Consider the following 55,327-nt stretch of genomic DNA (forward strand, 5'->3'; position numbering starts at 1 on the left):
CTCTGTAGGAGCATGACCGTTAATATTCCAGGCAAGAAGACTATACCTAGTAGGAGCAACTTTAGTGGCAAAGGAGCACGGAATCTAATTGTTCACCTTTCTGGTAGGGACGAGGTAGGTAAGTGGTATTGGTGCTATGTGATACCATGGTGAAATGGAGTAGGATGTGGCAGTAGAATAGTTAATGTTACATATTTACAGTGGGCGGCGTTTCATAGGATTGACGCTCAATCGTGTGCCAGATCATATCATCGCGTCACCCTTACCCTTACTATCAATTGACCATCTTCTTCAGTAATCGACGGAAAAGAATTATTATTCTCAACAGAGAAGAAGGAGAAATCACAAATCAGCAACTGGGAAGGGCAGCCTCCATATTGTAAAATCATTAACCCCCTAAAAAGGAAAGGAACCTGAGCAAAATGCCAGTAATAAGCATATTTTATTTAGATTAATTTCATTAAATGCTTTACATTTGTTTTATTCAACCATTTTCAGAGCATTTTAAAGGCACTTCTGCAAAATTCTCAGTATTTATTATATTGGAAAATTCCTTCAGCAAACATCCTTTCCCATTCTTTTCCATGAGGATAGCGGTAATTTTCGATAGCACTTTGCTTTAGTTCAGTGCTGTAACCTGGTGCTCTCGGAGCCACGTAACATGCATTTTTAACTGTGGCTGGGTTGATGAACTGATCGTGCTGTTGGTCGATGAATTCAATAACGCGATCCTCCTTTGTTCCAGAAAGTGAAACATAATCCCACATTTGAAGATGCTGAACCATTTCGCAAAGCCCAACTCCGCCAGCATGAGGGCAAACGCGAACTAGAGGAAATTGTTCAAATCAGTTAGTATACAATATATTTGGATTAAAAATTAGTAGTCTAGACCAAAAATGCGTAGTTAGTTAGATGGTTTAGAACTATTGGAACAGATAAGTTTTCAAAGTTCCCTAAAAGGGTTCCATGAGGCATAGACAAATGAATTTTCATATAATCCTTTTAACTACCATTCAATTTCATGGCCATCAGATAAACAGCTAAAATCTCGTTAATTCCTCCAATTCGGGCGGAGTCGATTTGACAGAATTGCATGGCATCAGCCTGAAGGAACTGCTTAAACATAACCCGATTTGCGCACATTTCTCCCGTTGCAACACCAATTTTCAGTGGCCTTAAAATAAAAATAAGATTCGTTAAAAAATATAATAGATCCTATCAAAAGATAATAGGCTACCTAAGGGCTTCCGAAATTTTAGCATGGCCCAGAATATCATCGGGCGAAGTGGGCTCTTCGATCCAAAGTGGCTTGAATTCCGCAAGTTGTTTGACCCATTCAATGGCTTGGTCAACATCCCAGATTTGATTTGCATCAATCATCTGCAAAAGATAATATTTTTAAAAAAATTAACAATCAAATTTGCGTTAAAAGATACGGGGTAAAGTAAGAGGTACAATTTTATAATTTTTTGGTATTATTCGGTATTGAAAGCATTACAATACTACCTCATACAAGAACCGTGGGTTGTTGGTGGGGTAGTCAGGGGTCTAAACTTCCGACATGCTGACCTATTGTATGCCAATGGAAGCATGGTAGTCTCAAAAGACTTCCAGGCTAATTTGGTTAACGACCTATCTGATGGCGACACCACATCGGCTAAGCTAATCATAAAAAGTCAACAGGGAGATAAAGAGATACTATGGTGCTCTGCATATTTTTCCTATGACGCAGAAGACATTCCCAGTCGAACATTCATCAGAGCTATCCAATATGCCAAAAGCAGAGGCATGGGGTAATAGCAGGATGTGATGTCAACGCTCACTACATATGCTGGGGAAGTTCCAACATCAATGCAAGAGGATCGAGACTACTGGAGTATCTAGTAGGAACCGATTTGCAGATCCTAAATTTGGGTAATGAACCCACTTTCTTCAACGTTGTCAGGCGAGAGGTCATCGACATCACGGTGGCATCTTCTGACATTGCGGCTCTGATCGGCGAGTGGAGGGTATCAAACGATATCACACTCTCGGATCACAGAAGCATTGATTTCGTAATGGGCATGGATCCACCGCCACCCACTCCATTTCGGAATCCGCGGAGGACAGATTGGGTGATGTATAAAATAGAATTGAGCGCCCGAGTCACGAGCCCTTGGAAGTGCTCAAATCCATTGCTGGAATTGAGAAGGCAACCCAGATGATCACAACTAGCATGAGAGAAGCTTTCGAAGAAAGCTGTCCACTCAAGATTCCAAAGAAGGGTAAAACACCATGGTGGAACTCGGATTTAGCAAAACAGAGGAGAACGACAAGAATGCTCCTCAATCGTGCTCTCAAGCGTCAATCAGTCCCTAGCTGGAATCGCTATAAAGAGGCACAGAAGGCTCTAAAGAAGAGCATAAGATCGGCTAAACGATCATCATGGAGACGCTTTTGCGAAGAGACTAACTCTCTTGAGGCAACCTCAAAGCTGAAGCGGATTCTAGTCAAAGAACGTGGCCAGAAACTGACTTATTTACATTTACAGAACGGGAAGTACACAGAAAGCGATGAAGAAACGGCAAACCATTTGCTTGAAGTGCACTTCCCTACCAGCATCCAAAATCTAATCTCGGGGCCAACAGGTGCATACAGCCCTCAACCAAGAGACTGGAATCTGGTATGCAAAGTAGTATCACTGGAGCGAGTAAAATGGGCATTTAGCTCGTTCCATAGATACAAGTCGGCAGATCCCGATGGCATCATCCCTGCGCTAGTAATAGAGGGAATGGATGCCCTGGGTTTACACATTCGGAACATATATCGCACATGCCTAGCACACGCTTATATTCCAATTAAATGGCGTGATGTGAAGGTGTTATTGATTCCCAAACCAGGAAAACCCACCTACACAGACGCAAAAAGCTTTCGACCGATCAGTCTAACGTCCTTTCTGCTAAAAGGACTAGAAAGACTACTAGGTTCATAAGGGATACACACATTCCTAAGTGGCCACTTCACCATAGACAACACGCCTACCAGAAAGGCAAAATCCACGGAGACAGCACTCCATGAACTTACGGCAAAAATTGAAAAGGCGATGTCCGAAAAAGAATACGCCTTAGGCCCATTCATGGACATCGAAGGTGTCTTCAATTATGCCTCATTCGCGGTAATTTGTGATGCGGCAAGACAGTATGGAATCGAACCGCTGCTAATCAGTTGGATCCTTCACATGCTAGAGTGGAGAAAAATCCACATATCGGCCGGCTAGAAGTCTATTGAAGCAGGATGTCTCAGGGGCTGCCCACATGGAGGGGTTCTCTCTCCACTGTTATGGCTCTTGGTAATGGATACCCTGCTGTGGCTCCTGGAGGACAAAAAGTCTTCTCGCAAGCATTTGCGGACGACCTAGCCGTAATAATTACCGGCAAGTTTGCGGACACAGTATATGACCGCTTGAATGCAACTCTGCATGAAATTCACAGCTGGTGCCTCCGTAATGGACCCACGGTGAACGCTAGGAAGACTGAACTAGTTATGTTCACTAGGAACGTCAGGTGGGGCAGCTATACGCTACCCACCTTAGCAAGGGCGGAAATCCAGCTGGCACAAACAGTGAAGTACTTAGGAGTACATTTCGACTCCAAGTTAACGTGGAAGCATCATATCCAGGAACAGTGTCAGAAATCCTGCAGATTGCTCTGGTGCTGTAGGGATGCGATAGGTAAGACCTGGAGACTTTCACCCAAACCAATATACTGGATGTACGATGATGATGATGATCATCATCATCATCAACGGCGCAACAACCGGTGCCCGGTCTAGGCCTGCCTTAATAAGGAACTCCAGATATCCCGGTTTTAGGCCGAGGTCCACCAATTCGATATCCCCAAAATCACCAATTCGATATCCCCAAAATCTGTCTGGCGTCGGATCGCTCCATCTTAGGGAGGGTCTGCCTCGTCTTCTTTTTCTACCATAGATATTACCCTTATAGACTTTCCGGGCTGGATCATCCTCATCCATACGGATTAAGTGACCCGCCCACCGTAACCTATTGAGCACGGTTTTATCCACAACCTGACAGTTATAATATCGCTCATAGATTTCGTTATTGTGTAGGCTACGGAATCGTCCATCCTCATGTAGGAGGCCAAAAATTCTTCGGAAGATTCGATCTGGATGAAGGCAGTTTGTACGTCTCGGGCGGTGAATGGTCGACAAGTGGCCATGAGTCTTTTCAGATTACAGACCTAATAATCTTCACCGACGAGTCAGCCATGGAGGATGGATCGAGCGCAGGGGTGTTCTCGAAGAATCTGATTATAGAACTGGCCCGACCCATCGGAAAAATGACGACCATATTCCAGGCGGAGATATATGCTATTTCATTGGCAGCAGAAGAATGTCTGCAACACAAATGGAGGGGTCGCACCCATCCGAGTCTGTTCCGACAGTCGGGCGGCATTATCAGCACTAAATGGCAACGGCATATCAAGCCAGTTGGTGTGGAGTTGTCATCAGGTGCTGCTGAAACTTGGCCGACTGAACGAAACATACCTGATGTGGGTGCCGGGGCACTCTAACATCGCTGGTAATAGGGAGGCTGACAGACTGGCTCGCCGAGGGTCTGAATCCACAATGGTGGGGCCAGAACCAGCTCTTGGAATCCGACCATCTACTGTCAAGTCTACTCTGAAGGGTGAAATTGCAAGGATTCACGCAACCGAGTGGAGAAATTTGGACTCTTGCCGGCAAGCGAAAATCCTTGTGAAAGAGCCTAGGGCCACTAGAGCGGCATTTTTGTTGTTTCTTAAGAAGTGGGACATGAAAACCCTAGTTGGGCTTTTGACGGGACACTGCTCCTTAAACTACCATATGGAAAAGATTGGGGTAGTGGTTTCGGCAATGTGCAGCCAATGTGAGGAGGAGGAGCTGCCCGGCATCCTCAGATCTCAGACGAAGACACCTTGGCAAGGTTTTCTTCAATGAAGAATCTGCACACTCTCTGCCTCTGGAGAATGTTCTCAGATTCGCTAAAGTCTGCGAACACTGTAGGCGGGAAGCCATTGTATAGGCAATTTACGGGGATAGTACGATGAGCCTAGCAATGGCCTGAGTGCTCGGAGCTGCGGCTCCCCCCGGTAAACTAAACTAACTAATTGCAATACTAGTGTCTGATTGAGTACGAAAGGTAACTCAGCCAGATATGCGTTGGGAAACATGATCTTGAGGATCCAAAGTCATTTCCCTATATATTTTTTTTATGACGACTGCGATGGCGTATCGTGGGTTCTTCATCTCATGAGTATATGAAATAGGTTGTTCTGGATGTTTAGCCCTGTCAACAGAATATCGTTGAGAGACTTCCCTATTGGCGCTTCTTATAGACAATGTAGCCTAGCACTAGTTAGGCTTTTTTCTGGCTGGGAGAACCTAAAGTGTGCCATGTCTTGTGGTAGGCAGATAGGTATCAATGGTCGCTTCGAGGAACCCAATTAGCACTCTGACGTGCCGTTTTGGTGCCGCAAATTCCTAAGACCTCTGTGGCCGCTGTGGTAAGAGCACGAAGGCCTAATCCAGAATGCTCAGATCTTCAGAGCCAGCTTGCACCATCCACACAGGAGAGTAACTCTCTGACTTAACAGCTAGAGATCTCTCTGAGATCATCAAGGAATGGTTTACCTAGTGTCCGTAGTCTGGCTATAGCTAAATCTGGGCAATCGCAAAGGAAGTGCCTGAGGATTTCCCCTCTTCCCTGCAGCTTCAGAAATGCGAATTCTAGGGTATGCTGAGTCTAATGGCATGGTCCCCTATAAGCCAGTTTTCCGTGCAGGCCGCCGTAATCTAGAAGATTACGCGCTGCACGCGTCTGGCACAAGAACTCTCGCAATTAGGTTTTGTTATAGGCGGGCCAAATCCTCCTTGACTTGGCACAGGTTGTGAGCCTTCGCCATCTGAGGTCGGCGGCTATTAGGTAGTGCAAGTAAATTTTACCCATAACGGTCGCCAGCGAAGTATAGACTCTACCCACCGAAGGACTGCCAAGACGAGAGCCCGCCTGGCTAGTCCGTCAGCCTCATTCGCCAACTATATCTCTATGACCGGGAAACCAAAGGAGGTTGATCTTGAGCATGCCGCCCAGACTGTTCAACGTGTTTCTGCATTATCCCACAGGTTTGGAGGATTTCGCCGTTGATAATTGCCTGCCTATGACTAACAATACAGATTGGTAATGCAAGTCCTCTCGGCTAGTCGAATCTCTGTTGTTAGTTCTACTGGATTAGTTTCGATGGCACCTTGAGTATGAGTTGCATCGCATGGGTGTTGTTGTGGAGTAATGTATGATGTCGTTTATGACATGTGCAGCATCTGTAATTGGATGGCCACTTATTGACGCTATGGCCTTTGTCTAAGCAGTTGTTTCTTCAGATTTTCTCCATGCTCTACTATAAGCTCACCTGACCTTCTCTCATTGTGGCATATAGTGGGGTTCGATGTATATGTCGCTATTCGTTATTCCTTGGACCGTTAACGTATTTAGCCTTTGTGGTTGCTTGTGCGTATCATGATCTCTAATCCTCCGAGAGGAGTTATTAGAAAGCTTATAAACATTTCCAGGCTGGGTATGTTTATCGACATCCCGTTAGCACTTTCTCGATGTCCGACTTCTGAGTAATTATATAAATTAAAAGAATATTATAATAAATGGCAAATACATGGCATAACCAGCCTGCAAGTCGTTGTGTTTTCCTAAAGTGTGACTTATCCACTGCTATTTCCGCCCTCTAATCAACACGTTGTAATGATCTGTACTATTGTTGATGGTCGTAAAGATTGGCGATATAACTACACGCGAGCTAAAAGTGGAAGTGAAATTAAAAAAAAGGCGGCTTGACCGCACGTGTTGGACCGTAGATCTCCGGACCCGAGTGCCGCGATCGAAAGGGAGGATACACCACGAATCACATCCTCGATCATTGCTTCTTCTACCTCAAATGTTCAGTTAGGCGCGGCCTCTGTGGTTCCCACCCTTTTTTGACATCTCCAGGCCATTATTTTGGAGTATGTCCCTAAATTGTCAGTCTCAAAATTTGTTGCAACATGTGTGCAAAATAAATTCCGCCTACGGTCCTTATGTACGGAAAAACAACAATCGAGTTGCTCCTCGTCGCTGACTCGTAGATCCAGAGACTTTGGGAAGGCAATCACCACCAGAGGCAATCACCACGAGAGGTTAAATCTTAAAGACAAACACGACAAACAACTAGCTCTTGTGATATACTACCAAGTCCTTGAGGGTTTTACGTGAGCACCGATCTTGCGACTTAATCCCTTCTTCTTAAGACACGAATTGATTTTGTGACCACAATCAGGGCCCCGCTGAGACAAGTAACAACGGTACCAGTCTATACCAAGTGCATGGCTTAGCATTCATGCTGGTGGATGCAAGACATACCTAAATCTCTACCGAACTAAGGAGTACGGCATCCGTGTGGAAACGCAACACCACGCCGAGGCCCGAAGATCTCTTCTCGCTTGAGCATAACCACAGCCCCCATGAAACTCCCACTGGGGGGCCGATCGCAAATAACCGAGCTGTACTCACATACAACGTGAGTTCACCCGAAGTATGAGAGTCCAGGAGCTATCCCGGTTCCCATGGTACCAGTATACCCCTGGTAAGGTTTCGTGACCAATTACCACTTCAGATGAATCCCCGTGCAGACTCGGGTCTGATCGCCCTGATTAGGCCTTTGGAGCATTCGCCTACTGCATCACGGCCGGCAAACCAAAGTGAGTACAGCGTCTCCCGGTGCCACCACTATGGAGGTTCTCCTCGGGAACTTGGTTTTGATTTGGCCGACAGGGTTGCCTCACCGCCACCTCTGAGCACCCCAAGGATGGGGCAGGAAACATTGGGAGTAGGAGTACTTGCTTCTGGTGGAAAAGGCGTGAAACCTAAACCTGGAAGGGTGAAGTTAAGTGTGCGTGGAGCCTACCCGGGAATAATGTTGAGACAACACAACGAAGTTGTCAGCCGGAACAAGCTACCTTCCACAGATTCAAAGAACCTGAGACTTAGAAAATTTTAGGCCTGAACCAAGAAAACATTTGTAATTATCTGTACTGTTGTCGATGTGATCCTTGCCTTTGCTGTGATTATTTTTCAGGATCCGGTGAGAATCCACGCACCGATAAGGAGACGTGAATTTTAATTTAATGATACGTGAGGGTTCGAAGCGCTCAAAGAACGGAAGTACGTGTCGACGGAGCGTTTCGATGGAGCTTCAGTATTAGTATAAATTAGCCGATTTATTTTAGGTTCTGGGATAGCTCTTCCCTCTAGGTCGTCTCCGGCCACTCATGATGGTCGTCTGACTATCGACAACAGTACAGATCATTACAATATCCAGCAGTAACTAGCCCGTACGCCAACTTGAATCATCTTTTGAGATTTTGTCAGGCCAGATCACGGCGATGATATGATGGAGACGGGTGTTGAAAAAGGTTAGAGCTTTTGAGTAACCGTAGTGGTTACTTTTCATGTGTTACAGTACGGAGAGAGCATTGGCGCGAAGCAACGTCAATTTGATATTGGTGCTGAGGTATCTGCGTTTAAATCATCAAAATGGTAATATCATGAAAAAATCAAACTCACCAACTTATTTTCCCATCCGATAGCATCACGAATAAGACGGCATCGTAATCTATCATTCTCCAAATCACGACCGACTTTCAATTTAAAAGCAGTAAATCCTTTGTCCAAGTATTCCTTGCAAAGATCACGAATCCTGTCGTCAGAATAGCCAAGCCAACCTTGGGTTCAGATAAAGTTAGTGTATATTTATTAATAACATAATTTAAAAGTCAAAATTACATTCTATTTGTATACTTACCAACTTGAGTTGTATAAGCTGGGTAACCGTTGTCAAGTAGATCCTTTATGCGTGCCTCCTTTCCAGCCTTTTGTTTTTTCAATAATTCGATTGCTTCCTCTTTCGTTATAACATCAGTTATGTAGCGAAAATCAATAGTTGATACTAAGACCTGGAAGGAAAAATATTTTTTGGAAATAATTACAACAGAAATATATAGGAGGCAAATCATTTATATAATTATCAGTTCATCTTCATCATCAATGGCGCAAAAACCGGTATCCGGTCTAGGCCTGCTTTAATAAGGAACTCCAGGCACCCCGGTTTTGCGCCGAGGTCCACCAATTCGATATCCCTAAAAGCTGTCTGGCGTCCTGACCTACGCCATCCCTCCATCTCAGTCAGGGTCTGTCTCGTCTTCTTTTTCTACCATAGATATTGCCCTTATATACTTTCCGAGCTGGACCATCCTCATCCATACGGATTAAGTGACCCGCCCACTGCAACCTGTTGAGCCGGATTTTATCCACAACCAGACGGTCGTGGTATCGCACATAGATTTCGTCGTTATGAAGGCTACGGAATTGTCAGTTGGATTGATTTATCCGTTATGAATGCTCAAATTATAGCGTCAATAGTCATATTAAAAGGTTCTTCCGATATAAAACAGCTCGCTCCAATTAAAGCGATGAAATTTATTTAGTGGTGCGCATCTTAGAACACACCCAGCCTTTCCGTCTTCCCTACTCTTTCCCTGATTTTGATGCTTTTCGTTTCATGAAATGTGTACTAGCGCATTGTGCGCAACGGAGCGGGCTGCAATAGTTAGTAATGAGTGCACGCTCGAGAGCACGGTCCCTGCCCTGATTTCCTGAGGCATGACTTACCTTTTAGCTGATCCCGGAACTAAAAGACGTTCAGCGCTCAATTGGGCGATGCGGCCTACTAATATCGGTTCAATGCACGCTACTCGACTAGAATCTTGGAAGGGCTGGTCCTTGATACACGTCACAACTACCGCCTTGGTAGGGACAAGCTCATATGACCCCATCGCAGTCAGCAGAGAACTGGCGACAGCTCCAGAGGTTCCCACTGGTTCTAAACGTGTAACGCTCTTCACCAAAAAAATAATTCAAGACTACTATCCAAGACGGAGCTATAATCCCGATTAGGGGTCAGAACTGCGATCAAGGTTGAATTTTCGACCCCATCCCCCGAGGAGATGGATAAACTTTCCACAGGGGAAAGGAGGATGTGTCCCCTCTTCAAAGCCGACGGAAACTCATGGCGGTCAACCCACTTAAAAAGTTATAACCTCCATGTTAGGGTTTAATTTTGAATCCTATCCTCGTAAGGGTATATGTAGGTATGAAGGAAAAGTGTGTCTCCTCTCTCGAATCCCCCCCCACACCATCCAGCAGTGACTCCCCCTTGAAAAGTAATGGCGCTTCAAATGGGGGTATTTTGATATTATCATGGTAAGTTCGAAGAACGAGAAGATATGTAGGAAGAAGCCTATAGCGGTCAATACTGTCCAAAAAGTTACGGCGCCCTGATAAGTGGCTACTTTCGTATCACTATATATATACCCGGGGGGTTGCAGTGAGGGCCGCCCCCTCGCACATTGCTACGATGATTATGCCACCAATGAGCTTGATAATGATACGAAAACAGCACCATTTCGGAGTGCCATAACCTTCCATTGGAAGATGACCGCCACAACTCTTCAATGGTGTTAGAAAGGTGGTCTTACTTCTTCACTCTATATGCTCTCTTTTTCCCATTGGCAAGTCACACTTTACCATGATGTTGTGGAAATTCCCGACATTTGCAGCTTTATAAGAGGGGTTGACCGCGCACGATTTTTCAAAGGGATTCGAGATAGGGAACCCGGTGCTTTTCCCTTCATGTCCTCTATTCAAAATTAAACTGCAACGCTATGGTGGTGAGAGTGACCACCACAATTTTGAATGAAATTAGAAATTTCTTCTAAATATCCTCCCAATCCTCTATCTCTCATTTCTAGAGTTGAGAATTCAGACTTGACCATGATGAAATAAATAAAAAACCTACTTTGGGAGCCATAACTTTGAGGCGAGGGGGACCATCACGAGTTTTCATCGGCATTGAAGATGGGGGGCCTCCTCCTTTCCCTCTATAAACTCCAGACTCCTTCCGGTGATCTGGTTGAAAGTTTAACTTTCAACCGTTCAGGTATTTTTTTGATATAGTCATCTAGAAACCTTCACGTTACTCTGTAACACTATTTCTATGCGCACCACCCGGAAAGGGTTCCAAACGGGATGACTTCCGGTGCACGCCACTACTAACACCTTGGAAGAGCCAGACTCACATCACTCCATCGATATCGGCAAAGAACTTTTACTGAACAGTTCCAAGGTGGTTCGCTGAAATATTTACGACGTGTCTCAAAGAAGGGGGTTTCCCAGAAAAGTGAAGGAAACAGAAGCTTGTCCTAATTCTAAAGTCAAATATACCTTTGTGTAATCCTTCGTCTTATAGACCTATTGCTTATTAAATGGCGTTGGCAAACTTACTAACTACAATATGCTTGTGCCGATCACAGAAAGGGAGGGTGGCTTCTCATATAGGCAGTTCGGATTCCGAAAGACAAGATCTACTGTCAATACGATCTGTACATTGACAAAAATTGCCGAGGAAGCAGTAGAGGTCAATAAATCTTGCGCGATCGTTACTCTCGACGTGAAGAATGCCGTCAATACTGCAAAATGTAGCAAAATAATTGCGGGTTTAGCCAAATTGGGCGCTCTTAAATACCTGGTGCATAAAGTCATGGAATTTCTCCGGGAGAGGATATTGTGTTACGATTCGGACGATGGACCTAAGACATATAGAATAACTTGCAGGATTTCTCAAGAATCAGTTCTCGATCCTCTCCTGCCCAAAGGAGTGACAATCAGTGGCTTCGCAGACGACATCGGAGTGACTATCCTCGCACAAGATATTGAGGAGATCGAGGTCCGCACGAACGAGGCAATATTTGACATAAGGTCTTGGGTAGCTGCACGATGGTCTGACGCTCGCAGAGTATAAAACCGAAGTAATTTTGATCACTACGCGAAGGAAGCAAACATCGATAAAGGTCAGATTTGGCAAACACATCATACATCCGCAACCAACGCTTAAATAGCTAGCAGTCATGGTTGATCAAAGACTAAAAGGCTTCCGGAGTTGCTGCATTGTTGGCAAGAATGTTACCAAGTTTAGGTGACCTAGGCAAAGCTACAGAAGCAGCAGGAAAGAGTTGTGCCGTGGCTTGTTGAAATTTATCGGAGCTGTATCTCTTTAGGATACGTACCACAGTCTTGGAGACGCGCACGAGTGGTTTTCATACCGAAAGCGGGCAGGCGCGGTCATGAGTCCCCGAAGGACTTCCGACCAATCAGCCTGACCTCTTTCGTGCTGAAGACCCTAGAACGCGTCCTGGACATTCACTTAAGGACGATTATGGAGAGAACGCCTTTCTCTAAGTCCCAGCATGCCTACCTCAAAGGAAAATCCACAGAAACCGCCCTCCACGAGGTAATTGGCACGGTTGAGCGGTCGCTGCAGTACAAGCAGTATACCCTTGCTGCCTTCTTGGATATAGAAGGAGCTTTCAACAACGTCAGTACCAACGCCATCAAGGAAGCCTTGACCGGTATTGGATTGGAGGGGCATCTCACGCATTGGATTATATCCATGCTAAGTACCAGGATAATCCAGTCCGATCTGGGAGGCAACCACTTGACCAAAGCTGTGAACAGAGGCACGCCCCAGGGGGGCGTCATCTCACTGGTGCTCTGGTTAATAGTAATGGATAAAATTTTACGTACATTGGACAGCAGCGGGGTGAAGGTGGTGGCGTATACCGACGACTTGGTGATATTAGTGTCAGCGATGTTTCCGTCCATTATGAGCGAAAACATGGAAGGAGCGTTGCGAAAGGTGAGCTTGTGGGCCGCAAGATGCGCCCATGGCATAAACCCAACCAAAACGGAACTGATGCTATTCACTACCAAGGCAAGGGTACCTCAATTCCATCTACCGCGGCTGAATGAACAAAAGTTGGTTCTTTCCTCTAATATAAAGTATCTGGGTGTAATCCTGGATCCAAAGCTAGATCGGAAATTGAATATAGAACTGAGGGTTAAGAAGGCCTGTATAGTCTCCTATGCCTGCAAGAGAATCTTTGCAAAGAAATGAGGTTTCCGGCCGAGGATTGTTCTCTGAATGTACACCGCTATAGTGTGTCCGATCCTAACTTGTGGCTCAATTGTATGGTGGTTTTTGAGCAAAAAATACAATAAGATGAAGCTTAATAGGATTCAAAGAACCGCGTGTGCAGGTGTTACTGGAGCTCTGCAGTCCTGCCCGGCAGATGCTCTCAATGTACTCTTGCATCTTCTTTCCCTAGACTTCCACGTTGTACCGTACAATGCCGTCAGACTACGTGAGTCCGGATGCTGGGCAGCGAAGTCCTACGGCCACAGTAACATCCTAGACAAAGTACCTGGCCTAAATCTGGGCATTGCCCACGGACTATACCAGGCGCAAGCTGAACTTCACGAGAAACTTTGTTGTGGATTTTTCAACCAGGGCAAAGTGCAAAACTGGCGGCATGTTGCAAGGTTATCACACACTATTCTTCACCGACGAATTTTAGATGGGCTGTGGAGTCGGCGCGGGGGTTTTCTCGAATACACACAGTATATCCAAGTCGTATGGTCTCCCAGGTTTGGCCAGTGTATTCCAAGCGGGAATACTGGCGATACTGGAAGTCTGTCGATGGCTGGAACATGATCCGAACCCCAAGCGTAACATAGCCATTCTGACCGACAGCTAAGCGGCCATCAAGACCCTGTACTCAGCGACAGTCTGGGCTGCACACTCAAGGTCACCCTCCTCTGGATTCCCGGGAATAGGAACATAGAGGGGAATGACCGGGCTGATGGATTGGCCAGGCGAAGCTATGCTCTTGGCAGCCCTTCGGCGGGTACAGTCAGTGCCTTGTTGGCGACTGCCAAGGATGGAGTCTACTCGCATTACTTAGCAGCTGCGGGCCTTAGATGGCGAAGGCTTACCAGCTGTGCCAAGTCAAGGAGGAATTGGCTCGCTTACAACCAATCCCGTTCACGGGGCTCCTGTGCCATACGCATGCCAATTTTCATTCAAGATTACGGTGGTCTGCACGGAGCACTGGCCCGTATGGGACCGTTCACGGGGCTTCTGTGCTAGATGCATGCCAATTTTCATTCAAGATTACGGTGGTCTGCACGGGGCACTGACCCGTATGGGATCAGCCGCCAGGCATACCCTACAATTCACATCACCGAAGCTGCAGAAAAGGAAGGGAAACCTTCATGCACTTTCTCTGCAATTGCCCAGCTCTAGCTAGAGTCAAGTTACGGACATTGGGTGAACCTCAGAGAGATTTCTAGATGCAACGTGGAAGAGTTTCTTTCCTTCGCTGCGGCCTGGCTCTGAAGATCCGAGCCGGCTGGACTCTGCCTCCCTGCTCCCATAACAACAGTCATGATCTTAGGAGTTTGTGTTATCAAAATAGCGCACCACAGCACTAATTGCACTCCTCGGAGTGACCACTGATACCTACTTTCCCTATCAGGAGAGTTATCAGCTCCGTTTTGCTTTATGCAGCTCCAGTCTGGGCATCGATATTAAAGCTAAAAGCAAATGGAACAAAAATCGCAGCCACATATCGATTGAATGCATTGCGAACGTCGTGCGCTTACCGTACAACATCAGACGAGGCAGCAGGTTTGATCCCCATTAACTTCTTCCCGAACGCCTCTATGATCCATCATATGCAATCGGCGAGTCCTGTACGTATCGTCGGAGGACGCTGGACTAATAGGATTATTCCAGATATCTCAAAATGGATCAAACGAAGGCGTGGTGAAGTTAGCTACGACCTGATTGAATTCATAAGCAGACACGGAGGGTACCGTGCATATCTTTATCGCTCCGGACCTGAGGACTCTCTATATTGCCCATAATGTGAGATGATTCCAGAGAATGCGGAGCATGTTGTTTTTAACGGCCCGAGGTTCGTTGTACACAGAGCGGAGGCGGAAATTGACGCCGGGGCACGGTTATCACCCGAGAATATCATAGATGAAATGTTAGTATGTATGTGTCCGGATAGCTGAGTGGTTAGAGCGCAAGGCTGTCGTACGGAAGGTCGCGGTTCAAATCTCACTGGTGGCAGTGGAATTTGTATCGTGATTTGACGTCGGTCTCAGTCGACTCAGTAGTGAATGAGTACCTGAGTCAAATCAGAGTAATAGTCTCGGGCGAGCGCAATGCTGACCACATTGCCTCCTAGTGTGTTAACGATAAAGATAAAAATGTTAGTCTCTAAAAAAACTTGGAGGACCGTGAAAAAATTGATTGATTGCTGAAGGAGGAGCTTCGGAGGAAAGTAGTAAATAACGACACCAGCTACAGTTCGTAACTGATCCTGCCCCGCGACATAATACCGAAAAGTCAGTCCCGCGGGGTAGGCGAAGGAGAAGGAGGGGGTTTTAGCGAGTAAAAGTCTCACATAACCGTGTAGCAGGAGCCAGCGGTAGGTTTTGAACCTTTCCACCTTCCTTCCGGACAGACATTTATTTTAATAAGGTTTTGTTTTATACAAAACTTTAAAACCAAATAAAAGTGAAAGAGAATGACCACCAGTTTTTAAGTCTAGTGTCATCCATTGAAAATCCGTCGAATTGGTGGCAATAGCTTAAAATTTTATTTATTTTTCTTAGAAAATAGTTTTCCATACCTTCCCATATTCTACTCTTCCATAACTCAATCTCCTAACCGTAGGCTCATTGGAATCCACTTGGGAAGCAACATTAATTTGTCCGCAATCCAAGCGCCCGCAACGCCAGAATCCCAATAAGCGCAAATTTCCGGCACTAGAGCAATTTTCTCAAGATATTTTGACGAGTCGTGTGGTGAAATGTCGACCGTAATTCGCGCGATTTTTTCTCCCTCTTCGCGTCAGAAATAAACAAAAGCGCGGTGTGTAAATAAATCAAGTGGTATAGCGCCGCTACAAGATAACAACTTCTCCCACTCGACTTGGGCGCTTTGGAGTGCTTTAATCTCGTCCAGGCGACTGCGATCGCGAAGAGAAGTTTTCATTTTAAGTTTGAACTGGTCGCCGCGAGCTCGTGGGTTTGTTCCCCGCCCGTGAATTTGTGTTGAGCCCAACTGAAATCTGGCTGAACATTCCGCGGCAATAACTCTTGGCCCCGATAAGCGATAAGTGCAAGGAGAAAGTCATCTTAGCGGCGACATTGCCACCCGGACGGCGACTCATTGGCGCCAAGTGTCGTTGGTGTAATGGCGCGTAACAGGGCCGTGTAATTGTGCTTTTCGCGCCGAACGGAGTGTGTTCAAAACACTAGCGGCGAAGGTAAACGGTGCGTCCAAGTGACGCAGAATTAAAAATAGCGCAACAGACCAGTCAGAGACGGCCGTCATAGCCAGGGGCACACGCACGCACCCCGGCACAGTGTAGCGGCCGAAAGCGACGCACACATTCAAATCAGCGCGCCTTCACTTCAGTCACCATCACTTTGAGTACTGACGCGCCAACTAACGGGGAAAAAGAGCAGCTTGGTGACTGGTCGAAGTATCGCGTGTCCGTGACAGCACTTTGACAACCGATAGAATTGAGCAAGGTTGGAAATAATTTGTGTGTTTATGGTCGCGATTGCCGGTCGCTGGGTGAATGTAAACCGTGAATCACTGGCCAAAAAGTGTGCTTAAATATTGACAATTGACTTGTGCGTAAACTGATGCCGTTCGGAAACGCGCGGCTGTGATATAATCGATTTGTATGGCGCGCGACCGGTCAATGTACTCATTTAATTTTTCTATTTCGTAGTGAATGTTTATTTTGTGCGTAAAGTGTTACACTTTCAGACGCTTAATGTATGGAAAACTATTCAAATATTCAAATCAAGTTCAGCGAGACTAATGAGCATTCGAATTGGAGTTGCATGAATAGGAAAAGCGCCAGGTAACTGCTACTCACGCCCGCGGGCTATTTGAATGCAGATTTTCCGTCTGCAATTGGCTTATTTACTTTCTAACAAGACTTTTCGCTCCCTAGCACAATAGTACGCTTGCCGGCTCGCTTGGCTTATCATCTATCGATTGCATTTATTCGCGGAGTAATCAAAAATCAGCTGATTGATAGCGAGGCCCCAATTGCGGTGTCTCGATCGCGACCTCATTCTTGATAGCGTCGCGAGTAGTTTGGTCAACGTTTATTTTTGATGCGGTGACGACGACACATGAAATAGTTTTTCTCGTGTGTCGTGAACTTCAAGGCCATCCGTGAACGGGCTTTTGGGTGATTCAATTTGGGCGCTTCGCTTTGAGTAAGTTGGAGACCAGTTTCTATAGTTTTTGAGTTGTTTCCCCTAATTTTGACGGCGTGATTTTGTCGGATTGTACTAGCGAAAGGTGAGCGAATGGATACCCTGTCATACGCATAGTTGGGTTAAATCGCTTTTTTTGAAGTCTGCGTTTCACTCTAAAACATTTGTTGAATTCTGAAATGAAAACCTTTCCAAAAATGTGGATGCCGATAAGATATTCGCAGGAGGTTACAGTGAGAGGGACAAACAACTGGAATTTGGGGCTTTCCCGAAGTTGGGGTTTGGTTTAAATAATCAGAAATGAATGACTTTTCTGCTAATGAACCCGAACAGTCAACAAATACAGTGTCAACGTCCATCAAACTTTATACCTTTGGAAAGTTTGTGATATTAATTAAATACAATTTGCCTCTCAGCATAAAGATTGCAATAAATACATTAAAGCCCACTGTCGGGATTTTAACGATTTGTATACCGAGAAAGTATTTTGGTAAACGGCATCCACAAAAACCTGTTTTGAATGTGTACCCTCCTAGCACCTTGCAAATGCTATCCGTGGGCGACTTCTAGGACTATTTTGGTGCTGTCAGGGAGCAGTTATTACAAAGAAGATTGAAATACTCAAATCTCGTTCAACTGTTCGGAAATTTCCACGTTTGATTTTAGCTTTTGCGCAGGTCATTTGTCTTCGTCTTCTTTAGCCTTTATCTCGGTTGGCAGCCAGGTTGGCTTGTCTGGAGTGGGTTCGACATTTACGTCGGTCGTAAGCTTGGTCTGGGTGAAGTCGGGAATTTCCCAAGCCAATTTTCGCTAGAGAGTAGTCATTTCCCGGGTAACATGACCATACCAACGCAATTTCCCCACGGTAGAGACTAGCAAAAATCTCGCTCGCAATGCGAGGTAATCAAAACCATCAATTCTGGGCATGTCGTTGTCGTTGAGAGTGATCGTACAGATTTCAATTACAATCGATCGTCATATGTGTGGTGGGCATAACTTTTTGGTGAGATATAGTACGGTAACCACATCTACCCGCTATCGCTCGAGGTTATCCGAAATTCGCTTCAGTGAGATTCCTGTACTCCTTCTCTGCTGTTCTGCCCCAAGTACCATAGGAGCGACCCATCTGTCGTCCGTCTTGGAGATTGGGTTCCACTCGATGGTATAGCCAGCAATACCTCCTCACTGCCACTTCCGGCTTCCGATCACTGTGCGTACGAGTGCCAGGTCTGTGCGCCAACCAATTTCATCGTTTGAAATGTCCTCCGGACAAGGCAGAATAACATCACCGAAGACAAGAACAAATAATATCGGTGCAAATGCAACCCTGAAGGACTGCGCTTTGGATCTCAAATTCCTCCGAAATTTTACCTCGGTGCAGGACATTACCTTTTACTATATCATATGCCCTTCTTTATGATAAACTGGTCCCTCGGAATGACGAGAGAGATCTGTATCGACTTGCCAAAAGCCGTAACGAACGCACAGGATATCGAACACTTCTGTTGCGTTAATATCAAGAACGGTACTTTGCTTACCAAGCGTCGAGCCGCGACGGATGCTAGCGAGAATACTTCGAGCAGATTTCAACTGAAGAATTTGTTCATTTTCCACTTTCACAATCATTGCCGACATTTGGAGCAATTCCACCTGTCAGCGCAACTCAACTCGAGGAAGCAATAAAACGAAGGAAATTGGGGAAAGCCACAGGACCTGACGACATCGCATTTGAGCTTAGGAAAGCGAAGAGCTGGGACCCAACACTGTGGCTCAGTAAATTCTTTAATGGGGTTATCCAGGAAGATAGAGCACCATCTGAATTACAGGAAAGTACCACTGTTCCAATATGGAAAAAGAAAGGTAGTCCAGCAGAATGTTCAAATTACCGTCCGATCCGGTTACTGTCCCATACCATGAAGTTTTTTGAACGCATTCTTGACAACCGTATTCGCGAAATCGTTGAAATAACCGTGGATCAAGCCGGATTTGTCAAAAACTGCGGAACTATTCACGCAATATACACTGCGCGGTTAATCATGGAGAAACACCGTGAGAAGCATCGCCTTCTTTACATTGCACTTCTGGATCTAGAGAAAGCGTTTGATCGTGGGCCACATGAACTCATCTGGTATGCTTTACGACAGCACTTAGTGGCAGAAGAGCTCATGCGCTGGGTTCAACTGCTCTACCACGATCCGAAAATTAAAGTTCGAAGCATGGCGGGTGTGTCAAAACCGCTTCGTGTCTCTGTTGGTGTTCATCAAGGAAGCGCCCTCTCACGACTCCTCTTTGATCTTGTTAAAGTGACCGTCACACGGGACATCCAACGTCCAGCGCCCTACACACTGATTTATGCAGATGATGTTCTCCTAGCATTTGATAGCAAAAATGATCTCGCGCAACTTGCCTAAAAATTGAATGATTGCCTCATGCAACACGGTCTCAGATTGAATTTAAACAAAACTGAATTTTTGACGACTGATCCCCATGGAACAGGCACAATCACTGTCAGCGGCAGTGATCTGCCCAGCACTGAGCGATTTAAATCCCTTGGGTCAGCGCTATCAGCCAATGGAGAACTGCGTTATGAAATTGCTTCACGTATTAACGCAACCTGGATGAAGTGGCGCTCCACAACTGGTTTTCTTTGTGATCGATGTATCAACGAACGTCTCAAATCTAAAATTTATCGCAATGTCGTCCGTCCAGTCGCTCTCTATGGTTTTGAGTGTTGGCCGACCATAAAAGACAATGAACGGCGTCTTGCGGTAATGGAGACGAAGATGCTACGTTGGACTAGTGGCGTCACACGTCTAGATCACATCCGAAATGAGGATATCCGCGATCGTTATGGGGTTGCACCGATCGTGGAAAAGTTGCGAGAGAGGGGTCTTCGATGGTATGGTCACGCAATTCGTGCAAACAAGAATTCACTTGCCAAGATTGGTCTGAACATCGAAGTCGATGGTAAACGACCAAAAGGCAGGTCGAAACAATGGTGGCTTGATACGTTGGATGGGGATTTAAAAGCCTCGAGATTACATTCAGATCAGGCATTCGATAGAGCCGTTTTTTTTCGATCATTTTCATTAGTAGAATCACCTTTTCATGCCTCTGCTGGTATTATGGTTGTTTTTCGGGCAGTGCACGGCTCAGCCACATCAATTAAAGTTAATACCATCATAAATAACACCGGCCTGGTCCCACCAAATACACGTCGCATCGTGTATAGTTAGAAGGTTTGACGAGCTAGAGGCATGATGGGCACTCTCGATGAGTTTATTTGCTTTAAGTTGCTGTCATGAATCGATTTTTCGTCACCCGTTACGATGCAGTGAAGAAAATTCTTCCTTTTTTGCCGCTAGAATAGCTGTTAATAAGCGAAACATGACGCTAAAAATCCTTTGGCTTCAATTCATAAGGAATCTAAATTCCTTGTTCCTTCCTGTCATTGCCAGCGCTTGCAATTGGAAATCACTTGGTGGGGAAACCCTAATACTGAATCAAATTGCATTTCCCATGGATCTTCATCGAGCAATTCGTCCAATTTTGCGTCTTCGGAGGTTTTTGGCCTTCCTTCACGTGGACAGTCATCAACATTGCAATCACCGTCTTTAAAGGGACGGAATCATTCACGACACGTTGCTTCACTTAGAGAAGCATTTCTGAAAACTTTTTTTTTTTTTCAAAAATCTCAATGAGCTTCAGCATCCGTTTTCTTTGGATGAAATAAAGAAACATTTCCGGCAATGACGATTATTTGGCACAAAATCGGACATTTTCACACAACTGAAAGTATATGCCGTCACAATAGACTCACTAACGTGTCAAAGCGGTTTGTTTAACATATGTCTCGACGTGGTTCATCACGTTTTAGATTTATCAAAATCGACCAGCACTTGCGGCTGGAGCTATCTCTTGACAAACAGCGAGAATTAATTGCGCACCTAATACAAGCTTTCAATCATTGAGAAGATTGGGGGCATCTGTTTTTTAAAATGCGCAGGAAATTATCAATGACTGATTACCTCGAGGGCCGAAAATTCTGGAAAAAATCATGGTGCTCGTCCATTATGATATCTAGGTCTCCGAATGCGCCCCATATCAGTATATGCTAAAATTAAGTTAACAATAATATATTATTACATTTTGTAAATTTATCGTAAATCCCCCTTAGTTTCATGTTAAAGATATTGGGTATGTGTATGGATTTTTCAATTTTTTTTCTCTAAAAGCCAAACTTATTAAGATAGGGCCATTTTTCCAAAATTCAGATGACTAGGATGTGACGAAATCAGTAAGTCCGGTTTGTAGAGCGTTTTCTTTAAGAAATAATCCTTTCTTTCCAAATTATTGTCAAAGGAGCGGAACAAGTGAAAATCTGATAGGGCAAGGTCGGGGAAGTACGGGAAGGAAGACCAGTTGCTGCCAATCTAACTTTGCTTGGGTTCGAATCCAACCACTGAACAGGGCGATAAATAATCGCCGAAATATGCATATCTGCGAAAAATAAGAAAAATAGCAAAGTAAAACGTAAATGGATCTGTTTTAAAGTTTTGTTTGGCTTGTGGTCTAGCTCCCCATACATGCGAAAGAAGGGAGTACATTTTTTTACAGACTAGTGGCGTCACACGTTTTGATCACATTCGAAATGAGGATATCCGCGATCGTTATGGGGTTCCACCGATCGTGGAAAAGTTGCGAGAGAGGCGTCTTCGATGGTATGGTCACGCAATTCGTGCTAACGAGAATTCACTTGCCAAGATTGGTTTGAACATCGAAGTCGATGGTAAACGACCAAAAGGCAGGCCGAAACAACGGTGGCTTGATACACCGGATGGGGATTTAAAAGCCTCGCGATTGCCCCCAGATCAGGCATACGATAGAGCCAAATAGCGAAACCGATCACGACGAGCCGAGCCCGCTTGTGAATGGGACAAAGGCTGAAGAAATAGAGAGAGTCATGTGGGGTAACAAATGAAAGGGCTCGATTAGTACTTATCGAAGGTGATCGGACTTTTGGTGAAACATAGGGGTTGAGGGCTCAAAATGTATGCCCCGTGGTAAGCATTAATATACTAATATATAATAATAATATACTACTAAAGTAATAGAAACTTTGAAAAAAATGCAACTATTCTTAACGAAGTTATCATCATCAACGGCGCAACAAACGGTATCCGGTCTAGACCTGCCTCAATAAGGAATTCCAGACATCCCGGTTTAGCGCCGAGGTCCACCAATTCGATATTCCTAAAAGCTGCCTGGCGTTTTTGTAAGTTGAAATAGGCTCTGTTGGCTGCCAACAACCGTGCGCGGATTTCATCGTCATAGCTGTTTTCGGTTGTGATTTTCAATCCTAGATAGCAGAAATTCTCAACGATCTCAAAGTTGTAGTCTCCTATCTTTATTCTTCCCGTTTGACCAGTGCGTTTTGATGTTCGATCTGGATGAAGAAAGTTTGTACGTCTTGGGGCGTTCTTCCCATGATGTCGATATCGTCAGCATAGGCCAGTACTTGAGTGGACTTAAAAAGGATAGTAGTTTAAATAGGTTTTGTTCATAATCATTTGATCTCTCAAAACACGGCCCGGACACTCGGCAGACACTCGCGTTACAATGCCTTGAATGAATTTTATAAACTTCCATGTCGCAGCTCATTTAAAACTGAGACTAAGGATCAACAACTCCTACCTTAGTTGTCTCTTTTAATAGAGCATTTACCTAGCAGATAGGATCGTATTAGAAGAGCTGAATCTCGTGACTTGGGGGAATTGCCAGGTGTACAAACTTAAATCCGCTGTTTGCTCACAGATGGCGTCAGTGAGTGCATCAAGCTGCTATGAGCACACCATATGTTTTTTTAATAGGACATTTGTCAATAATTATCAGTCCATATCATTAGCGATTTCATACAAAAACATATTTTTTCTCTTAAAAAATCATGTCCAATTTTTTTCCCCGGAAAAAAAAATCATTTGCGAGAAGCTTTACTTTTTTGCTTCAATTTGAAGAAATCAGTCGCTGAATCGCATTGAAGGCTTGTGGAGGCCTACGGTGACAATGGTTCCGTAGGTTTAAAGATGCCAATTTCGATCTGAGCGAGAAGGAGCGTGAAAATTCGCCCAGGAAAGTGAAAAACCACGAATTGGAGGTTCTTTTGCACGAGGACGATACTCAAACGCAAAAAATGCTCGCCAAGGAATTAGGTGTTTCTCAACAAGCCGTTTTTATGCGTCTAGGTGAGTGGGTAAGGTTCCAAAGATAGGCAGATGGAGCGGTGCCAAAACACATGGGAAATGTTGCTTGCGAGACACAAAAGGAAGACGTTTTGCATCGGATTGTGACTGGCGATGAAAAGTGGATTTATTTCGAGAATCCTAAATGAAAAAAATCGTGGGTTGATGCCGGCCAACCAGCGACATCTTGTGCAAGACCAAATCGTTTTGGACGGAAGACGATGTTTTGCATGTGGTGGGATCAGCGGGGTATTGTCTACGATGAACTGTTGAAAACTGGTGAAACTGTCAATGCCACCGTTATCACCAACAGCTCATCAAATCGCATCGTAATCTGACTGAAAAACGGCCGGAATATCAGCAAAGACATGAAAAGCTGATTTTCCTTCATGATAATGTTCCATCGCATACGTCGAAAAAAGTTCGAAACTACTTAGAAACGCTCAACTGGGAGATACCACCGCACTCCGCTTATTCACCAGACCTGGCCCCATTCGACTATCATTTGTTTTCATCGATGGGCCACTCGCTTCGATTCTTACGCAGACATCCGAAAATTGCTTTATGAGTGGTTTGCCTCGAAAGATCGACAATTTTATGTGGAAAAAGTGTGTAGATAGCAAGGGCTGTCTAACTTACTTACCACATATACGCATCGACCTTGGTAAAAAACAATCGTCGAGCACCCAAATATTTTTACATAAAAAGTCCATAAAACGTTTCATACCTGAAGCGCTGAGCTTCTGACTTGCTTACTTTTTAGTTTTTATTATAAATTCCGTTTCATCATTCATTCTCCTTTTTTTTTACAGATAAAAATGAATCGGACAATGGATAATCTCGAGCAACTCCCAGACGAGGAGCTTCAGCAGCGACTGCTTCAGTTTGGCTTCCCTCGACTGCCTGTGACGGGAACAACACGAAAGATCATCATCAAAAAATTGCGTAATATCATGAATAATGAAAAAGCTAAATTGCGCCGGGAAACCAAATATGCCACTCGCTATTCATCCGATGAAGACTCATCTGACGTCGACTCACGAAAGAAGCAACAACGTGCCACAACAGTAGGTGCCTCAACGGTTCGGACCTCTTCATATAACAGTCAAATGCCACCGCCTGCGACGACCACCATTCGTCGAGCGACAACGATAACTAGCAATGTTGGAAATATCGGAGGGATGACATCTTCATCTCCTATTCAAGATTCTAAACGTTCTCCTGAGAGCAGCCGAAATCTTCGGAATTCTATATATGTTCCGCCACCGATTTTGGCCACTGACAGCGACGATGATATCGACTACAGTTACAGACCGAACAATTCGATAAACTCCAGATTGTCGGCTAGTCCGAGTGTAAGAAGTTCGATAAGGTCGTCTTATTCGACGAATGCAAATTATCTTTTTACACCGGATAAGTCACTCGACGAATCGTCGTCATCGTCAACAGCGTCGTATTTGAGGAATCGGTATAAACCATTGGGGCAAAAAATTAATGTGGACTCTTCACCACCCGTCACTAATGGTAATCATCGAAGCGGGGAAAATTCTCTTTATTCAAGTGATTTTACTCAAAGACTTCTGAAGTTGAGAGGTGATACGATCAGAGACAGTGTCTACAAGGGCAGCTACCCCACTCCACCACCTAGAGAGCCATCTGATGTTGTCTATCAGGTGCCAGAGCCTCAACAAAACATATCACCGCGCGCGGCATTCTCAAATCTCATCAATCGACTGGACGAACAGTACGGAGTCAAACAGACTCTGATCCCATGTGTTCTACTTAGCGCCTTGATTGTATTTTTCGCGTTGGTCAGCGTCATGTACTTGACGATAAGTCCCGATTTGGCTAATACAATCAGCGAGAGAAATACCTTTTACAAAATTTGTGATTCAGATGTGCATTCGGCCGTTGGGTTTTCACAGTTGACTTGCATCGAACAGGGAAATCTGAATGGAGCTCTGGAGTTGCTTCGAGTAATAACTCCTGAATTACAGAAAAGAACTGAGTACCACAAGTGCAAAGATAGTACAGTACCTTTTACTCTGGGCGCGAAAGAAATTGTAAGATTAGTACAAGCCTCCCATCCGCATATCAATGTGCGGCAAACCATTCGAGATTTGCACAACGTAGAATATCTTATTCATCAAAATCCACAGTGGAAAATCAGTCCCGTAGATGCGGACGGTAATCCCTTGACATTTGATCAAGTATTGGCTTTGCGAGACGCACAAGCCTATAGCTTCGCCATTCTCAACCCCCGCCTTCCATTCACCTGCTCATTGTACAACAAGCTCCAGAAGTTCTTTCTGTACGTCGGTATCATCGGGATATCGCTCGTTGCGGTCGGTGGCTTGTATATGGTGTACAAACTAATCGTTAGATATCGGCAGTCGAAAAGAGACACAGTTGCATATCTAAACGATGAAATTATTAATAATTTGATGAGGAAGGCGGCAAGCAACCCGGATGAACCATTGGTTGTGGTGAATCATCTAAGGGACAAATTAATACCGCTTCATAAGCGACGGAAAATGGAGTGGGCATGGAACGAAACTATTCGATTTCTTCAGCAGAATGATAGTCGGGTTCAGTTCGAAGTAGGCATCAGGAACGGCGAGGAGTGTCTGATGATGAAGTGGGTCGACACAATATCTCCCGAACAAATCGGACAACGGTCCCCCATCAAAAAGTGGCACAGTCCTGCCTTTGATAACACGAATAAAATCGTAAATCCTCCAACGCCTTGTTTGAAAATCCGCTACATGTTCGACAAGCATGAGGCGAACAATCCCAATTTGAAGACAATAATTCAGGATGCAATCCTGGAAAAGGTCGGGTCCGATTGTAAAATTTACGACATTCAACTGGACAAGGTCAATTGCTGGGTGTATGTTCGATGTGCGAGCGATAAAGATGCTGGAATCGTCCACGATAAAATTAATGGATGGTGGTTCGATAAGAGATTGGTTTCAATTAAATTCCTCCGGCTGGAGAGGTATCTTAGTCGATTTTCGAATTCATCATCGGGACCAACGTGCCTTCGACCATCGAATACGAAGAATTTGTCCATGTCGCAGTGTGAGATGCGCGACGCGAATGCAATGCATGCCATGGAGGACGATGATGATGACTTAGAGGATGATGAGATGGACGACGATTAGGTTATTAACGATTGCGTGTAAGCTAAAGCTGTATTTGTTGAAAATGTTGTTTATTTTGTATATTCTATATTTAAAAGATGCTCGAAGGGAGAATGTTCATTTTTATAGCATCCTATTTTCTACGATAAAATTTGAACCAAAGTTTTACGATGCGGCATATGATGGACATCAGTGGAATAATTAGAGAAATGCATTGTTCGAAGTATTTCAACCGCTGACTACGATCCTTTGATCAGCAGCCGAGAATTCCGGATATTTGCATTTGATGAAAGCTTTCCGCGCAGGCTTCACGACAACTTCACATAAGTGAGAAATCGTTATTCATTTATACTCAGGCGGGAAGGCTCGATAGCGGAGAATTGACGAATTGGTTCTCTCTCCGTCATTTGACCTTGCTGCAGATAACTGAACCTCAAATTAGAATCCCCGTCCGAAGTTATATTTCACTAGCAAAAGGATGGTTTTAGCAATGAAGCATTCTGCGAACTTAATGTGAGTCTAGCGTTTCCACTTTTATACACAAAATAGCTAAATGCGCATTGACCGGATGCAAGTCAAATATAGCCTAAATAAGAAGTCTAGGAGTTAGCCAAGGAAAGTTCTGTCGACGGGAAGACGCAGAGGAGCGAACTGTTTATAGTTTTCCAATAACAATTATTAAGGTTTCACACTATAGGACACAATTTTACACATACATTACTACAGTACATTAAATTTAATGTTAATAATTCGAAATAGTTGTACACAGACTACGTTGATTACCTTGCAAACATATGTTTTTCCGCTCCCAGCAGCTAAACTAGCTGGGGAGCGAGCACAAACTGCTAAGCCTTTACTAAGAACTATAAATTTTTAACAACCCTACTTTTAAGCTAAATCATTTTCGTTTTTTGTAAGAGTTGCGATTTGTTATCCTTTACCTTACGCTGTTCATTAACCTTCCGCAAAATTCATTACCAGAACAAGATCCACCACAAGCTTAGAAAGGTATCACACAGAAAAAGGGAGGTGAAATTTTATAAATTCTCATCAACTAATAACGCGCTGACTAGAGTAATAACGTTTGACATTATACTTTTAACATTGAGTTTAAGAAGGATCCACTAAGACTATTAGAATTTTATTTTATATGTAAAAAGGAGTAAGCAAAAAAATTCAAATCCCCCGATGGCGTGGTTGTTTGTTGAAGGGACTGACGAATCGAAATGGTTTTTAGATTATCCTGTGGAAGCGTAAGGCTTATCCGGAGCAAAATTATTCAATAAGAACATTATAAATGTAAACATGAAGCAAATTGAGTTGTATTTGATTTTCCCATTATGAATGTTGTTCAGAAGGTGATCCAAAATTATTATGTAAAGGATATGTGGGTGGTTAGAACTTGCCTTGTTACTGTATTTACGTTTTGCTTTAGCTCATAATTTCTGTATTCATAGTAAAATAGTAATGCGCTAATTATCCCCACTAAAAAAAATGTAAAATTCAAAGAAAGATGAACGCCTTGTTCTGAATTTAGTTCAGTAAGGTGTGCGGAGACATGAGTTGTTTTTTTTTTTCATTGTTTAATATTTAATAAGATACAAAATAAAAAATTATATCAAACAAGATTTTTGCTTTATTTTATTGTTGGTATAGAATGCTTCCAGAGGGGAGCAACGAAACACGTTTTTCTTGACGCAAAATGACAATAATCTATGGTATGCTGTTTACTCTCAGAGCTGAATACCGTGGAGCGGATATAGTAAGCATGTTTTGCTATTTCGTTGCCATTGGTCTCCATATTTTCTTCTCTACGTACACGGAAGAGTAACAATTTTAGATCCAATTTAGCCGCGTGAGCGTCGAAGCTAGAGCGGGCGCATCTGGGACTCGTTCTCTTCAGCCCCAGTCCACAGTGCCACCATTTAGGTATTACTTCGCTGGTGGATTTGCCCTTAGGCAGTCACGCTTCTGTTCCTTTCAGCTTTGCTCCTTATTTCCTTCAACAGCACGTTCGGAAGTTGCCCTTCGGCCTCAGCATCCTCGCAATTATATATTCTTTGAGTTCATGCTCCTTCCCAGCGTTTGGTTCAGTTTCCTTCTCTCCATTGCGGACCTTGGACAGTAAAGCATATCATGCTCGTAATCTTCCGCGAATTATCCAGCTGTAAGCGACGCAGAAATTGTTTTTAGCAACCACCGTGTTCCGTGAGAAACTGGTTAATTTTGGGGTCGTGTTTCCGGCCAAGCCATACCCTAATGTTAGGAATAAGCTTGTGCCTTCATCAGCCTTTTATAAACTCGTCCCATCTGTATTGCGAACGATTATACTCATCATTTTATTCACTGAATGTCGACTGGGATCGTGCTCCCCGCTATCACTACAAACTTCAGAACTCTTTTTCTTTTTCTTCAGCCTTTGTCCCGTTTACAAGCGGGATCGGCTCGTCGTGATCAGTTTCCCCATTGCGCTCTATCGAAAGCCTGATTTGGGTGCAATCTCGATGCTTTTAAATTCCCATCCAGAGTACCAAGAGACCGTTGTTTCGGCCTGTCTTTTGGTCGTTTTCTATAGACCTCGATGTTCAGACCAATCTTGGAAAGTGAATTTTCGTTAGCGCGAATTGCGTGACCATACCATCGAAGACGCCTCTCGCAATTTTTCCACAATCGGTGCAACGCCATAATGATCGCGGATATCCTCATTTCGGATGTGATCGAAACGTGTCACGCCACTAGTCCAACGCAACATCTTTCTCTATTACCATAAGACGCCGTTCATTGTCTTTTATAGTTGGCCAACACTCAGAACCATAGAAGGCGACAGGACAGACGATATTGCGGTAAATTTTAGATTTGAGACGTTCGTTGATACGTCGATCACAAAGAACACCAGTTGTGGAACGTCACTTTATCCAGGTTGCGTTAATGCGTGATTTCATAACGTAGTTCTCCATTGGCTGATAGCATTACCCCGAGGTATTTAAATCGCTCAGTTCTGGGCAGATTACTGCCGCTGACAGTGATTGTGCCTGTTTCATGGGGATCAGTCAAAAACTCAGTTTTATTCAGATTCAATATGAGACCGTGTTGCATGAGGCGATCATTTCATTTTTGGACAGTTGCTCGAGATAATTTTTTCTATTAGACGCCAGGAAAACATCATCTACATAAAGCAGTGTATAGGACACTGGACATTGGATGACCCATGTGATGGTGTCCATAACAAGAACAATGAGGAGTGATGAGAGGGCGCTTCCTTGATGAACACCAACAGAGACACGAAGCCATTTTGATACACCCGCCATACTTCGAACTTTACTTTTCGGACTGAACCCAGCGCACGAGTTTTTCTGGTACTAAGTGTTGTCATAAAGCATACCAGATGAGTTCGTGTCGCACACGGTCAAACGCTTTCTCTAGATCCAGAAATGCAATGTAAAGAGGGCGATGTTTCTTACGGTATTTGTCCATGAGTAACCGCGCGGCGTGTATTGCGTCAGTATTTCCGCAGTTTTTGATAAATTCGGCTTGATTCACGGTTATTTCAACGATTTCGCGAATAAAGTTGTCAAGAATGCGTGCAAAAATGTTCATGGTATGGGAAAGTAGCCGGATCGGACGGTAATTTGAACATTCTGCTGGACTACCTTTCTCTTTCCATATTGGAACAGTGGTACTTTCTTGCCAGTCAGATGGTGTTTTTTTTCCTTAATAACCCGATTAAAGAATTCACTGAGTCACAGTGTTGGCTCCCAGCTCTTCTCTTTCCAGAGCTCAGATGCGATATCGTCAGGTCCTGTGGCTTCCCCCGATTTCCTTCGTTTTATTGCCTCCTCGACTTCAGTTGCGCTGACAGGTGGAACTGCTACAAATTTCGGCATTGATTGTGAAAGTGGAGGATGAGCAAATTCTTCAGTTGAAACATCGCCATCTATCCGTTGTGGCTCGACGGTTGGTAAGCAAAGTACCATTGTTGTCATTAACGCAACCGGTGTGCGTTCGTTTTGACTTTTGGTAATCGATACAGATCTTTCTCGTCATCCCGAGTGTCCAGTTTATCGTAAAGATTTTGTAATGGTCCGCTCGGGTGACAGCGACCGCTTTCTTTGCTTCCCAGCATGCATTTTTATAAATTTCTCTCAAAATTTCTAAACTTTCCCAAAGGTCCAAGGTTGTTGTTCGGTTTGCATGACGCAAGAGCTCAAGATTTTCCCCTTGAATAGTATGCCCTTCTTCGACTATGTATGCTGCAACTGATGATCTTATGCACGACTATCCAGAGGACCTGAATCCACACATGCCAGGATGGTTTGTATGCTCTCAGGAAGCCTCTGCAGCCACAAAGACTGTAGCAGTTCGGTGCCGACTTTGTAACTACTCAACTGCTTCATTTCACGCAGCAACTCTGTCAGTAAGTGGTCTCACTGACTGTGTTTCCGGCTAAGCCGTACCCTAATGTTAGGAATAAGTTTGTACATTCAGCAGCCCTTTGTAGATTCGTCCCATCTGCGTGGCAAACGATCATACGATTTTGGCTCTGCCACTTTCCTTCATACATCATTTGATTCACGGAATGTCGACTGGGATCTTGCCCGTTACTATCAGTACAACCTTCTCAGAGCCATCAGCTGGTAAACTAAATTCACCTCTCTCTATTAGAGAGTAACCGCTTCTGTTCGCACAGGTGCAACACGTGTTTCACTCTGCTAACATTCGGCAACATTTTTGATAGCGCCACGGTGGCACTCGTTGTTTTCTGACACGCATATGCATATTCTATATGCTCCTTAAAGCTCAGTTCGGCGCCAATCACTAGCTGTGAATGGGTACCTGAGTCAAATCAGGGTAATATTCACGGGCAAGCTCAACGCCGACCGCATTGCTTCCTACAGGGTGCCATTGTTCTGTAGTATACTACTACGGTCTTAAATGAAGTGCTCGAACACCCTTCAAGGTCCGGATCGAATTGAATTGTCGCACCAACGATTATTATTTTAAGATTAAGTTGAAATTGTTCTGTTCCAATCTTCTTTCTGTGTTTCTATATGGGAGTAGCACATGGAAAGTGTCCCTTCCCTCTTTTTATTCAACAGTTCTAGGCCTTCGTCAACACACGTGCCATCAAGATACGTTGGTCTGGTACTATTTCGAACAAAGAACTTGGACGGCATACAGGCTACTTACCCGTGGATGAGTGGATTAGAAGGTGGAAGTGGCATTGTATGGGTCACACACAGGAGAGACGACAATTCCATTGCTGAGAATATCATTCCAAGAGCACTTTGCGCAGAGTAGTAGAGGAGTAGTGTAGGGTTCTCAGGAAGCCCTGGTAGGGGTGGTTGATACGCTATGCCCCACCAACGGGTGAATGGCAGCTATATATACATATAAATAAATCTTGTACGACTTGCCATACTTGAATAAAACGCTTTGCAGCGTATATTAAATACTGAGGTGTAATAATTTGATAGAACAACAGGAAAAAAGGAAACTGATTTATTTTGAAATCGGGAAAAAAACTATGAGCTTCTTCCATGTTTTATATGGGAAATTAGGGCCAGCAGGGTTTGGAAATTGTAAGAGGAATGATGATGAGCATGCCCTGATCCACAATAATCAAAGGTATCGTAATAATTGTGATGTTTGGAATGGCCGAAATGAACTTTGGGGTGCGCTATGGTCCAGTTATCCCCAAAACTAGAAACAGTGGCGAAAATTGATTGGGCAGGTCCGCTGGAACCTGAGTAAGTACGATGAATCTTTGTCAACCTGGCCCATGATTATGGGATACATTTCTTGAGCATGAACCCTTTGTGAAGTATAAGGCAGCAGCCTACAGTGTATGCAGTGTGCAGATTTTCCGTGCTTTTCCATATTAGTTAATACAAAAGAAATGATAAGAAAAGAAAATTTTGATAACCATTAACATCAAGTTCAGAGTTTAGCCTGTCGAATGCTACCAAAGGTCGTTCAACCTTAGCTAGCGCGATTCCAATCTCCATTTTTTTCGATTAGTTTTTCTCACTCATTTATGCTTACTTCTGATCCGTCATGGATGTTTGTGATCCCTTTGTGTCCTATTGTTGTAGACTTATCATATGCATAGCATTTTAAGAATCACCTCTTGCTATAAGTTTATCAGTTGTACACTGAAACAGTCATTGAATATCAAATAGAAATAAAAAATCATCATCATAATGAACGGCGCAACAACCGGTATCCGGTCTAGGCCTGTCTTAATAAGGAACTCCAGACATCGCGTTTTTACGCCGAGGTCCACCAATTCTGGCGTCCTGACCTACGCCATCGTTCCATCTCAGGCAGAGTCTGCCTCGTCTTCTTTTTTTTTTGTTTTTCCACCATAGATATTGCCCTAATAAACTTTTCGGGCTGGACCATCCTCATCCATACGGATCTAACCTCTTGAGCCGGATTTTATCCACAACCTGACAGTCATGGTATCGCTCATAGATTTCGTCATTATGTAGGCGACGGAATCGTCTATCCTCATGTAGGGAACCAAAAATTGTTCGGAGGATTCTTGTCTCGAACGCGCTAAGAATCCAAGTCTGCGAGAAATACATGAGGACTGGCAAGGTCATAGTTTTGTACAGTAAGAGCTTTGACCCTATGGTGAGACGTTGCGAGCGGAACAGTTTTTGTAAGCTGAAAAAGGCTCTGTTAGCTGCCAACAATCGTGCGCGGATTTAATCGTCGGAGCTGTTATCGGTTGTGATTTTCGACCCTAGATAGGAGAAATTATCAACGGTCTCAAAGTTGTAATCTTTTATCTTTATTCTTCCCGTTTGGCCAGTGCGGTTTGATGTTGTTGGTTGGTTGGTTTTTTGGAAATAAAAAATAACAACATGAGATCGGTTGTGCTCTGTACTTTACAAATAATGAGTAAACTATATAAAGTCCGGCCGTTCCTTTGGATAGTTAATTTTCTCTCAGTTTTATTCCCTGAATTTTTCGTTTACATATTTCTTACCAACAAGACCAAATTCATAATATCCTGATCCTGATCACTTGTATGTAAAGCCCCTTCTCTTCTTTGGCATTGTCATTTTTTCAATATTTCGTTTTCAAAAAGGCTATCTTTCATTTTCGTTATAATGACATTGAATCCTGTGCAAATTATAGTAGCGCACAAGAGCAAATACAAACATCCATGACGAACTGGGATTCAAACCTTGGGCAACGAAATTAAGAGGTAATTTGGCCCTTACACCAAAAATCTGTTTGGTCTGCCAGACTTTATCTAAAATAAGTGCTGTAATTGTAGATGTCTTGCCAACTGCATCTGCAACAGTTTGAGAAAGAAGTTGATCCGCACATCCCCCCCATATTTTAACCTTCATGCTTTTTAAACATAATATCTCTGCCTGACATCACTATATTAAGTTCTTTTGAATATTTTTTTCTATAAGATAAAGCCAAACAGTTTCAATTCCTTGTTGTGTCAATAATTTAAATTCCTAAAAGATATAAATTATACTTACCATTGATAGATTTATTCAGTGGAAGCTTGAATTACAAATATCACTATGTAAGTGGGGATTCATAGATGCCTCCACGAAATATTGGTTATCCAGATTTAACTGAACATCGAAGCAATTTAAATCCTAATATCTATTTTTCAACCTAAACTGTTACTTAGATATTACATACCTCAGGTTCAAGATCGGCCAACAATCTCCAGACTGGCTTGTTTTCTAACTTTGCCCAAAGATCCCATAGTGCGTTGATTATCGCAGCTACTGCTAGGTGGGTTACTCCCTTTTCGGGCCCAATCTATAGTTACAAGTTACAAGTTAAAGAACAAAGTAAAAATATCAAACATAAGCAATCATGTTACCCATCTCAGTTGTGACTCACTGGTCAACTGACGCCAAAACGTTCCAAAATTAGAGAAAATGTCATCTGCATTTTTCCCTTCCACCAAGAACTTCATGCTCCGTACTGCTAAAAGGACAACATCTGTTCCCCTTCCTGGAAAATACACAATGTGTATCAAACGAATCTGAAGGCTTTATATGATTTTGGAAAAAATAGGGTTCAAAATACACTGAAAAAGGGACTTCTGGGACATGAAATATCGATCTAAGAATCTTTTATTTCCGTCAATGTAATTCTGGGTGTCGTTCGATTTTCGATTACCCCCGCATTATTTTTAAGGAAAATTAGAAATGGAGAAGATGCGAAAACTCATTTCTTTATTCATTTATGGATAATGTCACTTTTTCAACCCTTGAATTCCTGTAGAATGACCTTGCCAAAATTACTCTCTTTTTCTCATCTCCAGAAGATAAAGGATGAAGCAGAATTATTTCTTTTTTTTAGAACTGAGAAAAACCTGAGTAACCGGTATCCGGCTGAAGTCTACCTTATTAAAAAATTCCTAGCATCCCGGCTTTCCGTCAAGGTCTATCAATTCGATATCCAGTCTGCCGTCTTAGCCTACGTCGTAGATCGATCTCAGGCAAGGTTTTCTAAGCCTCCTTCTTTTACCATAGATATTACTCTCATAGACTTTCCGAGCTAGATCACCTATACGGATTAGATGACCCGCCCATCGCAACCTATTTAGCTGGATTGTATGGATTGTCGCTCATTTCTTCATTATATAGACTATGGAATCGAAATCCTCCTGTAGAGGGACCCAACAAGTAGAATTCGCCTCTCGAGCGCAGGTAAGAATTCCCATTTTTTGCTAAGAACTCAAGTCTCTGAGGAGTACATGGAGACTGGCATCATCGTCTTGTACAGTAGGAGTCGCCTATTTACATTGTTCTCAGTTGACCAGTGTCGCTTGATGCGTTTTAGGTACTGACATTACTACCATGTATTTCGCTTGGCTTCATTAATGTGCAGCCCAACATTTCGCACCAATCGCCGTCTGCTTGTTCTGGATGAAGGCAGTTTGTATATTTCGTTTTGTTACTTCCATTATGTCAATATCGTCAGAATAGGTCAGTAGTTGGTTGGACTTGGCATTTCCATCAGCATCTAGGAACATCTTCTCTAAGTCAGGTTAAAAAAGATGGATGATAGGGCACCTCTTTGTCTAAGACCGTTGTTGATGGTGAAAGAGTGATCCTGCTGCTTTTATCTGGCTTTGCACATTGGTAATGGTCAGCTTGATCAGTCTTATCAATTTAGTCGGTATGTCGATTTTTCTCATTGGGGTGCACATTTTTACACTAGTTAGATTATCATAGGCGACGTTGAAAAGATTATGCACATGATGGTCACTTTCCAATAATGGAGTCGCTACTTAAATATTTCTTACTCTGCCTGACACTAACTGTCTAATAGTTTGTCCGATATATTATATTCACTATTGTGATGCCTCTCAAATCTCCAAGGCTTCAACCTTAAATGTTTCCAAGTCCTTCCGTATTTTTTGGAAGGAAAAGGCTTATTTACTTTTTTCGCCTATGTGAGCAGAGTTTCACTCCCTCCTGGTTTCTCTTTGCAGGAGCTATTTCAACGCTCTCCAGCTATATCTTCTTAGTACAAATTTCTTTACATATGTGCAATTAAATTCTGTGTAATTGTGGAAACTAAGAAATTTATTAACTCCCGTTCGTTAGATCCCGTTAGATCATCGATCTTTATTTTCCCCAAATGCTTATTGACAGGGTTCAACTCATCCGATTTCAAGGAGCGGAGTACTTTGGTCTGTAACCTGGATGATTTTCAACAAGAGTATAAGGCACGGACTCTACGGTTGTTTCATTACGACTTTATAACCGCTCTTGCACCGGTTTACACTCGCCTCCGCGCAAAACTCCTAAAAGCTTTCCCTCTTACTTTGTTGGATGCCCAGCTTATGGTTTTGCGGGCTTACTAATAAGCGTGCTCTTTTTTTTTCCTTGATTGATTTGAACTACCGCCTTCTCTAACGTTCGTCTGGTTCGTTCGCAGGCCGATCGAAGGCTAGTCAGTTTATTATTACATCAGTAGTTGGGCCATCTACTGTAGCCCCTGCTATTACACCAGGACATACCACGACCCAATTCAGGGCTAGTAAACATCAGATCTACGATTGGAGCGGACTCTCCCTTCGGGAAAAAGTTAACCTCAACCTCGTTGGTCAGGATTATATCAAACTGCACAAAAGTCTCTAATGGACTGCGCTCCCTTGTTGAAGTCACAATTGCCTTTGGACTTCGTTCTCTTACGTCGAGAACAAGATTGTCAAGCATTTCCTCAAATTCAGACAGTGTCAGCTTTGGTGGGACGTAGCAGCTGTAAACATATATACCACTTATTTTCGCACACACAAAGCTACTGGTTCCTTGACTCATAGTACATTGCCGACTGCAGCTCCACCAGCCGAATTTGTGACCTATACGCCCCCCCGCCCTATATAGTTTCTTTATGATGGTAACTTCTATTTCAGATTCCTAGGTGATGTGAGCGAGTTTCACTTTCTTTTTGTAGTCAATGTTTCCCTAAATTCCGGGCAGTTACTATTTCCAGATGACTTTAGATGACGAATGCTCACCACCTCTAGCTACAGCTGTAGCTGAAGCAAGACTGCGGACATTACGTAAAACATTCTTTAAGGACCTCAGTGGGATCTCTAGTTGCAGGGTGGGAGAGCTGCTTTCCTTCGTGAATGCTTGGTGAATGCTCAGAAGATCTCTTCTCTTAAGCGGCAGAGAGACCACCAACAATTGCTGCGCTGCCTCCACTGTTAATTGTATTGTGATCGTTTGAGTACCACCATAAGTTTTTGTTTTGTTCCTTCAAGGCAGTGCAAATTTGTCCTTTCGTAGTCACTTCATTGAGATCTCATGTTTTGGGTACCCAATGTAGCATTTTACCCAAGCTAATTTTTAACTTGAGTGCAAAAGCCAATTTTGCCCACGCTAGATCGTTTGAGTTGGGTTCTTAGGATTCTATTGATATTTCCATTTAGACCTTTTAGGTTGGGATCACCTTTAACCTTTTGCAGTATCTTCGCGTAGGACAGACTGGTCTTGTTGGACATACCCGCACTTTTGCTTTCCTTTGCACCTTTTTGTTAGTAATCTTCGTCCATCTAGCCGACGTTCGCACTTGATTCCGCTTTTCGGAGCTGCCTGTAAGCCTCCTTTCTCTAATGCACCTGTTCATCCCCAAGAGGATACACTTCTTTTTCCTGTATTCTTTTATTTGACCGAAATTTGAAAGAAATACAGTTATGTGTCACATGGGTCGTCTGTGACACTGCTGGGACAGCAGGTTTCGGCTTCTCCTTGGAATTTCATTCTTTCTCCTGTGATCCGTCATAAAGGACTCTAATAACCATTATTACATTTTCTATGGCTTGGTGCACGTTGTGCTTGTCGTTGATAAGTTCGGACAGTTTAATTATTTTTGCTCCAATCTGTGTGAAGGGTGGTCCCTCTGGACCATGGCCCTGCCCTCTCTGAGTCGCGACAGGATTACTCCTTTTGTACACTCCTCCATCTTTAGTATGCACTAGCCTTCCTTGTATCTTATTCTTTACAATCTTCGGCAGTGACGAAGATTTCGGAGATGACGAGCTTGGCTTGGATGGGTCTGCTTCTTGGTCCTGTAGAATCCTTGTACAAATGCGGAGTATGTAGTTACCACTTTATTGGTCAAGCGAGTTGCTTTCAGCCCATCTTTCTTCGGTTTTGTAACTAGTATTCTCAGTAAGGTGGTGCTACGTTTGAACATTTCTTTCTTTCCCCCCTAGCCTTGTAGCATTGAATGTTCCGCTGGCCAAGTTGTCAACGACCAAGCCGTGGAACCCATGTTCATGCAAAAAAAGGGTGTCAAATTTGTTTTCTTCTTTCTTGGGTTTATATACAAGAAACCCACTAGAATTATTCTAACTTCAGATATAGAATTTCAATATCACACTAAAGTGATTAGTGTAACGTACTACGCGAATATATATTACGAGCTACCTACAAACGAAGGTGTTGTGTGTTTAAATATTCTTACATAAAAAATATACACAACCTTTTATAGTAGAAGCATTGAGCTTTTGATTTTCAAACTATTTTTCGGTTAATTAAGCCTCAGTCTATTTTTTTTGCTTTTAAACTTTACACATCCTCTTTTTCTGTTTAAAACATTTAGCTTTTAAATTCCCACACTTTAATTCTGTCATGTTGTTCCACATCTATCTAGTCGTCCAAGATAAAGAAGCGAGAAATTGTACTCTTCCTTATCTCGAACAATAGACGAGGGCTTTCATCACCCGCGTGCAACACAAAAAATACCAAGCTGCACTTGCTGAAAGGCTAACAGCGCCACTCGTTTCTCTATTGCATGTATCAATTCGCAACGTGAAAATGCATTTAATTGCATGCTAGCGTACAAAGGTACATAGCATTATAATGAATCATCATTATAAATTAATAAATTATATAGTCATAATAGTATAGTAGAATACGTAAATGAGATACAAGAAGTTGAAAAACGATGATGACAATAATAACAAGTCGGGAAACCGGAAGCTTGACGCTTCAGGTATAAAAGGTTTTGTGTTTCCCTATGTGAGGAACATAACGTAGTTCTCCATTGGCTTATAGCATTGACCCGAGATATTGAAATCGCTCAGTCCTGGGCAGGTTACTACCATTGCCAGAACTCAGCGATTTAAATATCTGGAGGGGCAGATTACTGCCCTTGAAAGAACTGAGCGATTTAAATATCTCGAGTCAATGCTACCACCCAATGGAGAACTGCGTAATGAAATTGTTTCAAGCATTAACGCCACGTGGATGAAGTGGCATTCCCCAACTGGTGTTCTTTGTGATCTACGTATCAGCGCACGTCCCAAATCTAAAATTTACTGTTTGAGTTTGAGTGTTGACTATAAAGGACAATGAACGGCGTCTTGCGGTAATGGGGACGAAGGTGTTGCATTGCACTGGTGGCATGACACGTTTTGATCACGTCTGAAATGAGAATATCCGCGATCAATATGGGTTTGCACCGATCGTGGAAAAACTGCAAGAGAGGCGTTTTCGATGATGTGGTCACGTAATTCACGCTAACGAGAATTCAACAACCAGTATTGGTGAGAACATCGAAGTCAATGGTAAGCAACCAAAAAGCCGGCCAAAACAATGGTCGCATGATACACTGGATGGGGATTTGAAGGTCTCGCGATTACATCCTGATCAGGCATTTGATAAAATAAAATGACGAAACCGATCACGACGAGCCGACCCCGCTTGTGAACTCAAGGCTGAAGAAAAAGAAGAAGATGTGAGGAGCGGTGAGCCTGACAGGTCCGTGTCACATAGTCAAAAATTCTATTGGCATCTATTTTGAGAAAGTAATTTAAATAATCATTTGATGGAAAGCCCTGTATTGAAATAGTCAACCTCATACGCTTCACACTCTGAGTTTAATATTGTTAGCAAATGCCAACAATTTAACCAACATCAAATATAAAAAAGGGCTAGGGAGAATTAGATTCTTCTTGAATGGAATTTTAATATTTCACTCGAATTTCAATTATTCTCGTTAATTATGACGTCAGCATCTTATTTGTATGGCTTAGGATGCTGTTAATTAGCACGAAACTGATAAGTTTGAACTGCTATAACTTTCCCAATAATAGTTGGATTTTCATGAAATTTGGCATGTGTATGCACGAGGCTGTCCTCTATGTCGGTGCAAAATTTAGTACACTTAGGATGAACTTAAGGGGAGTTTTTTAGTCAATTTCTAAAAGTTGATAATATACTATTAGTAAATTTATCTGAGCAGATACCGGAATGGGACATCTCTCGAAGATTAGATTTCACATAAGTGTTTTACACAAAATCTGAAAAAGTGCTGCAGATAAGTAGATTCTTCATAAATGCGACTTTAATATTTCACGCGAATGTCAATTATTCCGGGTAATTATGACGTCAGCATCTGATTTGCATGGCTTTGGAAGCGGTAAATTCGCGCGAAATTGCTAAGTTTGAACTGCTATAACTTTCGCGTTAATTGCCAGATTTCTACGAAATTTTGCATGCATATACAAAATATTGTCCTCTATGCTGGTACAATTCGGAAGTCCTAGGATGAATTTAAGGGGGGTTTTTCAGTAAATTTCTAAAAAGTAGTAATATACTATTAGTAAGTTTATTTGAGCAGATATCGGAATGGGACATATTTTGAGGCCTAGATTTCATCTAGGTGCACCACTCCGATTTTTTCCGGATTTTTAGGTTGGGTAGTTTCCAAAAATGAGTCCTGTCTCACTTCAAGTGCGTACATTTTGACTCATTACTCACGCACTTTGCAATTTATGCCAAAACTAATATCAGTTTCGGAAAGTACAAATCGAGACCTTTCATTTGATATCCTACACAACTATATCCGGTGAAAAAAAATTTTTGAATCTCCCCTTTGCATGTATGGGGAGCCCCCCTTTAAACTCCACCTAAATTTATGCCACTCACTGTTTGCGTGGGATTTCATAGTTCCCATCTGTCCACCAAATTTCGTTCGGATCGGTTTAGCCGTTTTAGAGAAAAATGCGTGTGACAGACAGACTAACAGACAGACAGACATTGAATCGATTTTAATAAGGTTTTGTTTTACACAAAACCTTAAAAAGTGTATATAGTTGAGAAAGAAAGAGTGCTACCAAACGAATTTTCCCTGCAGCGTGGCACAAGAAAATAAAGACAAAAAGCGGATTCGCATGTCGTTAAACTAGCAAATGCTACACATCTTGGCTAGCCGCGTCCATTTGTCAGTCCCCCCCTCCGCTATGCTTGATCAGATTTTACCAACCATTTAGTCATCAGTTGTACAAATGGAGATACACCATTGTCATCATCATTTTCATACCAAAACCGGTAAATCATTTGGAAGCTACAAACAAATTACACAAATTTTCTCCAAGGGTAACCATACGATCTTTCACGTGATGGAATTCTCTATGTTCAAAATTTCCAAAACGACATAATGATAACCCAGAGCTAAGGTTCTGAGGTTTATATTTAAAAGTGCAATGGACAAAATTAGTAAAAGCTCTAGACTTACCGCATGTAAAGGTGAGACCGTTACCGTAAGCCCCACCGCTAGTCCGGATGGTCACATAGACGCAAGAGTAATCTGGGTCAGTATGCTAATTTGAACGAAAAAAAGATTTAATATTAATTGTTCATTCTAATTACTAAAAAATAGAAGCCAGCCCACTAAAAACATTCTAAACGCAAGCTCTACAGTAAATGGAAAGTTTTAAAAATGAAATTCGATTTACCAATCGAGCTTTAAGCTATCTAATTTTAGAGCATCTACCAAATATTCTGTTAGCAATTTATAGTATGTTCGCTGTAGTCAGTATAGTATGACAACAAAGTCGAAGGTTTTACGTGGGTCAAATAATTGGATTTCTTTGAGTGAATTAAAGTCATTGCACAATGTTTGTGTTGCATTAAAAATTCTTACCATTGCATCTGATCCGTGTGACCCTAGAGATGTGGGCCAACGTAAATCCTCCCCTTCGACCGCAATAATAGTTAATTGGCTGGACTTGCTCATTTTCGCAGGAGCGACGAAGTATTTCTAATCAGTGAAAGTACACAAAACCCCCTCGGTTCAATCACAAACACTTCACACACCGGCTAGCACTTTCTGACTTTTTGCTCTGAACACCGGAGTTCAACTTCACTCGGAACTATTATACTAGCTCCCACTCAGGCAAGGCCGCTGTGGCAAACAAATGTCTTTCTGCCAATCTAGTGCCTTATATTGGCGCCTTCGCTACTGTAATCTTGCCATGCTTGAATAACATGACAGTTAGCTTTCTCACATTCAATGATAAGCCAACTGAGCTCCGGTGATAATTATTGATAAGCAGCATAAAAAATGAGAATATCTTGAATTCGGTATTTAGATGCTCGGCAGATAGTTGTTTGGATTGAATGAGTGGAAAATAACGAATAGCTTGTGCGGGTTGAGATAATTTTTGAATACTCAAAACTCTGCACTTCAGGAGGAAATCCTCTTTATTGCAATTTCTGAAAAGGGTGTGCCAGCCATTACCTAAATCTATGACGGGGGGAGTGAGCTCCTAGTGGGATATATATGTGAACACGATATTTTATCTGTTTTTAGAAGAGTCAAGCGGTTTCCACGCCAGCATAGATGCAGACACCAGCCCCCTCACATTGAATAGACACTTGCTCGTAACAGACCTACGAAATTATCTACAAACAAAGTACGAAAGAAAACAATTTTAAATTCATCATTTCCATGTGCGAAATTAGTGCGCTGGTATTAACCAGAATAAACTGGGCACCGATCTTATAGCAACGTTTCAAAGCATACCTTTGGTGAATTAATGCAGCAAAATATTAGAAACCACACAATAATAGACATGGTGATATCAATTGAATTAATAGAAGTTGAAAACTTGCCTTAAAAGTAGCAACATTCCTGGAATTTGACAATGTAATGAATCAGAGGACCTCTTGGAATTACGGTATTCATCTACGAGCACACAACTAATCCCTATAATCAGATAAAGGGCGGATCCCTTATTGAGACATACCAAATTTCAGGCGTCTTAACTTCTGAAAAACAGGCCCGGTTTCTGGAACTGTATAGATAGACGCAACAGCCGGCATCCGGTCTAGGCCTGCCTCAATAAGGAACTTCATTCCGGTTTGCGTAGAAGGTCCACGTCTTCTTTTTCTACCATAGATAGCCCTTATAGACTTTCCGGGCTGGATCATTCGTATCCATACGTATTAACTAACTCGCCTACCGCAACTTATTCAACCGCATTTTATCCACAAGCGACAGTCGTGGTATCGCTCATAGATTTCGTCGTTATATAGGTCACAGAATCGTCCATCTTCATGTAGGGGGCCAAAAATTCTTCGGAGGATTCTTCTCTCGAACGCGGCCAAGAGTTCACAAATTTTCATGCTAACAACCCACGAGAAATACGTGAGGATTGGCAAGATCATTGCTTGTACAGTAAAAGATTTGACTATATGGTGAGACGTTTTGATCAGAACAGTTTTTGCAAGCTGAAATAGGCTCTGTTGCCTGTCAATGACCGTGCGCGGATTTCATCGTCATAGCTAGACAGGAGAAATTATCAACGTCCTTAAAGTTGTAGTCTCCTATCTTTATTGATCTTCTTTAACCAGTGCAATTTGATGTTGTTGGTTCTTTCGTTTTTGATGTTCACGTTTCCACGATGTGCTTCGTATTGCCTTCAGTGATGTGCAGCCCATGATCTAGATGAAGGCATTTTGTACGACTCCGGTCGTTTTCCCCATGATGTCGATATCGTCAGCATAGGCCAGTAGTTGGACGAACTCCAAGAGGATAGTGTTTCTCCCATTTACCTCAGCATCATGTATCACTTTTTCCAGGGCCAGGTTAACAAATTTCGTCCGATTACCGAATTCTCTCATGGCCGCGCACAGTTTTACCCTGGGTATACTGTCATAGGCGGCTTTAAAGTCGATGAAAAGATGGAACAATTGATGTTCATTTTCCAATAGTTTTTCCATCGTTTGCGGCAGAGAGAAAATCTGATCTGTTGCTGATTTGCCTGGAGTCAAGCCTCTTCGGTATGGAGCAATGATTTTCTGGGCGTATGGGGCTATCCGGCCTAGGAAGATAGAGGAGAATGTCTTATAGATGGTACTCAGCAACGTGATACCTCTATAATTGCTGCAATGTGTGATATCTCCCTTTTTATGTAAGGGAGAGATAATGCCTCGTTGCCAATCGTCAGGCATTGATTCGCTGTCCCACACCTTGAGCACAAGTTGATGAACCACTTGGTGTAATTGATCGCCTCCATATTTAACCGATTCGCCTGTAGTTCCATCGGCTCCTGGTGACTTATGATTTTTAAGCCGATGAATTGCACGTACTGTTTCTTCTATACTTGATGGTGGCAGTATTTGTCCGTCGTCTTCAGTTGGCGGGACCTCCAACTCGCCGATGTTTAGTAGTTCATCAAAGTACTGAACCCATCGCTTCAACATGCCCATTCTGCCGGAAACCAGATTTCCCTCTTTGTCTCGGCAGGATGAACATCGACGTGTGTAAGGCTTGCTGACTTGTTGGTAAAACTTGCGCGCCTGGTGCGGTTGCTCGCTGTACTTTTCGAGTTCACAGACCTATTGGTTCCCCCAGGCTTCCTTTTTCCGTCTGTGAAGTCGTTTCTCCGCTCGCCGTAGTTCGTGGTAGATCTCCGCGTTCTATGAGGATGCAACATTACTCGGTGTGCAGAATTATTCCGTTCCGCTACTAGCTTACATTACTCGTCGAACCAGCCGTTCCGACTCTTTTTGCTGCTGGGGCCAAGTATGTTTCTGGCCGTATTTATGATAACGTTTTTCAGGTGATTGTGAAGATCATTTGGGTGAGTTCAGAGTTAACTCTCACCTGATTATCAAAACGGATTCTGCTTGGCGTTGTTATTCGAGCTCGGAGCATCATGCCAACGAAATAGTGATCCGAGTTTATATTGGTCCCCCTATATGTTCAGACATTCATCAATGCTGAGAGGTGGCGGCGTTCGATCAACATGTGGTCAATTTGGTTGAAAATGGTCCCGTCTGGAGAGGCCCATGTATGTTTGTGGCCTCAGGGATCGTCAACGATCCTTCATGGGTCGTTTACGATACGGGGAGTGGCGTCCCCGAGGTGCCCGAGCAAGTAGTTCTGACCCCCTAGCTGGCATAATACTTGAGTCCTAGGTAGTACCCTCGAGAAAGTTTCTCGGTGAAGAGCGAACTGCTAATGACCGATACACGCCGGGACACACTGGGAGTCTCCCTGTCGACGTCGATGGGGTGATATGAGCCTAGCTTTGCCAAGGTGGTAGTTGCGGCGTGTATCAGGAGCCAGCCCCTTCGGGACCCTGGTCTGGTAGTGTGCATTGAACCGGTGTTAGTAGACCGCGTTGCCCCGAGCGAGCGCTGATCTGTCCGTGAATTCCGGGATCAGCTAAGCGTAGGTCAGGCCTCAGGGAACTGGGGTAGGGGCTGTGTCCCCGAGGGTATACCCGTTCCTGACTATTGCGGCCCGCTCCCTTGCACACGATGCGCTGGTAAACAACTCAAATGGAGAATAAAAACGAACGAAACGAGGAGATAGTGGAAATGGAGAGTGAGCTGGCTGCGTTTATTCGCAGCACGAAAATGCGCCGTTCGCCCCAGCGCCCAGCGAAGGACGCAACAAGGGCTGAAATACCCGACGAGACATCGGGACGCGCAGACGGAGAGAAAGACTCGGAAAGTGATGCGGCACCTGCAACACAGATAGGAACCCAGACCATACAGCACAGTGCTGTAATTGGGGAAAGAGGCACAGTGGAAACTGCCGAAACTAATAAAATGGTTTCGAATATAAACCGAGTGGGAGGACTGTCGATTACTCTGGCGCAAGCGGAAGAGGAAAGACTTATTAAAAAATGCACGGCAGTTGTGAAGCACATGCGATCTTCGACGTTCCTTCAGAAAAACGTCGGTAAGGGGGTGAAAAACGGGCTAATGGAACTGGAAGAGCTCCTGGACAGGATTTCATACTATAGGCGAACATGGAAAGCAAGACAAAATCCGCAGGAAGCAGAAACAACCGCGCTTCCCGAGGGGAACACCACGCGTACCAAACGGATCGCTGACAGCTCATTGCAGAGTGAACTTGGTAAAAAACGAAAGGAGGAAGGGACATCTGAAGGAGACTTCACTCAGGTACTCTCCAGGGCTGGAAAGAAGAAGGCGAAGAGGATCAAAAGACAACAACACGTCGCGCCATCAGAAAAACCTCTGCCTAAAACTAAAGCGGACACGAAAGACGGAGTGCCAAAAGAAAAGGTGGGGAGACGAAGGAGGACTAGACCGCCAGCTTTGCTTATTAAGCCGACGGGAGGCAAGACTTTTGCGGAAGTCCTCAGCGAAATCCGTTACAAAATCAAACCCGAAGACAACGGAGCGGAGGTGTCTTCCATACGTAAAACGAAGGGTGGTGGAGTCTTAGTCGAACTAGGCCCGAAGACTATAAATAAAGTCACGTTCTGTGAAGCAGTCAAGGGGCTTCTAGGAGAAAAAGCTTTGGTTTCTAGCCTGGAACCCACTTGTGCTTTAGAAATACGAGACCTTGACTGTCTCACGGAAAATAACGAGGTAGAAGAGGCCATCAAACGCGAATGCCCGGAGGTAACCAATGTCCGGATTGGTATCACCTCCGCAAACTCACGAGGCCAAAAACTCGCTGTGGTCGAAGTTGCCGAGCAATACGCGAGGAAGCTTCTAAACAGCGGGAAAATAAGAATTGGTTGGGTAGTGTGTAGGATACGAATTCGGGCTGCCCCAACCAAATGTTACAGATGTTTGGATTATGGGCACACATCTGCAAACTGTCGGGGACCTGACAGAAGGGCAACATGCCGTAAATGCAGTCAGGCAGGCCATAAAGCGAACAGCTGCAATGAAAAGGAAAGCTGCGTCCTATGCAGGGATCGTGGCGCGACTGATGAGAGCATTGCGCACACTGCGGGATCGGGGCGGTGTCCAGTTTTCAGAGCAGAACTGGAAAGAGCTAGGATACGGTCAACATGATTCGCATCCTACAAATCAATATGCACCGGAGTGCAACCGCTCACGAGTTGCTAGCGCAGTTCGCTGCGGAGACCAAAGCTGATTTAGTACTCATCAGTGAGCAGTACCGAAACAAGGGCCCAGTTTCATGGCACCCAGACATATCTGGTACCGCTGCCATCTGGGTTCGGGACGGCACCCTCCTGGGGGTTCTTGCCCAAGGCCGAGGGGACGGCTTTGTCTGGATTCGGTGTTCAGGGATAACGTTTTTTAGTGTCTATCTTACGCCGAATGAGACGATGCCGGACTTTCGTCGGAGGCTTGAGGCTTTGGAGGACGCTATCTTAAGCACGGATGGGCGGATCCTGGTCGGGGGTGACTTCAATGCTAGGGCACTTGAATGGGGCATGCCTCACACAGATTCCAGAAGGAAACGAATTCTGGAAATGGCGGCGAGAACAGGACTGGTAGTTCTAAACACCGGATCCACCCCAACGTTCCGGCGCCCGGGCTGCGAAGGAAGCATTCCAGACGTAACCTTCGCATCGGAATCACTGGTGTCGCTGGTGGACGGGTGGCGAGTTCTGGAAGACTTTTCGGCAAGTGACCACCAATACATTGCTTTCGAAGTGGTGGACACAAACTCTCGGTGTGCGCCACCCCAGCGATCTTTCTGTGTATGGAACGTCGCGAAAGTGAACACCGGGAAGTTTGTCGAAACTCTGGGAACAGGTGGGGCCACGCTGAAGGGTACTCCTGGGGGCGGTGACGCCGCTGCTCACACTGTCGTAAATTCAGTTATGAACCTGATAACGACGGTTTGCGGAACCTCCATGCCCAGGAAGACATCGAGGCGCGGCAAACCTTCCATGTATTGGTGGACAGTGGAAATCGCAGAGCTCCGGAAGGAATGTCACAGGCTCCGCCGCTTAACACAACGTCTAGGCGACCGGGAGGAGGCATGTACCATAATGATGGAGTACAAATCAGCCAAAAGGAGACTCCGCAGTGCAATAAACAAGAGCAAAGCTCGCTGCTGGCAAGATCTGATCGACGAGGTGAATGGGGATCCGTGGGGGCTCGGTTACAAACTTGTAACCCGAAAAATCGGGGCTCTGCGGAAACCCTGTTCACTAAAGGCCGAGCAGATGGACCGCATTGTGAGGGCACTCTTCCCTGCACACTCCGTATGGGATGGTGACGTCGGCGCGGAGAGCGCAGAGGACTGTCCACTTTTCTCTGTAAAAGAGTTGGAACAGGCAGTCCTCTCTATGAAAAACAAGAAGGCGCCAGGACCCGATGGTATTCCAGCAGAGGTGTACAAACTGGTATTCCAACACCGGCCAGACCTACTGCTCGGCGCATTCAACGCTTGTCTGAAAGAGGGCATTTTCCCTGCTCGTTGGAAAGTTGCGAGGCTTGCGCTGATCCCTAAAGGGAAAGGCGATCCCGAACTGCCGTCTTCATACCGTCCACTATGTATGCTTGATACTGCTGGGAAAGTGCTCGAAAAGCTCATCAGAAGTAGACTCGCTGAAGCGATACGCGCTGCCGGAGATTTATCTCCCCGGCAGTTTGGTTTTAGAGCAGGTAGATCGACAATTGATGCTGTCATGCAGGTCGTGGACGCCGTTCGACGAGCAGAGGCACATAGTCGCCGAACTCGACGGGTGGTGCTCCTCGTAACGCTTGACGTCAGAAACGCCTTCAATTCCGTAAGATGGAAAGACATTCTAGGCACACTAGACAATACCTTCGACGTGCCGAACTATCTCTTACGGATTTTGAGGGACTATCTGAGGAATCGCTCCCTGCTCTATGAAACACTAGAGGGTCAAAGGTGGATGGAGGTCACGTCGGGGGTAGCACAGGGATCCATCCTAGGGCCGGACCTCTGGAACGCTACCTATGACAGTCTGCTTAAACTCGACATGCCAGAAGAGTCGCGCCTGGTCGGCTACGCAGATGATGTCGCAGCGCTTGTTGCTGGAGGCACTGTCGAACAGGCGCAAAGCAGACTCGGCATATTGATGCGACGGGTAAGCGGATGGATGACTACTCATGGTTTCAACCTTGCACTGGAAAAAACCAAAGTAGTCATCCTGACTAAGAAGAGAATTCCGACCCTGCGTCCCATATCGTTCGGCGAGTCGATAATGGAGTCAAAATCAGCGGTAAGTACCTCGGGTTGACTCTTGACTCAAAGATGAGCTTTTCTGAGCAAATCCAAGCAGCAGCGAACAAGGCTGCGGTTGGAGTTTCGGCGTTAAGTAGGCTAATGGCAAACATTGGGGGTCCTACGTCTAGTAGGCGACGTCTCCTGATGAGCTCAACGCAGTCTGCCCTGCTCTACGGCACAGAGGTATGGGCTGGCGCTCTTAACAAGTAGGTATATCGTAGACGCCTCGCGCAAGTACAGAGACGGGGAGCTTTACGGGTGGCGTCTGCGTACCGCACAGTCTCTGAACCGGCCGTGATGGTGATCGCGGGAGTTATCCCCGTTGCCCTTCTTGCTAGGGAGCGTCAGGCCATATACAAGCGCAAGGGAGATGAGCCAAGGGAGGTGGTTGCTCGCGAAGAACGGCAACATACTCTAGACGAGTGGCAGCTCTCTTGGCAAAATGAAACTAGAGGCAGATGGATTGCGCGGCTCATCGGCAACTTAGGTGCGTGGCTGAATCAGAAGCATGGTGAGACTGACTATTTCCTTACCCAATTTTTAAGTGGGCATGGAAGTTTTCAGTCTTACCTGCACAAGATTGGAAAGGTGCGTTCTCCGGATTGTGTGTTTTGCAATGGAGTTGTGGACGATGCCCACCACACTTTTTTTTCTTGTGGAAGGTGGGATGGGGTTCGTCACCAGCTCTATTTAAACATAGGGGATCTCTCTCCAGACAACATTGTGGAAGAGATGCTGAGGACTGCTGACAGCTGGAACCGTGTTGCCCATTACGTTCGGGTCCTTCTCGTTGCTAAGAAGATAGAGCTCGACCGGTGGAGGAGCCGGATGGCAGGGGGTTCCTTGAACTGACAGTTCCTTTTCTCCTCTCCCCTCCCGTTGGTGAAAGGAATTCCCTGATTTGAAGGCTCCGCAAGGCGGGAGAGTTCGGGGGCTGGCCCGAAGTAATGTTACAAACGGTTCCAGGCAGCTCTCTGACGATGGGGAGGTGTTTAGTTGGTAGTCCGACGACGTACCGAATCGGGAGTCCAACACTGTATGCGTAAATGCATTCACCTACCCTACCCCAAAAAAAAAAAAATGTATGTTTGTGGACCGCTTTCCGCGCAAACCAGGTACTTCCAACAATTATTTCGTGTGACACTGCTAATTGAATAATCCGCAGTCCGTTATCATTTGTATTTTGATGTAAGCTATGGGAACCAACGTATCGCCTGAATACGGGCACCTTACCTATTTGGCTGTTAAAATCCCCAAGTATGATTTTGATATCATATCTGGGACAGATTTCGAGGGTTCGTTCTACTGACTCATAGAAGGTATCCTTCTCCGACTCTGCAGAGGCGTGAACGTTAATGAGGCTTATATTTATTCTTCCATACGGAAAACCAGAAGTGGCGGAGTTCTCGTCGAACTGGGCCCAAAGACGACTAACAAGAGTACGTTCTGCGAAACGGTCTAGGGGTTATTGGGGGAGAAGGCTCTTGTTTCCAGCCTAGAGCTCATGTGCTCCCTAGAAATCCGGGATCTTGACTGCCTCACAGAAAAGGTCGAAGTAGAGGAGGCGATAAAGCGTGAATGTCCAGAGGTAACCAATGCCCGGGTAGGTATCACCTCTGAAAATGCTCGAGGCCAAAAGCTCGTCGTGGTGGAAGTCCCCGAGCAATGTGCAAGGCAACTCCTTAGCAGCGGGAGAATCAAAATCGGATGGTAGTATACAGGGTGCGAATTCGGATAGTCCCCACCAAGTGCTACAGTTGTCTGGGCTATAGACACACGTCAGCAGCTTGTAAGGCACCGGACAGCATGCCGGAGATGCAGCCAAGTGGGTCATCAAGCGAAGACCTGCAATGAAAGCGAGAGTTGCGTTCTCTGCAGGGATCGTGGCGCGTCTGGTAAGTGCGCCGCACACACTGCGGGCTCGGGACGGTTTTCAATCTTCAGGGAGGATTTGGAGACCGTGAGGTTGCGAACAGCATGATCCGTATTTTACAAATTAACATGCACCGGAGTGGAACCGCTCACCAGTTGCTAGCACAGTTCGCTGCGGAAGTAAATGCTGATCTAGTGCTGATTAGCGAGCAATACCGAAACAAGGACCCTGCCTCATGGCATCTCGACTTATCGGGCACCGCTGCCTTCTGGGTTCGGGACGACGTTCGACTTCGTGTTCTTGCCGAAGGCCGGGGGAACGGGTTTGTCTGGATCCGGAGTTTAGGGATAACGTTTTTTAGCGTTTACCGCACGCCGAACGAAATGATGCCGAACTTTCGGCGCCGGCTTGATGCTCTGGAGGACACCGTTTCGAGAACAAAGGGACGAATCCTGGTTTTAATGCCAGGGCTCTTGAATGGGGCATGCCTCAGTCAGACTCCAGGGGGAAACGGATTTTGGAAATGGTGGCGAGAACCAGAAGTTTTAAACATCGGATCCACGCCAACGTTTCGGCGCCCAGGCTGTGAAGGAAGCATTCCTAACATCACTTTTGCGTCGGACGACGGGTGGCGAGTCCCAGAAGACTTCTCGGCAAGTGATCACTAGTACATCGCGTTCGAAGTGGTTGAAGCAACTTGCCGGCGAGCACCAACGCTGAATTGCTGCTCGAAGGAAGGCATTTTTTCTTGTCGCTGGAAACTGGCCAGACTCGCGTTGATCAATAAGTGTAAAGGAGACTCGGAGCTCTTGTCTTCATACCGAAAGCTTTGCATACTTGACACGGCGGGAAAAGTGCTCGAGAAGCTCATCAGGAGTAGACTCGCTAAAGCGATCCGTGCTGCCGGGGACTTATCCCCAAGGCAGTTCAGGTTCAGGATAGGAAGATCCACAGTGGATGCTATTACGAAGGTCGTAAATGCGGTTCATCCAGCCGAGGCACACAGCCGCCGATCTCGACGGATAGTGCTCCTCATAACGCTTGATGTCAGAAATGGCTTCAATTGCCTTCAATTGGGCAGATATGCTAGGCACACTAGAAAACTCATTTCACGTGCCAAGCTATCTCTTACGGATATTGAGGGATTATCTGAAAGACCGTTCCCTGCTCTATGTGACGCTAGAGGGCCAAAGGAGGATGGAAATCACGTCGGGAGTAGTACAGGGATCCATCCTAGAACCGAACCTCTGGAATGCTTGTTATGATAGTCTGCTGAGACTCGATATGCCCGAAGAGTCGCGCCTGGTCGGTGAACAAGCGCAAAGCAGATTTGACATATTGATGCGACGGGTAAGCGGATGTATGTCTGCTTACGGTTTTAGCCTTGCGCTGGAAAAAACCGAAGTAATCACCTTGACTATAAGGAGAATCCCGACTCTGCGTCCCATATCGATCGCCGAGTTGACTATAGAGTCAAAACCAGCGGTTAAATACCTTGGTTTAATGCTCGAGTCGAAGATGAACTTGTTCGAGCAAATCAAAACAGCAGCGGACAGGGTTGCAGCTGGAGTCGCGGCCTTGAGTCGACTAATGGCGAATGTCGGGGGCCGTATATCTACTAGGAGACGTCTCCTTATGTGAGCAACGCAGTCGGTTCTGCTCTATGGCGCGGAGGTATGGGCTGATGCCCTTGACAAGGAGGTGCATCGTAAACGCCTTGCACAAGTGCAGAGGCGGGGAGCTTTGCGAGTGGCGTCTGCTTACCGCGTGTCCGAACTGCCTGTGATGGTGAATGATCCCCGTTGTCCTCCTTGCCAAGGAGCGCAACGCTACCTACCGCCGTAAGGGTGAGAACTTAAGAGAGGTGGTTTCCCGTAAAGACCGTCAACGCCCCCTCCCGAGTGACAACTTTCTTGGCAAAATGAGCCAAGGGACAGATGGTCATCATCGACAAATTAGACCCGTGGTTGAACCGAACACACGGTGAGACTGATTACTTCCTTACCCGACTGCTAAAAGGGCATGGAGGTTTTCAGTCTTACCTGCACAGGATTGGGAAGACGTGATCTCCTGATTGTGTGTTCTTCTTCTCCCAAAAAAAAAAAAAATTTATTGCGGATTCGTAAGTGGTGTGCGCAAGCAAATCCTGTGCGACCCTGTAATGATAAGCAGCGAAGAAATTTTTGGACTTTCTGGACACCAGAAAATAAAATCCTTTCCAATAAAGTGAAACTATAATATAAAAAAAATCCTAAAACGGTGGATTCACATCTTGAAATTATTAATTCTTAGTTTTAATATTTGATTAACAGATTGTTTTGTTGTTTTTATTTTCTACGGTATCATTAGAAAGTTAAAATAAATTCCTTTTTTTGTGAAAAAGTAGAAAATCAATCATTCAATTAAAACACAAAATATTTTTTTTATACAGGTGATATATTTATGTTTAGTATTCATTCAATATATATTTCCTCTTTCCATTTTTTCATTCCATGGTTATATAAATAAAATTAAAAATATTTCTCTTTTATATTTCTATTTTCTCTGCATACCTTGTATCTATCCTCTTCCCAAAATTAGATATATTTACTGATATACTTTCCTATTTGCCTACGATGATTTTCCCATTGAAAATAGACTCCTTTCGATTACAATCAACTTTTGCTAATATTATTATCCATCCAACAATCAATAAACTATTCCCTTCGTTGCCTATAGCCAATCTATTTTTAGGTACGTTCGTTCTCTCTAAATTTTCCCTAATAGTTAAATAAGATGTTTTTTAGATATTATATCGTTTTTTTTATGTTATATTGTATTTTGTATGTTTTACATAAGTCACATTTATTTTTTTCATATTCTCTACATTTTACAATTATATATGTATATGTGTATATTTTTTCAGTTTTGATCGTTTGATGTCTCGAAAATTTGTAGGTGTGTACTCTTTTTTTTTTATTCCAAGTTGGAAATGTTTAAAGAAGCACACAATTTTCATTGTTTTCTTTTATTAGTTATATAATAAATGGTTTCCATGTTATTTTGTAAATGAAAATGTTAAATTGTCACTAAAATAACTTGTGCGTAATAATGTGATGTTTTTACTATAAATCCTCATTTATGAGGTACTCGTCATAGCTTCTTGATTTGCTTTCATATGTATATATTTTTTAATAGATTTATACATTCATGCTCTTCAAAACTTTGGTAATTTTTGGAGTTGTTTGTCAACATTTTTTCTTCCCAAATGAATTTTAAATACATTCAAGCAAATGTAGGAATATTTCATCTATTTATTAAGACACCAACGACAATAATAATGGTTTTAATGTAAAAAAAAGATTAAAATACTTTTTTAGGTATTTGTGATTGGTTTAGTGTGAAAACACGAAAAAAACAAATAAATTTGATACTAACTGAATTTTTCGAGGGATGAATTTAGTCCTTACATAAAATGAGTTAGTTACCGAGTAGGTTTGGAATTACTCTACTATAAACAAATCCTTATTGCTGGTATTTTTGTCATGTATTAGTTCACATAGACTCCAATTTGGTTCTGTTTGTTTTCACTTCAATTTACTGTTGTATTTGTCCTGATGATTATCTATCCACTTTGCTAAGTTATGAGTTTTGCATGAATTTTCGCAGGTTTTCACTACATTCTACTTGAATGAAGATTCATCATGTTTTCTTCTTTATTTACAGTTAGAAAAATATGTATTTCTAATATATGTCTTACATATATGAAATATATAAAGGTAATTTCTTCTCAGAATTTTTACAGTTCTAAATATAGTGTGAAGGTTACATATACTATATTTCGTTTTATTTTCCAGCTTCATTCCATTCATATTGACACTATATATATTATATGTAAATATAATTGAAATATATAAGGTCAAACCTTGTATTTTCCTGTAGGTTTCTATGTCACTTGCTTAATTTTTCGCTTCCTACCAAAATGAAAATGTTGGAAACATTGCAAGAAAATCCATGTTTAACTTGTGCCTTTGCGTTTCTATATGCTGAGTGTTAAATATATATG

The 55,327-nt window shown here is 43.9% G+C and overlaps 2 protein-coding genes across 4 annotated transcripts; one reads left to right on the plus strand and one right to left on the minus strand.

The window, feature by feature from the left end:
• Positions 1 to 423: 423 nt before the first annotated feature.
• Positions 424 to 42,398, minus strand: LOC119648996 (mitochondrial enolase superfamily member 1-like). The gene is made up of 9 exons (XM_038050931.1): positions 42,108 to 42,398; positions 41,700 to 41,784; positions 34,534 to 34,667; positions 34,347 to 34,469; positions 8,886 to 9,036; positions 8,648 to 8,805; positions 1,238 to 1,380; positions 1,011 to 1,174; positions 424 to 826 (listed from the first exon to the last, which is right to left on the minus strand). Exons 1-9 carry the CDS (start codon positions 42,198 to 42,200, stop codon positions 528 to 530), a joined length of 1,350 nt encoding a protein of 449 aa, XP_037906859.1. The 5' UTR covers positions 42,201 to 42,398; the 3' UTR covers positions 424 to 527.
• On the plus strand, positions 15,819 to 28,300 carry LOC119648981 (inner nuclear membrane protein Man1). 3 transcript variants are annotated; one of them, XM_038050917.1, is made up of 3 exons: positions 15,819 to 16,926; positions 24,342 to 26,710; positions 26,771 to 28,300. In XM_038050917.1, the coding sequence occupies exon 2, from the start codon at positions 24,348 to 24,350 to the stop codon at positions 26,691 to 26,693; it is 2,346 nt and encodes a 781-aa protein (XP_037906845.1). In that variant the 5' UTR covers positions 15,819 to 16,926; positions 24,342 to 24,347; the 3' UTR covers positions 26,694 to 26,710; positions 26,771 to 28,300. The 3 variants fall into 3 exon arrangements, with proteins under 3 accessions (XP_037906845.1, XP_037906834.1, XP_037906839.1); XM_038050906.1 differs by having other exon boundaries at positions 24,342 to 28,300; XM_038050911.1 differs by lacking the exon at positions 15,819 to 16,926 and adding an exon at positions 17,028 to 17,290 and having other exon boundaries at positions 24,342 to 28,300.
• Positions 42,399 to 55,327: the final 12,929 nt, after the last annotated feature.

This window comes from Hermetia illucens, chromosome 1, assembly GCF_905115235.1.
Source record: "Hermetia illucens chromosome 1, iHerIll2.2.curated.20191125, whole genome shotgun sequence".
NCBI lineage: Eukaryota > Metazoa > Arthropoda > Insecta > Diptera > Stratiomyidae > Hermetia > Hermetia illucens.

What these genes read in the sequence shown, in the direction of transcription:
- LOC119648981 (XM_038050906.1), top strand. Translation starts at nt 24,348, where the DNA reads ATGAATCGGACAATGGATAATCTCGAGCAACTCCCAGACGAGGAGCTT.
- LOC119648996 (XM_038050931.1), bottom strand. Translation starts at nt 42,200, where the DNA reads ATGAGCAAGTCCAGCCAATTAACTATTATTGCGGTCGAAGGGGAGGAT. An exon ending in GTGAGTCACAACTGAGATGG is followed by an intron (nt 34,470 to 34,533) that starts GTAACATGATTG and finishes TTGTAACTATAG; the next exon opens with ATTGGGCCCGAAAAGGGAGT. An exon ending in AAAATTTCGGAAGCCCTTAG is followed by an intron (nt 1,175 to 1,237) that starts GTAGCCTATTAT and finishes TTTTATTTTAAG; the next exon opens with GCCACTGAAAATTGGTGTTG.